Source organism: Helianthus annuus, chromosome 13 (assembly GCF_002127325.2).
Source record: "Helianthus annuus cultivar XRQ/B chromosome 13, HanXRQr2.0-SUNRISE, whole genome shotgun sequence".
In the NCBI taxonomy this organism is placed as follows: domain Eukaryota; kingdom Viridiplantae; phylum Streptophyta; class Magnoliopsida; order Asterales; family Asteraceae; genus Helianthus; species Helianthus annuus.
Genome location: NC_035445.2, coordinates 127,697,331 through 127,769,419, shown reverse-complemented (window position 1 = coordinate 127,769,419; position 72,089 = coordinate 127,697,331). Strand labels below are relative to the sequence as shown.

General features: G+C 38.5%; 3 protein-coding genes and 1 long non-coding RNA gene across 9 annotated transcripts; 1 reads left to right on the top strand and 3 right to left on the bottom strand.

The window, feature by feature from the left end:
* Window positions 1–12,663: 12,663 nt before the first annotated feature.
* On the bottom strand, window positions 12,664–49,607 carry LOC110899273 (TMV resistance protein N). Of its 6 annotated transcripts, none has more exons than XM_022146154.2 (8): window positions 49,330–49,607; window positions 42,848–43,019; window positions 42,106–42,759; window positions 40,546–41,650; window positions 40,211–40,441; window positions 38,839–39,708; window positions 38,237–38,748; window positions 12,664–12,782 (listed from the first exon to the last, which is right to left on the bottom strand). In XM_022146154.2, the coding sequence occupies exons 3-7, from the start codon at window positions 42,609–42,611 to the stop codon at window positions 38,245–38,247; spliced, it is 3,216 nt and encodes a 1,071-aa protein (XP_022001846.1). In that variant the 5' UTR covers window positions 42,612–42,759; window positions 42,848–43,019; window positions 49,330–49,607; the 3' UTR covers window positions 12,664–12,782; window positions 38,237–38,244. The 6 variants fall into 6 exon arrangements, with proteins under 6 accessions (XP_022001846.1, XP_022001845.1, XP_022001847.1 ...); XM_022146158.2 differs by lacking the exon at window positions 12,664–12,782 and having other exon boundaries at window positions 38,345–38,565; window positions 38,648–38,748; window positions 49,330–49,605; XM_022146153.2 differs by lacking the exon at window positions 12,664–12,782 and having other exon boundaries at window positions 38,038–38,748.
* Window positions 43,599–49,383, top strand: LOC118485945. Its single transcript, XR_004877621.1, has 3 exons — window positions 43,599–44,034; window positions 48,964–49,045; window positions 49,247–49,383. It is a non-coding gene; the product is annotated as an uncharacterized LOC118485945 (long non-coding RNA).
* A 1,888-nt stretch (window positions 49,608–51,495) lies between the features above and the next one.
* Window positions 51,496–62,365, bottom strand: LOC110899272 (uncharacterized WD repeat-containing protein C17D11.16). The gene is made up of 17 exons (XM_022146152.2): window positions 62,232–62,365; window positions 62,003–62,140; window positions 61,706–61,917; window positions 60,793–60,872; window positions 60,606–60,701; window positions 60,397–60,517; window positions 59,731–59,789; window positions 59,565–59,642; window positions 59,021–59,091; window positions 58,845–58,941; window positions 57,818–57,892; window positions 57,625–57,723; window positions 56,880–57,020; window positions 56,761–56,790; window positions 56,612–56,674; window positions 52,447–52,524; window positions 51,496–51,767 (listed from the first exon to the last, which is right to left on the bottom strand). The coding sequence occupies exons 2-17, from the start codon at window positions 62,119–62,121 to the stop codon at window positions 51,684–51,686; spliced, it is 1,503 nt and encodes a 500-aa protein (XP_022001844.1). The 5' UTR covers window positions 62,122–62,140; window positions 62,232–62,365; the 3' UTR covers window positions 51,496–51,683.
* A 2,164-nt stretch (window positions 62,366–64,529) lies between these two features.
* Window positions 64,530–66,132, bottom strand: LOC110899270 (xylulose 5-phosphate/phosphate translocator, chloroplastic). Its single transcript, XM_022146150.2, has one exon. The coding sequence runs from the start codon at window positions 65,939–65,941 to the stop codon at window positions 64,691–64,693; it is 1,251 nt and encodes a 416-aa protein (XP_022001842.1). The 5' UTR covers window positions 65,942–66,132; the 3' UTR covers window positions 64,530–64,690.
* Between the last annotated feature and the right edge of the window lie 5,957 nt (window positions 66,133–72,089).

Genomic DNA, 72,089 nt, shown 5'->3' with positions numbered 1-72,089 from the left:
TTTTGAACTTCATCTGCACTTTTCGCTCTTTTGTGGCAGCAGGTAGAGGACCCTCCTTCTTCAAGCACCATCTCCTTGTCCTGCACTTTCCCTTGAATAGTTTTGAACTTATAATAATATTCTAGGATGTCGAGATACATGGCATAAGTGACCCTCATGTAGTCTTCGTCTTCATAATCAAATCCTAGATCTTTTGTAATTGCAGGCCACAAGTTTTTTGTAGTGACTTCCCGGTAACCTCCGTCGATTGCCACCAGTATATATAAACTTAATAAGTTTATTCTTTTCTTGTTTGGAGCAAAGGGTGGGATTGGTCTTGTGGTTAATCCCATATAATCGTACAGGAACCATTTGACCATCTCCTCAAACTTTATCTCCAACATGTGTTTATATTTAAACACAAATTCTCGATCATCGATTAAATCCAGAAATGCCTTACAGTCAGCGAATTCATGGAATTCCATTTCCTTAACAATCATCAAACTCCAATCTGGTTCTTGTGAAGACAGATCCAGTTCTTGAAATAGGAGTTTAAGTATCTTTCTTTGAATTCATCGTCATATACGCTTTCATCAAGAATGCCCTGTTTTTCATTTAGCCCAATTTCTTCCTCCCTTGTCAACCCACTTGCTTCATTAACAGAGTTATTTACCGGAATAGAGAACATAGGAAAAATTTTGCAAGTATCACCGTTCTTGTTCACAGTGAATCCACCGCGTCCAATACGGTTCTTCTCATTGAAATTGTTGGTGGCTGATGTTATATCTTCCAGGTTGATTTTAAGATGTTGAAACTTCTGCAAGAATGTCTGTAATTTTGCATCCATATTTGTGGATCACACAATAATTATTAAATTCAAATAAAGGGTTCCAAGCAATTGCAAGTGCACAGCTTGACAGGATAAATCTAAAGAACCAAAACAAAAGGTGTTTGTAATTTCTATAAGAGAATTAAAAGATGGTTAAGAATGAGGAACACATAAGATTGATTTGCAGTGTTAGTTGAATGAAAAGCAATGACTATATTTAGGATATTAGAGAAGAGAAAAATTAGGATATACTACACCACTTCAATTATTGCATTTTATTAACTAAAACTGAAATATAATAAATGATTACCATAGTCAAACACCACCTCAAATGCATAGATGGTGTTGTACCTTTCAACATGTGGTTGGGACAAGCTGCTCAAAGTCAACCCTCCATGTGTTTTATTTTTGTGTCTGCTGATCACATGATTCATTAAAAAAAGTCAATTCCAGCCAGCTATTATGGACTAAACAATTTTGGCTTTGTGGGTTGTTATCAAGTCTCTTTAGTTGACCTAACCTTAGGCATTATAGTGCTGACACTTTAACCAAGCAATCTCATGTGCAGAATCTGAAAGAAAATGCTAACTTACCTGATGAAGGAAGGATGTGATGGAGAAAGTCAACCCTTTGTGTACCAGTCAAGATGCCCCGATTACATGATTGTATTTAAAAATATGAAGTTCTCTAAAAATATGAGCAAATCACTAAAACATGTTGGGGATCAGAAGACACATGTGCAGCGGAATTAAAGGTTGGGTTTATGTGATCACGTGTGAGTGATCCGAATTGAATAGGCATTGTGTAAAGTGATGAACGATATAGATGAAGAACAATGAATAATGGACAATTCTAACAGGAATGAGAATGTCTTGATAACCGGAATTGTTTGCCGGCAATACGATATATATACATGGTTTTGGCGGGTAACTGCCTCCGGCAGTTATTTGAATCCATTCACCCACTTATCACTAGCCAGTGTATACCCTTATCATCTAATAATCCGAGTACATATCATATATAACTAGCCTACTTATAAATTCGATTAAATACATATAAGACATAACAAAGTTTAATAATTCTAACATAACCCCCCTTAAACTTGGTTATGTTTCCGAGCTTGCTCCATCACACTCCGGTTTGCTTCTTCGACGGCCCATCTGGCATGATTAAAGTTAAACCGCTTTCTCTTTTTCACTTGGTTCCAATCATCATCATCGATTCCAGCGAAGAGTGCAACCTGTGCCGGTCCAGCAGATTTCTTTTGAACTTCATCTGCACTTTTCGCTCTTTTGTGGCAGCAGGTAGAGGACCCTCCTTCTTCAAGCACCATCTCCTTGTCCTGCACTTTCCCTTGAATAGTTTTGAACTTATAATAATATTCTAGGATGTCGAGATACATGGCATAAGTGACCCTCATGTAGTCTTCGTCTTCATAATCAAATCCTAGATCTTTTGTAATTGCAGGCCACAAGTTTTTTGTAGTGACTTCCCGGTAACCTCCGTCGATTGCCACCAGTATATATAAACTTAATAAGTTTATTCTTTTCTTGTTTGGAGCAAAGGGTGGGATTGGTCTTGTGGTTAATCCCATATAATCGTACAGGAACCATTTGACCATCTCCTCAAACTTTATCTCCAACATGTGTTTATATTTAAACACAAATTCTCGATCATCGATTAAATCCAGAAATGCCTTACAGTCAGCGAATTCATGGAATTCCATTTCCTTAACAATCATCAAACTCCAATCTGGTTCTTGTGAAGACAGATCCAGTTCTTGAAATAGGAGTTTAAGTATCTTTCTTTGAATTCATCGTCATATACGCTTTCATCAAGAATGCCCTGTTTTTCATTTAGCCCAATTTCTTCCTCCCTTGTCAACCCACTTGCTTCATTAACAGAGTTATTTACCGGAATAGAGAACATAGGAAAAATTTTGCAAGTATCACCGTTCTTGTTCACAGTGAATCCTTGCATGGTTAATTGATCTATGCTCAAGACGTTCCGGTCTAACTCCGGAGAGTCAAAAACGCTTTGAATTCTCATGGTTTCGTTGCAAGTTTCGATTTCAACCGATCCAACCCCACGCGTAAACAAAAAATTGTTTCCCCCAGATTGTGTATCAACCCCGATAATATGCTTAATACGTTTAAACACATTTAAATTTCTAGCCATGTGATGTTTAAATACAGAACTAACGTACCAAATATCGCTCCATAGCCCTCCTTCGGTACCCACGACAATCATCTCCTGATGATTACTAATTTCTCCTCCTTGTTTCTGTATTCCCATGTTCACCGCTTGCCGGATCAATTGGGTTGCCTCATCTATTTCTTTCTTGTTACACGAATAAATTTGATGCCCTGGTTGGTGACAGTAAAAACATGTTTTCTCTCGTTGAATTCGCTTGTTCTTGCTATTCATTTCATCCGTACAGTGTTGACAAGGCAACAAAGTGGATGAGGATCTAACTTCAGTCTTCTTCTTCCCTGTTGCCGCTCTGATACCACTATGTTGGGGATCAGAAGACACATGTGCAGCGGAATTAAAGGTTGGGTTTATGTGATCACGTGTGAGTGATCCGAATTGAATAGGCATTGTGTAAAGTGATGAACGATATAGATGAAGAACAATGAATAATGGACAATTCTAACAAGAATGAGAATGTCTTTATAACCGGAATTGTTTGCCGGCAATACGATATATATACATGGTTTTGGCGGTTGTTTTGGCGGGTAACTGCCTCCGGCAGTTATTTGAATCCATTCACCCGCTTATCACTAGCCAATGTATACCCTTATCATCTAATAATCCGAGTACATATCATATATAACTAGCCTACTTATAAATTCGATTAAATACATATAAGACATAACAAAGTTTAATAATTCTAAAAAAACAATCATTTGACTTTCTAAGGTTGTAAAAAATAGCCATTTGACAATTTACTATCTTTTAGTCCATCTTTTTTCTTTTTCTTTTTTTTTTTTTTTGAACGGCTCATTTCTTTAATCCCCCGTCGTCTGTGGAACTTGAACCCAAGACCTTCCCTTTCACAACCTAGGTGTTTTAAAGGCTTTGCCTTTACCAATGGACCATCTTTTAGTCCAGCTAAGCAATGATCAATTGATAGGTGGTAGAGATGGGCATAATCGGTTCCTACCCGTACCCGGTTCCCCTCAAAGCTGACAGTACCCGGTTCCTCTTATAACCGGTTCCGGGTCATACCCGGGTATTTGCCAAAAAACCAGAACCTGTTATACCCGGTTCCGGGTAGTGTGGAACCGGTTATCAACAGAACCGGGTTCGGGTCGGAACCGGTTCTGTCGTATATGCGAAGGAATAAGCCTGCAGCTACTGTAAGATTTTTATTAATTGTTGAACATGACCGTTAGAATCGATTCCAACGGTCAGAAATCGATTCCAAGTAACAGTCTGTGGGCTTTTGTTTGATGGGCCATGTTTTGAGATTAGAGAAGCCCAGCTATAAAACTTTAATAACTAAAGTGTCACTGGGTACACATGGAAACCGGGTACGGGTAGGAACCGGGTACACATGGAAACCGGGTACGGGTAGGAACCGGGTACGCATGGAAACCGAGTACGGGTAGGAACCGGGTACAAGTTGGAACCGGGTATGGAACTTATTTTTTTTTTTAATATGGAACCGGGTAGAAACCGGAGCCACTACTCCACCCTATTTATTCTTATTATTTAACTATTTTAGATTGAACAACGGACATCTTATGCTTCTAATAGATTCCTAGCTAGTTATGAAAGTACCTGACAAGTAAGTAGGGTGGTATTCTCAGGGCAAGTGTGAGCAACGACCCGGGAGCGGATTCCCCACCGTCGGGTTTTTTAAACCCGGAACCGGGTATGCTTTATACCGGGTTGGGACTGGAACCGGTTCCGGGTAGGTTCTAACGGGTCGGGTTTGGAACCGGTTATTATGCCCATCTCTAATAGGTGGCACAATATCTGTTGGGTGGCATGCGAAAGACGCATCATATGCGCCATGAGACCCAAACAAAACCAGCTGACAGGTGTAAATTTGTTCCAACTTTTTTTAAACTTCACTATCTATTTTTTTCAAATATACCATAAATCGAGCATTTCTTGAAACCGGTTAATCTCTTAACATCACATAGTTAGTTAGATAGGTATAATATATATGTTATGTAGCGGTTATAAAGTACGAGGACCAAAGTTGACAACATGAAAGATGGAAACTACCATCATAACCGAAAAGGTGTGTCTCTCCACACACACCATTTCGAATCGGTACAAGGCAACAAAGAAGAAAGACGCGACTGTTGGATTGAACGGACAAGGATCATCACACCTCTTCATGATTCAATCACAACCACTTATCCAAGAGACGTGTCCTTTCACGAAGAGACGCAACCATTCACTCGTACCCATAGAAAACTATAAATAGGGACATGTAGATTCATTTATAACTTACTACTCTCAATTCGATTTGTATACATTCATTCAAGTTATTGTTATTCAAAGTTATCACGCTCATTTAGAGATCAAGATCCAGTTCGGGCCAACAAATTGGTATCAGAGCGTCAGGCTCTAAGCGTGGGAATCGCAAGGCATCGCAGGGAATTCGCGATCAGGTTTCAATTTCGTTTTAATTCGCAAAAGTTTCATTTCAGAATTTTATTTACGGTTCTAGTGTAATCGGTTTGAACCGAAGGGTTAGGAATCTAAGGTTCGTTTTGATTCCGGGGTTTTAGTGCGAATTAGATTGTTTTGGTTGTTTGATTATAACACGATTCGGGTAATCGGGGTTATTAAGATCTATTGAAACCAAAAGAAAGTTATTAGAAGTGAAGATTATTCGGCAGGAAGATATGGCAGGATCACCCGGACAAAGTCCGATAATAATACAGAAAGATGGAAATTCTCTTTCCCAGTTTCAGTGTCCGATTCTGAAACCAACAAACTATACGGTTTGGGCTATTCGTATCAAGACGATTCTTGAAGCGAATGGTTTGTGGGAAACGATTGAACCGGCAGAGAATGCAACGGTAGACACTAAGAAAGATAAGTCTGCAATTGCATATCTGTTTCAAGCAATACCAGAAGACGTTGTATTGCAAGTTGCAAGTTGTAAAACTGCAAAAGAGATTTGGGATAATCTAAAGGTTAGACACGTTGGTGTTGATCGGGTACAAAAGGTGCGTATGCACACGCTACTGTCAGAATTTGAATTGTTGCAAATGAAGGATGACGACACTATTGATTCGTTTACCGCAAAGATTAATAGTATTCGTTACCCGAGCAACTGAAGTAGAAACGACATTGAGTCAACCGAGTCTAGTACGCAAACTCCTAAATGGCGTACCGGATAAGTTTACTCAAATCGTTGCCTCTATGGAACAATACTCCGATCTAGAAACCATGACACTAGAAGAAGCGGTCGGAAGACTAAAGACGTATGAAGAACGACTCAAGTTAAAGAAAGGAAATCAAGGAGAAAGCCAAGATAGGCTTATGTTCACACATCAGGATAACACCAGAGGAAGGCAATCTGGAAACCGCGGTCGTGGTAGATTTAACCAGACGCGTGGAAATTGGCGAAACAACGGAAACAGGCAAAGTCCCAGAAACGAAGGATCTACATCTAGACCTAGAAACGGAAATTCTAGAAACTGGAGGAAGTTTGCAAGAACCGACCTAAGCAAGATCCAATGTTTTAAGTGTCAGAAGTTTGGACACTTCAAGAAGGACTGTTCTGAGAAAGACGAAGTACAAGAACGTTCAAACCTCGTCGAGGAAGACGAAGCACCCGTATTACTAATGACAATACAAGAAGAAAATGTTCAAGAAAGGGCTCTGCTAAACGAAGAACGTATAAAACCAACCAGTTACGCCTCGAAAGATGAAAACCTATGGTACTTAGACAACGGGCCAGCAACCACATGACAGGAGTGCGAAGTCACTTCAAAGAATTAGATGAAACGGTGACAGGACAAGTACGGTTTGGTGATGGGTCACACGTAGAAATTAAAGGCAAAGGTTCAATACTACTGGAATGTCTGAACCAAGAACAAAAGATTGTTTCACAAGTATACTACATTCCAAGTCTGAAAAGCAACATATTGAGCCTCGGACAACTTACAGAAATCGGTTGCAAAGTGGTTATGGACGGAGACTTACTTACTATCCGAGATCGAAATAGAAAGCTACTAATGCGAGTCAAGAGATTGAAGAACAGGCTGTACAAAGTCAAGCTGAAGACTGGAAAACCAATCTGCTTACTATCAAAGACCGAAGACATAGCATGGTTATGGCACGCAAGGTTAGGCCATTTACACTTTGATGCTATTAAGGAAATGACTCGTAAGAACTTGGTACATGGAGTTCCACAAATAAGTCATGCTAGTCAAGTCTGTGACGCGTGCTTATTAGGAAAGCATAGTAGGGCACCATTTCCAAATCAGGCAAAGTTCAGATCTTTAAAACCTCTGGACTTAGTCTATGGAGATTTGCGTGGTCCTATATCCCCACCAACACATGCTGGGAAGAAGTATATATTCTTACTTGTAGACGATTGTACTCGCTACATGTGGGCATATTTACTAACTTCCAAGGATCAAGCATTCGAAACATTTAAAGAGTTCAAAGAAAAGGTGGAAAAGGAAACGCAGACCAAGTTAAAAATGCTAAGAACGGATAGAGGAGGTGAATTCACATCGGCTGAATTCAACAAGTATTGCAAATCCAACGGCATAGCAAGACAGCTTACAGCACCATATTCCCCACAGCAAAATGGAGTAGTAGAAAGGCGAAACAGGACGATGTTATCCACTACTCGCAGTATGCTGAAGGCAATGAACATGCCACAGAACTTTTGGGGTGAAGCAATACGACACACGATATATGTACTAAATAGGGTTCCGACAAAAGCCCTGGTGAACAAGACACCATACGAAGCACCAAAAGGAAGAAAGCCAAATCTGGAACACTTGAAGGTTTTTGGCTGCACGGCTTACGCTAAGGTACTACCACTGCAACAAAAGAAATTAGATGACAGAAGTGCACCTATGGTGTATCTTGGAATAGAAGAAGGATCAAAAGCGTACAGATTATATGATCCAGCAAAGAACAAGATATGTGTCGGTAGAGACGTAAAGTTCATGGAAGGTCAACCATGGAACTGGAATAGTTATATGGAAATGGTAGATTCAGGGAATCCCGAATGGACAAACTTTGTCATTCAAGAAGACGACATACCATCAGAATTAGAAGAAAATGAACCAAGTAGTCCAGGCAGTAGCGGGCTACAACATAATGATTCAGGAGGAGATCAGACAGAAGAACCAGACTCCTATGTAACCCCGCCAGCACACTCAAACAATCAGAACTCAGCAGGAAGCTCAAGCAGTTTATCAAGTGGAGGTCTATCTACCTCTGAAAGTACAACAGAGAGTACTAGCGACACTCCAGTAAGACTAAAAAGTCTCGAAGACCTGTATGAAGAAACAGAAGAAATTCAACTAGATCCACATGAATTATTACTCGCTGAAGAAGAACCAAGGAATTACAAGGAAGCATCGAATGACAGAAAGTGGATTGAAGCAATGAAGGCTGAGTTAGATTCAATAAACAAGAATAACACTTGGAATTTGACGGAATTACCAAGTGGCCACAAGGCAATAGGTTTAAAATGGGTATTCAAGACAAAGAAAGATGCAAACGGAAACATTGTCAGACACAAAGCAAGGCTAGTTGCAAAAGGATATGTTCAGCAACACGGAATAGACTTTGACGAAGTCTTTGCACCAGTAGCACGTATGGAAATAGTACGATTAATGTTGGCTTTAGCAGCATATCAAGGTTGGGAGGTACATCATCTAGATGTGAAATCTGCATTCTTGCACGGAGACCTCTAGGAGGAAGTGTATGTATCACAACCAGAAGGTTTTATAAAGCCAGGAAATGAAGGAAAGGTTTACAGACTATCAAAAGCACTGTATGGATTGAGACAAGCACCAAGAGCTTGGAATACGAAGTTAGATCAAACCCTAAAGTCACTTAACTTCAAGAAGTGTACTTTAGAGAACGCAATCTATACAAGAACAAGTGAAGCTTCTACGCTAATAGTTGGAGTCTATGTTGATGACTTGATAGTCACTGGAACATCAAAGAAGGAAATAGACATCTTCAAATCTCAAATGAAGAACAAATTTGATATGAGCGATCTAGGATTGCTAGCATACTATCTGGGAATAGAAGTAATTCAAGCAGGGGGTGAGATAGGCATCAAGCAGACAGGATATAGATACTCAAAGATGCTGATATGTTATCCTGCAATGACACGAAGACACCCATGACTTCAGGAACTCAATTAACAAAGACTGAAGAAGGAGATCTAGTAGATGCAACACATTACAGAAGCCTGATAGGTTCTCTCAGGTACTTATTGCATACAAGACCAGATCTATGTTACCCAGTCAGTCTACTTAGTAGATTCATGCAAGAACCAAAGGAGCAACACTTGAAAGCAGTAAAGCAAATACTACGTTACATCAAAGGAACTAAAGAGCATGGAATCATCTACAAGAAGCAAGGAGGATGTAAGATCACAGGTTATAGTGACAGTAGTTTTGGAGTTAATACAGACAAAGGAAAAGGAACAACTGGTCTGGTATTCTACTTTGGAGAATCACCTATAACCTGGTGTACACAAAAGCAACAAACAGTGGCACTTTCATCATGCGAATCAGAATTCATGGCAGCCACTGCAGCAGCATGTCAAGCACTATGGCTTAAAAGATTGTTAAGTGAAATCACAGGCTGGAAGGAAGAAAAGATAACACTCAGAGTAGATAATGTTTCAGCAATAGCACTTATGAGAGTCTTTCATGGAAGAAGCAAGCACATTGACACTCGCTATCATTTCATAAGAGAATGTGTGGAAAACGAAGATATCACTGTGGAACATATAAGTGGAGAACTACAACGGGCAGATATACTAACAAAAGCACTAGCAAGGATCAAATTTGCTACAATGAGGGAACTGCTCGGAATTCAAGATTTGAAGCAACTCATGGATGTTCGAGATTAAGGGGGTGAATGAAACCGGTTAATCTCTTAACATCACATAGTTAGTTAGATAGGTATAATATATATGTTATGTAGCGGTTATAAAGTACGAGGACCAAAGTTGACAACATGAAAGATGGAAACTACCATCATAACCGAAAAGGTGTGTCTCTCCACACACAGAATTTCGAATCGGTACAAGGCAACAAAGAAGAAAGACGCGACTGTTGGATTGAACGGACAAGGATCATCACACCTCTTCATGATTCAATCACAACCACTTATCCAAGAGACGTGTCCTTTCACGAAGAGACGCAACCATTCACTCGTACCCATAGAAAACTATAAATAGGGACATGTAGATTCATTTGTAACTTACTACTCTCAATTCGATTTGTATACATTCATTCAAGTTATTGTTATTCAAAGTTATCACGCTCATTTAGAGATCAAGATCCAGTTCGGGCCAACATTTCTATCTCTGGTTCGAATATATTACTGTTGCATTAGAAAAATCTTTTCTTCCCTCCGGCTCGATTCAAAATTTAACACATCTATCTCAGTTAGTTCAGGAGCGATTAGTTCAGCACTTTGAAAAAAGATGTTTTTATAATGTATCAATATACTCTAATTAAAGATAAATGTTTAATTTGTGGTAAATTAACTGTGTTATTGCAAACATGATAGATGGAATTAAACCAGGTGATTATGTTAATCAAAAGCATATTTAATTTGTTCTGGAACTTGTGTTACGGATCTCGAAAGTTAAAATGTGTGCATGCATGCATGATCCATACAGATGACCAATTCCTCACTTGATCCACGCCCATGTTGGCCGGTGACCTGTTTATATTCAACCCAGTTCAGATCCGACCCACTTAACCGTGAACAAATTTGATAACCGAACAGTATCTACAATCCTCGCGATTGCTTCATTAATACAATTGCAATTTTTTATATTTGTGCTATCATAACTTTTCTAAAAATTTTGTTTTTGTTAGGCGTAGCTTCACAAATAATAGTAACTACATCACCATGTAAACTAAATGCGTAAAAAACTTGTTCCAAGGAAATACAATACAGGATGTACTTCCCTTCCCCCCCCCCCCCCCCCCCCCCCCTAGAAAAAATGGAAATAAATTTTGTATTTACTATTAGTTCTTATAGGATAACAAAAAAGGGAATCTATTTGGGTCTAAACTCAACACCTTGAATAATAAGCCCGTTCAACTTCTGTTCATGTTTGATTATGTTTCTAAAGCACTCGGATTCAGAGGTTGAAGAGTCGTATCTTTAAAGATAACATCATTTACTTTCTTCTCTTTATAATTTTCAATCCAAGTAGGCACAAACTTCTGCTGAACAAAGCCATTGTTATCATATGTACAGCAAAATGTCCCACGTAGAACTTAGAATAAGGCCACACCAAAAGAGTATACGTCTGACTCTTCGAATAAGACCACGTGTAGTTGGGACAACATGCTAAAAGTCAAGCCTCCAGCTGTTATGGCCAAAGTCAACGCTCTGTATGTACCAGCCCAGATGCCTTGTGCACATGATTGTATATATAAATATTAAGTTCCAGCTGTTACCATGCCTCTTTAAATGATGTTAGACATTAAACAATTGCAGACAACACTATTGCTTATATTTGAGCATTATGAAAACTAGCTTCCATGATTAGTTATATTTTTATTTTCAAGTAATGGCTGTGAGTTTGAGACTTGTCTATGTTGCTTTATTATATTATCCATGCTAGATTTAACTTTAATATTTTGTTTTAAATCAGTGGGATGTAGTCAACTACTAGTTGTTGCGTACGCAAATGGTTTACAAGAGGCATTTGAGCATATTTGACTTCACCGGTTACTCAGGTCTCAGGATGACCTTGGCTTGGCTGCTTGAATCGATGAACTTTACTTGAACTATGCCAGATTCTAAATAAAATTAATTAAGATCAAATTTGTGAGAAATGATTAAACAGGGGCAGAAAGAGTCACTTTTCGAAGTATAATAAAAAATATATAGAGCATAGAGCTATTTATGGTCTGTTTTTGCCTAATCTGAAAATCTATAGCTTCTGTTGATCCGAAACTTATGATAAAAAATTTATGATTAAAACAGGGGTACAAAGAGTCACATTTAGATAAAACAATATAGTTTCTGTTGATCCGAAACTTTCATACAAGACGAGTCGAAAATTGTTTACAAGAAAAACCCAAGTTTTAGTTTCGCAAATATTGGTTAATCATCCAAGAATCACCGAATTTTCTCTCGACTTGATGGTCGGTCAAAAGTCCAATTTAGTGACAGATTTTCGTTGTTGGCCGTCACAGTAAGTGTTATTTTAGTAGCGGCATTGCTTCGTTGATCATCATGTTCTCTGGCTTCATGCTTTCAGCAGCGGTAACAGTCACTTCTGAGTCATTAGATACAAATATCTCAGGTATCCCATATATATTTCGTGGAGGTGTAATTTATGATCACGACATCCAAGAGCTCAAAATAGGCGGCTCTGTAAGAATATGGCCCGGACGAGAATGCTGTAACAAGACAATCGAGTGACGGGTTGTTTTTTTAGCTCTATACCCAGGTGAGAACAGTGAGTTATGTCAACCAGATTATAATAGCCATGATGAGCACCAGTAGAACTTACAGAACTAAAAAAACTAAATTTGTATTGAACAAACACTAGAAATTACAATGCACCCCCAAAACAAGCCTTTTATCCAGATATATTAGATTGAAGTTGAAAAAAAGAAATCAAACAAGCCATAGCCGTTGAAATGATGCAAAGTAAAACATAAGTGCAAAAAACCGTAATTTATGTTGAGGAGGGTGCCTTGTTCTGTCTTGCGTATTTCCCGTATCGTTTGGACACTCCAGCATCCGATAACGTGTCCCATAACTGCAAGTAGACGAGTAAAGGATGAGATGATTAATACCCACGTTATACGAAAAAACATATACCCAAAAAACTGTTATTGAGTATACACATTCAGACTTCAATCGTACAAAAGTAAATAAAGACAAGCACTACACTTTTATCTTATAGTTGTCCAAAATTAAGTTCATCTCGACAATTTTGAAAATGTGAGCACATTTTATTATAATGCATTTAACAAATTTATTAAACTAAACCAATACAAAAACCGATTCTCTTCTAATTATACTTGAAGTTTGTCGGTTCGTTTTTTGGTTTCAGTTTCTGTCAACACCCCCATACAACTTGTATAAAAATTTAGGAACATAAAGCATGTCCCGAAAAGAAGCCAGTCATTCTTGGTAAATTTGACTGGATAAACAGACGGGCTGGGTCGTGTCGGTAACGGGTCAAACATGCAATCATTTTAGTAAAAATAGTTTTATTTCCTGCCATTTTAGTCATTGACTTTTGTCATTTTTTGCCATTTTCATCCAATTCACTAACTTCATTTAAAAAATTTAGTTAAGTTAGGTGAATTTTGGTCAAACTACTTTTTTCTTTCTTTTTTTTTTTTTGCAGGTGCGATGGCATGGGGATGGCATCAACCCACCTCGACTGTCCCTCCTCAGTCTCCACCCCCTACCCGCACCATGCGCACACGCGCAATGGATGGCATTTCTAAGCAAATTAAACCAAACCTTAACCTTCACGCTTCCACTATTGCTCCTATTCCCAAAAACCCGCATGTTGCTCTGTCCTCACCAGAATGGTACAATGCTATGAACGATGAATTTAGTGCTGTCATTAAAAATGAGACCTGGGAACTAGTTCCTAGAACACCAGATATGAATATTATTCACAGCATGTGGCTTTTCAAACATAAGTTTAAATCGGATGGAAGTCTTGAACGTTATAAGGCACGGTTGGTGTGTGATGGTAGAAAACAGCAGGTTGGTATTGGTTGTGGAGAAACATTTAGTCCGGTGGTTAAACTGACAACTATACGGTTAGTGTTATCCTTAGCTCTTTCTCAATCATGGAAAATTCACCAACTCGATGTCACCAACGCCTTTTTGCACGGAAATTTGGCTGAAACAGTCTACATGTATCAGCCATGGGGGTTCGACATTGGAATTATCCGGATCATGTGTCACCTCAAGAAGTCATTGTACGGTCTGAAGCAGGTTCCTCGATCGTGGTATCAACGCTTCACGGACTTTGTCCTAACGCTAGGTTTCGTGCAGAGCAAAAGTCTGACAACTCTCTTTTCATATACCACCAGGGATCACACACAGCATATTTATTGATCTATGTGGATGACATTATCCTACCACCCTATCTGATGATTGTAGGTCCTGAAATCGGAGGATCGATTTACACAACCAAACCCTTATTTATAACAAACAAAGTTAAGTGTGCGGAATCCACTTAACTAAGCCAAATCAATCATAGAACAAAGTAATAACAGTGGTTTAACCAAAGAAACACAATCGTTTGATTAAACTGGATGAGAAAGCAACTGATACAAACACAGTCTAGACAAAGTGACCTTCAGGGTATACTCTCATCTCTAAGTTGTAACTGAGACTATCTGTGCCTTTATATATCAGCTGGGCCAGAGAACTCGACGAAACCAAAACAGGCTCGACGAAACGGAACTGGGCCCAACACAAAGCCCATCAGACGACGAAACACATCTGTTTCGTCGCTGATCTTAACGAAACAGAAACAACTATCAAATTCTGTATCGTCGACATGTGTTCGACGAAACAAACCTGTTTCGTCGAAGGCTGCAATATTTAATCTGTTTGCTGCAAACAGACAGCAAACAGGAGGCATTATACACACAGACAAAAGACAGAAATACCCTTAATCATGCAACATGCATTGTTTAACGACCATTACATAACAGACGAGACAAATAAGTCGGACACAAGCGGATAGGAGGATATCCGACTTGGTCGACTGCGAATACAGACTCGATAAACTATAAAAGACCGTTCAAAATACATCGCAAAGTACAAGACTAGTGACAGACACAAAAATGCATTCCCCTGTAGTTACTGGTCTTCGGTCTTTATATCTTCCTTCTTCAGTGACGTTCGGACCATGAACTGCCCGAATGTATTCCCCTGTAGTAACAGAAGCAAGCGACGCGCTGAAACTTTAACGCCTGATGTGCGTCCTTGTCTTCATAGAATATGTCATGCCGGTACAACTTGTTAATGTCGGATGCGGACATATTAACTATCCACATTGGATCCAACATCCTGAAATTCTCTTGATCGCCATTGAAAACGATCACCGCCTCATGTGTGTCGGAATCATAACACCATAAACGCATTTCACCCAGAAAGTCTTGCCTCATTGGCATCAAAGGAATCTTGTCTACCACTTTCGCCGGCTCGTAAATAAGTTTGTATCTGCCAGTGTTGGTTGCCGGATCAAGCGTAAACTTGATTTGCTGGTAGATGGGAAACTGAGGTTTGTAAGACTTGTCCTTCCACCCAGACTTCTTGTTCATTCTAATCAATCGCTCGAATAACGTTGCACCATCATATTTTGAGCGATTTATGAGATCTATCTTTGTCAAAGCGGCCACATCATAAAATGGCAAAGACAGAATGCTCAGTAAAGATCGAAAGTACTGGATCCCAAACTCCCGCTTAATTGCAACACAATGTATCTCCTTCACAAACATCCAACACAGGATTCTCCCGCTAGGCTTCACTTTCTCAAACCGTAAGTAGTCAACTTGAGCAGCCTCAGGCACGGGTTTGGAAGCCTTTGACAAGAACCGTTGACGCCATGCGGAGAATGCATCGGTGGCATTGTCTGATGAATCGCGGTTCTTCAGATGCTCGTCAATGTCTTCTACATTGTCTTTTAACCAGTCTTCATCAAACGGGGCAAACTCAGTTCCATCTTGTCTAACATACGAAGACTTCTTCACATTTCCCTTGAAGACAATTTCCTCGATGTTATTAGCATTTGAAGATTCCGGCTCACTAGGCATCTTTTCAATCTCATCATCATCTACATCTCTCATTGCATTTAGGGTAATTAGTTGCTGCTGTGAGAGATCTTCAACAATTTCTCCTTCCTCAAGCAATTCACCGGTGAACGGATGAATAACCTGCAATGCGAGATCAGCACTGCTAGGAATATAAGAAGTATCTTCAATTTGCTGTACTTTTTCAGCTGCTCCAGAAGAAGTTCCTTGTGTAGATTCAACTGTTTGTGGCTGAGCAACAACAATTGCTGAAGATGTAGCTGTTGTCGGTTGCTGTGATGTAACAGAGGGATCAGGATTACCTTGATCCTCGGGATCATCATCCCTTTTCTTCAGTATTTCTTGTTGCTTACATCTATCCTCCCATAATGTAGCAACCCGAGATCGTAGAAAGTCATAGCCAGCGTTTAACTTTTTAGCCCCTTCAAGAATTGTGGTATTTCGCGAGTCGTACCACTCTTTCATGACATCGCATCTACTTTTCAAATCTTCCACCAGCTTTTGAAGTACAGAGCTACTTCTTTGTCTTTCTTCGTCTGCAACTCTTAAACGGACGTTTTCAGCCTTAAGTTGATCGATCTCAGCTTGTTGGCGTTGTATTACAGCTTGTTGTTCGCCAACAGTGGACTTCAACCTATCAATGTCCACCTGATGAGTAATCTGATCGTTTTTCGTGATCCTGATGAAGTCCGTCTGCCTTTGAATACGATCCGCTGCTACTTCAAGCTGAGAGAATAGAAAGTTATTCTTCTCCTCTTGAGTCATTTCCAAGAAGATCCTCTGACGCTCACCACTCGGCTGAGAAGTTGTTGCTCTAATTGTTTCAGCCATGGATCTTTGAGGAATAGCCTGAGGAGATACAGTTTGAGTTTCAGGAGCTGAGGAGACTACCGGTGGTTCTTGAATTGGTGCTTGTGGAACAGATTCCCGGGTAGAGGTACTCAAATATCTTCGAGATTTCTTCTTTTTCTGATGTTCTGCAGATTTTTCTGGTTTTCTTTTCCTTAGACGTTCCGCTTCAGAATCAGAAGGAACGTATTCCGGATCATCTTCTTGTCGAATCCTCCTGAATCTCTTTACACCGCGTTCGTCGAGATACATCTCGTATCCAGGTTCAATCAGATGATCATCATCAGAATCAGATTCAGCCTCGTCATCACCACCGGCTGACGTATCACCAGCTGACACTCCCCCTGCTGATGTACCACCCGCTGATGTACCACCAGCTGATGTACCACCAGTAGTTCCAACACTAGATGCACCAACGGCACCTATATCGCCACCATCACCACCTTCATTATCACTATCACTCCCCGAACTATCCGAATCAATCGGATCTGGACCAAACTTTTCACTCATTCTCCTTTTCAACTCTGGCTCTTCATCATCTGATTCACTATCATTGTGACGCCATTTGTTTTCTTCAGGAGCAACGTAGGCAGTGTTTCCTAGCGCACCGAACAACTTTCTTGGAGGATCACTTTCTTTGTATCTTTTGTGCGCAAGATTCTTGATAATCCTTAAGGAGTTGAAGTTCATCGCCTCGATCTTCAGAACATCGTTGTCGGCTTTAGGAAGACCCGGATGTTGAACATTCATAACCATTTGAAGAAACCGTGGATACATCCAGAACTTGTTCCCGGTTATCCTACTCCCTGTTCTCGTCATGTTTTCTTTCATGTTGCCGAAAATGTACCTTGAAATGCTAAACGGTTTGTTCAGCACCAAAGCCACCATAAAACCAACTAGATCGTTTCCAGCCATGTCATAACCGGCACGTCTATTGCTTAGGCACTGAATGAGAACGTGTAGCAAGAACTTGTAACGTAACGGCAGATCACCCTTGTTGATTTGAGTGCTGAAGATGTCTCCGGTGCACTTCATCCGTAATAAACAGCCTCGCGTACACATAATTGGAATAGAGTCTGGAGCGTCTGGATGGTCTTGTAATTGTAGTACTTCGTTCAGAATATCCGGAGATACGATCACATCCAAGTTGTTCACACGTCCTCTGATAACGTCCTTTCCATCCACTTGCACAACGCTTGCGGAATCCCAGAACGCCTTGATAAGTGACTTGTAAACCGGCGTCGAGAAAGTAACAGCATAGTTTATCCGCGACTCCCTGATCCACTTTGTGATATCTTTCAATTCAGCAAGTTTTTCTTCAGGATCCAAGTAGGCGATTTGATTATGGCGTTTCTCGGACATTATCTCCTCTTCCGTCTTGTTTTCCTTCTTTGTTGCGGGCTTCCTTTTCCCTTCTTTCGGTGCCATCTGAAATTTGAAATGTCCACAATAAGCAACAATCACATTACATATGCATTTAGACATGTATGGATACAAGTTCGTGTATCCACATGACAGATAACCTATCAAACCATGTCTACTATGAACAATTTACAGACTGTGAAATTTCGTAAGGCATGGACGACGAAACAGAAGGTATTCGACGAAACAGAAGTTGGTTCGACGAAACAGAATTTTACAGTTGACCAGTTCTGATTCGTTGACCACTGCGTTTCGTCGATCAAGTCTTCGACGAAACAGAATCATGTTCGACCAAACAGAATTTGATAGTTGACCATTTCTGTTTCGTTGACCATTCTGTTTCGCCGACATTCTGATTCGCCGACTGTCTGATTCGTCGTGGTTAGGGTTTTGGAATTTGGGCGTTTCGCCGTATGACGTTTAAACAAATTGCAGATCATCATAAGTTATAAACGGTTACTTGTTTAACCCAACCCAAGTAGAAATCATACCCAAGGACGGAAGAAGATATTGTTTTCGGTTAAAACCCTTTTAAAAACTCAAAACCCACAACAATCCACAATCCCCTGTTTTAAGTTACTTAATCCAAACCCAAATCAAGGCAAAACAAACATACATAACCCTAGATATAACAGATATAGGTAGAAACTATGACAAGTTCAAAATCAAAATACAAAGTGTCAAGAAGAATGAGATCTGTGAGGGACTCCGAGGGTTTCTTGACAAAACCGACGGTCCAAAAGGTAATAAACATAATCATCAACACATTTGTACCTTTGATTTCAGTGAGTTTTGCAAGAAAAATGGATGATATGAGTGATTTTGGGGGTGACCGTAAGTATGGGGGGAATGGGGTGTTTGGAGAAAATTGGAGAAGATGAACAGCCAAGTACTCAAGTGATTTGAAAAATGAACACAAAACTGACAACTAGGACCCTTATACACCGACTCACCTTCGGCGAAACAGCCATCTTGACGAAACGGATGGTGGACTTCGACGAAACAGAATGTTCGGCCAGAACTTGGGCCAGAAAGTTTAGCCCACGACGAAACAGACATGGGCTGTTCCGTTTCGTCATAATCTCGACGAAACAGCCTGTTTCGTCATAATCTCGACAAAACAGCCTGTTTCGTCGAACACCAAACAGGTTTGACCAAGGTTGACCAAAATGAAACCTTGACTTTGACCAGACTTTGTTTCGTCAAAATGAATTTTGTTTCGTCGACCATGTTCGGATTCGTCGACACACTTTCCAGAAAATACCAAGGCATGACAATTTTGTACACTGAACAGGTTTTGAACAATTTACCATTTTGCCATTTTGTTTGAGTTTTCAAATGCAAGAACGTTTTATGAAGTAGGTTTCAGGCTTCCGGCATAAACACCAAGCAACAACTTTGGCTTAATCAAAAACAAACTTACACACTACACTAAAAACAATTTTAAAGTGCGGAAAACTAAACGAAATGCTGTTGGGATCTAAGGCTGTCTGTGATTGTGTTTGTTTGCATAAAACGAATAAGTGCAGCGGAAATGAGTAGCAAACTTTGTAAACACAAACAAGGGAAAGTGTAGATTGATAAACAATTGCTTTTCATTGAGTCAAAAGATTTACATAAAAGCAAAAGATTACAGTGCAGGCTTACAATCTAAACTCCCCCTCAGCCTGATAGAGTTGGTTGCACAAGATGAAAGGATGAATTGAGGAGAAAAACTCACTCAAAACGATCAAGTGTAACAGTACAGAGTACTATCATACTTATAGGCAAACCAAACTACTGATATGCTTCAGCTGACGTCACCATGATAGTGACATCTAACGACCTAACAAACTATAAATACTGTTCTATACAAACTACTGTTATGTAACATCTGATAATCACTAAAGTACAAAACATAAGGAAACTATTGCTTCACGTTCCACTGTTGTAGCCTTAGCACAGATGTTGAGTCTTCAGTGCTTTCTTCAAAGGTGATCAGTCTTTGAGAGGGCAGTGCTTGAGTCTTCAGCAGTACTTAGGATACAGCAGTAGATAGAGCAACAGAGTTTGTCTTCAGCAGTTGTTAGATAATCATCAGAGTTTGGTTTATCAGTTGTTGTAGTTGAGCAGCACTTAAGATCCATCGGCTGTTAGATAACCACTATCAAGGGGAGAGATTAGAGTAAACTGCTGCTTATTAAGTGTCCACTGATGGGATCCGGTTTTGGCTTTACATTATCTGTTCCTCTGTTAGGGTTCAATCCCAACAATCTCCCCCTGGAACAGATAATGCCAAAACCATTCCTTATTCAGGACCTTTATTACTCATCAAGAGTGCCCTAGCTTGTTCCTTAAATTCAGCTTCAAATTCTTTGGCACTCTGGTCATCTACATCCCTGCACAGTGAAAGCTCAAGGAGATCCTGCAAATCTTAAACACTAAGTCCTAGTGCTTCTTTCCTTGATATATGCTTCACCTCACCATTGGATCTGAGCAAAGTCAATACATGGGTCTTTTGATCAGACTTCCACTTTAGTATTTTTGAATCCAATGGGTTTCTTGGGAGAGATTTATTATCAGATGAGTTGAGGGATGATGGCCTTGAAAACATCTGCAGACTTTTAGACATTCTATTGAAAGCTTCTTCAATGACTCTGTCTGCTGCAGCTATATCATCTGCAGTTTCTTGTTCACTAAGCTCTTGTCTTTCAACTTCTGTCTTTCTTTTGCAGTGTTTGGAGATGCAGGTTTGTTGAGTACCTTCTTAAAAAGGTTTTGAAGCTTTGATGAGCTGTCTTCATTTAGACCCATTTTTGAGATGGTTTCCTTGAGATACTCAGCTTCCTTTTCTAAGACCTCTTCTTCAGTCAGCTGTTTGCCTTCATCTTATTTTGACCCAAGTGTAGGACTGTCTGCTGATTTTAGCATTGTCTTGAGGTTTTCAATTTTCTGTTCAAGCTTCGTCATCTGCTCTCTTTTCTTTGAGGCATTTGAAGCAGTTTTCTTCTTTTTCTTTAGCCTCTCATAGGCTTCATCAGTTTGCTGCCTAGACCATTTTGATATGGCTTCAGCAGTATCCATCTTAGCATTCACTAGCTCCTTTTTCTTTCCTTTATATTCAGCAGTGAGGTCAGCAATGAGCCTTTTGTATTTACTCCAGTTTGGAGCATTCTTTTTCTTTGAAGAATCATTCTTGATTCTTTGGATCCTTTCAGCCTCATGCTTTAAAGCTACTAATGGCCATTCTTTAAACTGGGATTCTTCAGCAGAATAGAACTTTTCTTTCATGATGAAGGCTAGAAGTTGTTCTCTCAATCTCTTCTTTTGATCAGCCTTTTCTTTGTCTAGCTCTTGTGCATATTCTTCCATCTGCTTAACCTTTGCAAGGTAGAACTCCAGTCTATTAGCAATGCCTTCTTCGCTTAGCCTTTCTTTCTCACTGTCAACCTTGGCTTTAACTTTAGCTTGCCTTGCCTTTAACTTGAGATAATCATTTATATCTTCTGGAGCTATATAGCCTATGAGTGAGGAGAATTTTCTTTTTGAGGGATTTGTTTCTGTATAAAACTGCCTCATATCATTTTTGACGGCTTCAAGCTCCAGTGGATACTTTTCAGCATTTGGATCATGTATCCCTTCATTGGCAGTAATAGGCTTTCTTTTTCTGCTAAAGAACCTTGGTTAAGATATAGGAAAGGATAGAGCAGTGGTGGATGGTTGACAAACAACTGATGAAACAACTGGTGTCTCAACTACTACTGTCATTCCAACTACTGAGAGCAGATGTCTTCTGCTTTTGAGCAGGGGTTATTGTGGCAGTTGTTTGGGAGGTGATCAGTGGTTGACTAGCAGTAGTTGAAACAACTTGTGTTTCAACCACTGTTGCCATTACAACAGAGGTTGTAACATCTGTTGTCTTCTGCCTTTTAGCAGGGGGTGATGATGGTTTGGCTGTTTGTGATGGTAGGGGTGGTTTTTGTGTTGTAGACACAGGTGGTGGTGGTGGAACAGTAGTTGTGGTGGTGTGTGATGAAGTGGTGTGTGTTGGAGGTGTGTGTGTTGATGAGATAGCAGCTGTTTGGCTACTGACAGCCGTTTTTGTAACTACTGTTGTATCAGTTGTTGAAGTTTTTGTGGTTTTGGGTTTTTCTGGTTCAAAGTATATCCCATCTTCTATACCTTTCTTTTTCAGCTTGGTTTTCTCCCCCTTTTTGGCATTATCTGCCAGGGGTGTATCCATGAAGAAAATGGTAGATGGACATTTCTCACTTTGAGCATTCTGTTGTATGCTGGCCTTTATAGCCTTGATGTCTGCTTGAGTGTCTTTGAACCGAGATTCCACCATGTTGGTCAGCATTTGTACTTGATTTGCGTGCTGTTTAGCAGCCATTTGTTGCTGGTGTTCAAGCAAAGGTTGGAGGATATTCCAAAGCTCATTTTCAGCAAATGCTTGTGGAGCAGGTGCTTGAGCAGGAGGAGCAAAAGATTGGGCTTTTTGAGCTTCTAACAGCTGCTGCACCATATCTTTTATTTCGGCAACAGAAGATTCTAGGTTTTCAACCCTGGCCGTCAATTCGTTGTATCTTGAATCATCACCTGATTTAACAGGATCATCTGAATCCCCACCAGTGGTGGTTGTATCAATGTGTGACTTAGGAGCTGTAGCCCAAAAGTCATCCATTGATGCCCCTTTTTCTTGGTACCGGGGACTTCTTTCTTCAGCAACCGATAAACCTTTGATGTTACCAGCAGCTAAAGATAACTTACTGGTGGTTACCGATGTTGCCATGGAAGCAATTGCCTTCAAGGGAGTCTTAGTTATGTAACAACTGTCCAACTGAAGATCTGTTGATCCATCAGTTGTAGTTGCTGCTCCACTTGAACTACCACTGAGAGTTACTTGTAACTCAGGGGGTGTAACCTCCTCAGCTGTTGCTGGGATAGCAGAGGTAAGTGCATCAGACCCAGTCACTTGTGGAGGTATACTCTCAGTAATGGGTGATAGAGAGGAACTGGTTTTTGTCTGTGCCATATCAACTGCATGCAACAGGGGTATTATTGATTGTGGCAATATTATTGGTGAGGGTATGGGTGTTGAAAGAGACATGTCCTTGGGATCAGGACTGTGGAAGATGGATCCGAGTGGATACAGAGCTTCATAATGTGGTGTCCCTGTGCTTACAACTTGATCCTTTTGTGAGGATGCAAGAGGAGTTTGAGGCTGGGGTTGAGATCTTTCTACCAACTGCTGTGAGGAAGTAGCAGCAGTGGTTTCTGGTGACTTTTGTGTTGTCACTGGCAGTTGCTCTGGGATCTCATCTTCCAGAGTTGCCTTTATTTTGGGTTTGGTGGGTTTTCTGGATGATTTTCTTTTGGTCTTTTTGGTAGTGGCAGGTGTGGGTTTCAGAGCAGTGGGTGTGCTACTCTGATCACCTGGAGCAGTGGGCTCAGCAGTGGTTTCTTGAGGGTCAGTGGCAGTTTCTAAAATCTGCTCTGCCTCTTTTGTTTTTAATTTTATTGGTGCCATCATTCTTGAAAAAGTTTCTATTGTTAAACAGTTTATTTTGAATGAGACACCTTGTTTGGGCACTTCTGCCTCTTTCTCAACAAACTTTTGTTCAAAATAGTAGCTTAGAAATCTTGGAAAGAGCAGAAATGCTTTATTATCAACGTTCTTTACCAAATCATCAAATATTTCCTGGGAGTAGTTGTAGTTTTTGTCATTTAAAATTGCATACCCCAGGCATTGGATTTTCGTTGGTATCTAATTAAAAGATGTTGTTTTATTAGAAACACACATGAGCAGTGTGTGGAATAAAAATCTGGGTGCAGAAGGGAAGTAACCCTTTTGTAGGGTATCCCTATTTGGTTGTTCTGCATAGCCCCTGTTCATGAAATCCTTTACCAACTCGTCTTTTGTAAATGAAGTTTTTCCATTTAAATCATCGAGTTTAAAGGTTTCAGAGATGGATTTTGGTGAGATGTTTACCTTCTTACCCTGTATCGAGGAGTTGATGGCGGCGATAATATCTCCTTTTTTTTCAAGGGTGGCATTTTTCCAGAACTCTCTCTGGGTGTCAAGGTAAATAGGAGCGTCTGCTGTTATCAAAGTTTTGTACTTTGATGCAGAAAGGATGTCAAGGATGGAGTCGAAGGTGTGGTTATAGGTAGGTTTTGTGAGTATACCTACATAGTTGTGAGGAGCTTTGTAGCGGATCTCCGGTGTTTCAGCGGCCATTTGAGTGGCTTCTGCTGTTTTGGAGGAAGATGATGGTTTTGATTTAGATTTCGATTTTGGTTTCGTCATTTTTGATGAAGAAGATCGAAAAAGATTTTTGGAGTTATGAGAGGGAAACTGTTATGAGAAAAGAACTTTTGGAATTCAATTCGACCGTAAAACCCTGTTTTGGTGTTAGGGCAGAGTTTTATTTAGGAAAAAGGTGAATGCTGGTGTGTGTGAGCGGTTATAATGATCTGACGGCTAAAAACTGACCACGTGCCAAACATCTGATGAAATGGTAAATGATGGAAGACAGTTGTTTTAACAACTACTGATGGATCAAGTATCAGTAGTTACAACGGTAATAAAATGAAACAGTGGATGTATCAGTGGATGAAACAATGATTTTAAACATCAGTGTTTTTGAAGAGCAGAGGTTGACACTTTAGCAGTGGACAGACTTTAGAGAGCAGATGTTAAAGCACAACAGCATTTTAGATACAACAGTGGTAGAATAATGAAGATTTTTGTCTCAACAACTGATAGTGCAGCAGTGTTTCAACTCTTGACAAATATGTTAGCATCTGCTTGTTCAGATGTAGAACTTGATTTTGCTTTGTGAAAGCACAGTATCTTATCTAACATCTGTTTGAGCATTTGAAATGCTATTCTTAACAAAATACATTTTAGATGTAAATTATCAAGATTAAATTGCCAGCAGTTGTTTACAGGAATTTTTGTTCTAGGTTTTGCCAAGTGTCTATTATTTAGACAATGGTTTAGCATCCTAGATGATGAAGACATTTCTACATGAGCTGCTCATTTTGTGTCTAATTACCTGAACTAGAGCATGAGTATCTCAGTAGTCTAAGTCAATTTACAATCAATTTATGATCAGTGAAAACCTAACTTGAGCTCAACCTGACCTTGGTATGTATGTCATTTCCTTTTGACCAGATTTAAGGATAGTAATTTCACACAAAAATAAGGAAATTACATCCTGACCATAGATGAGCTTTTACTATTAAAAAAAATGAGTAAAAGAACAAATATATTTCATAAAGGAATGAAATATATCTGGTTTTTATTTTAGAGGAAAACACCTTAACAAAAATCAAAGGAAGTTTTGAAAATAATCAAAAGAATCCGACAATTTTCCAGTAAATTCATGATCATATCATTTTCAAGTTATTTTGACCATTGTTTGGGTCAATTTCTTGTCAATTGATTGTAAATTCCTTTTAAGCACCATCACTGAAGATGCTATTGTTACCAGAACAATTCCTGTATTGATGAATGCACACAGTTGCACAATGACCACTGATGATCTAATTTGAACCTCAAGAGTGTTTTATGCTTATACTCTTTTGCTTTTGATTTCAAAAGTTTGAGATAGCCACACTTTAAGATTTGTTCATTTTCCTTTTCCCTTTATACCTTGTTTATTCATATGTTCAGAAATACTCACTAGGAGATTATATTTTGAACATACTTTGTCCATAATCATTTTGAAGCAATGTTTTGAGAGATCTGACCAGGTATGAGCATTTTTTTTTTTACAGATCTCACATTGCTTATGATTAGGACTGTCTTGACATCTTATTTTCTCAATGTGTTTTTGACAAAGTTGATTTGGTCCTTTTGAAGGTACTCAACCTGCCTTTGAGCACTTGAGAGATTTTGACTAAAGTTTTATTCCCTCTTTTCTTTGTCAGCAGTATTCTAGTGTTTTAGATGAACACAAGTTTTGCTGAACTGAGGTACATACTTTAGTTGTTTACTTAAAACATCACAAATATCAAAAAAACAATTGAAATCAATTTTGAAAACATCGAACGATCCCATAATTTATCAGATATTTTACAGATCTGAAAACTATGAGTGACATATGCATGAAAACACTTGTTGTGTGAGATTTGTGTGTCATATGACATCTTGGTTGATTTTCAGAGTATTTGAATATTCATTTAACCATGATTCACTCGTTACTCTGTTTTTCAACTGAATACAACCAACCTTGGTATCAATGAATTTTGAGCTGAACTGTTATGTCAAATTGATTGTAAGATCGAATTTGACTGTCCAGGCTCTGATACCAATTGTTGGGATCTAAGGTTGTCTGTGATTGTGTTTGTTTGCATAAAACGAATAAGTGCAGCGGAAATGAGTAGAAAACTTTATAAATACAAACAAGGGAAAGTGTAGATTGATAAACAATTGCTTTTCATTGAGTCAAAAGATTTACATAAAAGCAAAAGATTACAGTGCAGGCTTACAATCTAAACTCCCCCTCAGCCTGATACACCAGAGTTGGTTGCACAAGATGAAAGGATGAATTGAGGAGAAAAACTCACTCAAAACGATCAAGTGTAACAGTACAGAGTACTGTCATACTTATAGGCAAACCAAACTACTGATATGCTTCAGCTGACGTCACCATGATAGTGACATCTAACGACCTAACAAACTATAAATACTGTTCTATACAAACTACTGTTATGTAACATCTGATAATCACTAAAGTACAAAACATAAGGAAACTACTGCTTCACGTTCCACTGTTGTAGCCTTAGCACAGATGTTGAGTCTTCAGTGCTTTCTTCAAAGGTGATCAGTCTTTGAGAGGGCAGTGCTTGAGTCTTCAGCAGTACTTAGGATACAGCAGTAGATAGAGCAACAGAGTTTGTCTTCAGCAGTTGTTAGATAATCATCAGAGTTTAGTTTATCAGTTGTTGTAGTTAAGCAGCACTTAAGATCCATCAGCTGTTAGATAACCACTGTCAAGGGGAGAGATTAGAGTAAACTGCTGCTTATTAAGTGTCCACTGATGGGATCCGGTTTTGGCTTTACATTATCTGTTCCTCTGTTAGGGTTCAATCCCAACAAATGCAATTGAAAGAGATAAACAACTGTACAAGTGCAACTTTTTGCGAGTTTCAAGGATAAGGAATCATACCAGCTTACGGTCTTAGTCAACATGATTTTGATTTCTGTTCAAAGTTCTTGATAAGTATACTACCTCGATTATTGGTATTGTTGTCCACATAAACTCAAGCTTATCAAACGTAATCACAATTAGGAGATACGATTTACGGTAAGGATTATACTTACAAGTCGATCTGAATCCACTTCACGACACATTCCCGTATCAAGGTATGCACGAGGATTCATCTTACCGGTGAGTATACCGATTATCATTTGTTTAACCGTATAAGGATGTGAGATACTCACTTATTTGTTTTGAAAAACAAGCCCTATGTGATAGAATCACTTATTGATGAGGAACTTGATTTTCGATGCATGAGGGCACAGGCGCAAGTCCGTGAACAGGTCAGTACTTTCGTACAGCAGAGAGACGAACTTGACTCCCGGATAAATGTGATATTTTATCACTTATTTTGAGGGACATGTGATTGTTGATCACTTATTGAGGTCGGATGCAATATGTACACGTATGTATAGTATCATGGAAGATCTAGACTTGCGTCCCCGTTATATTTCGGTAAAAGATACAACCATGATACCCAGATGATAAGCAGCATAAAGACCGAATATCTCAGAACCTCGGCAATCTATCAAACGAAATTTGGGTACCAAGACCATATGCCAATGAATGGTACCAAGACCATATGCCAATGAATGGTTCCCACCTGACTTGAAGTCTGTTAGGTTTGTATCATCCTGCATATTTTAGTTTGATTGTGAGCCTACCGATACATCGTTAGTAGAGATACTTATCATTTGTTTAACATTTTTGACCATGTTGACCGACCACACCAGTGAATATCATCATCTTCCTTTTTCCAAGAAACTCATTTTTGGGTTTTCTAATTTTTTTTTTGAATTTTTGAATTTTTCAAATGTTTTTGTATTTTCTTGAAATTTTCTCCCCCTAAAATGCTAAAAGGTTACGAAAATGAAAATCTTTTTGTATTTTTTTGAGTTTTGAAAGAAAATATTTACAAAAACGATTAGCCAAAGAAGTTTACTCGGGTATCACCTTAATGCCATTGACCAAAAGTAGATAATCAAACCGTGATTTATCAAAAGCTTTTGTAAACAGGTCGGCACGTTGGTGATCGGTGGGGATATGGACGACATCGATTAATCTTTTGTCAAAACAATCACGTATGAAGTGATATTTAATTTCGATGTGTTTGGTCTTGGAATGCTGCACAGGATTTCTAGTGATCTGTAAGGCAGCATTGTTATCAACAAAAATAGGAGTAGATAGGAATTCAAAACCGTAGTCGCGCATTTCTTGTTGTATCCACAAGACTTGGGAGCAACAACTGGAGGCAGCAATGTATTCTGCTTCACAAGTTGATGTAGCAACACACGTTTGCTTTTTGCACTGCCACGTAACTAGGCGATTTCCTAAGAATTAACATCCTGCAGTTGTTGATTTGCCATCAATTTTGCAACCACCGAAATCAGAATCACTGTATGCAGTCAAGTCAAAGCTATCATCCCTAGGGTACCAAAGACCAGTGTCTGGGCATCCCTTCAAATAGCGAAAAATCCTTTTAACAGCTGACAGATGAGAGGCCTTCGCGTTTGCTTGATATCTTGCAAGCAGGCACGTTGGATACATGATGTCAGGCCTCGAAGCAGTGAGATACATAAGAGATCCGATCATGGCGCGATAGTATGAAGAGTTGATGCTTTCACCCTTCAAATCCGGAGTAATCCCGTGATTCTGCGGAAGTGGGGTGCCAATGGGCGTTGCTTCTGACATCTGGAACCGGCTCAAGATGTCACCAACATATTTAGTCTGATGGATGAATATCCCAGACTCGGTTTGTTGAACTTGTAGGCCCAAAAAGAAAGTCATCTCCCCCATAGCGCTCATCTCGAACTTTTCCTGCATAATATGTTCGAATTGCCTGCACAAAGAATCATTAGTAGAACCAAATATGATATCATCAACGTATACCTGTACCAACAGAAGATCTCCATCTTGTTCCTTGATAAAGAGAGTGCAATCGGTAAGACCTCGTCGAAATCCATTCTCCAGAAGATAGTTGGATAAGGTTGCGTACCAAGCTCTAGGTGCTTGATGTAAACTATAAAGAGCTTTGTTGAGCAACCAGACCCGATCGGGGTGAATTGGATCTTCAAAACCTGGAGGTTGTTCGACGTACACCTCTTCTTGAACTATCCCATGAAGAAAAGCACTTTTGACATCCATCTGGTAGACTTTGAATCCATTAAAAGAAGCATAAGCAAGAAAGATCCGAATAGCTTCCAGACGTGCAACTGGTGCATAAACTTCATTGTAGTCAATCCCCTCAATCTGGAGAAAACCTTGAACAACCAGTCTCGCCTTGTTACGAATAACTACTCCACGATCGTCCTTCTTGCATTTAAAAACCCAGCGAGTGCCAATTTTCTTGTAATTTTCCGGCCTTTCAACAAGCTTCCAAACACCAAGCTTTTGAAATTGCTGCAGTTCGTCCTGCATGGCTTCAACCCAAGCATTATCTTTTAAGGCTTCTTTCCAAGATTTTGGTTCTTCTTGTAAAACGTAACACGCGAAGGACCAATCATTTTGAAGACCAGATTCTCTGATGGCTGAATATAAACCAGCATTTTGGTTGTTTCTCAGCTGATTACGTGTCTGCACACCGCGATGGACATCTCCTATAATATTCTGCTGAGGATGGGTATCATGAATCCTCATTTCAGGATTTTCAGGAACACGAGCATTGATACCAAGATTGTTAAGATTAAGATCAACAACCAATTCCACACCTGGAATGTGTGTAGAAGTGGATGCATTTCCTTCAGCAGTATCCACATTCTGCACAAGAGGAGTTTCCAAAGAAGCACCCTGAACAGGAGCAACTGGAGCTGAAGATCCTTCTGCCGCATCATGATATTCATCATCTTCCGATGACTCATTGTAATCAGTAGCATCTTCAAATACCTCATTTTGTACCGTATTGTTAACCGAAGAAGAGCCTTGAGGGTTAACGATAACAGGTCTAACCAATGGTGAGTCAGCAGCGTTGTCACTGTCAAATAACATTCTAGCAGCTGCTGATTCTTCGTCAAAGGTTGGCAGATTAAAGGAGTCAAACAGTCCATCGTAATCGAACATCCAAGGATCACCCAGAGCCCTAACAGGACTTGTGTTCCTTTGAACCCTTACTTCACTCCATAGTTCAATCTTTTTGGTTGCCAGATTCCATACACGAAAATTTGGAGTTGCATATCCAAGGAAGAAACCATCGATAGCTTTCGTGCCAAACTTTCCATCCGGCTCAATCATAGTACATGGAGCGCCAAACAGTTCTAAGTAAGAAAGATCCGGTTTCCTTTTCTGTAGAAGTTCGAAACAAGTTTTGCCATGTCTCTTAACTGTAAGAACTCGGTTTAATGTGTAGCACGCAGTCGACACAGCCTCCCCCCAGAATTGAACAGGGAGTTCCGACTCTACCAGCATTGTTCTTGCAGTTTCAATAATCGTCCGATTCTTCCTCTCAGCGACGCCGTTTTGTTGTGGAGTGTAACGAGAACTGTATTCATGCAGAATGCCCTTTGAAGTACAGAACTCATCCATCACATGATTCTTGAACTCTGTTCCATTGTCGCTTCTGATCCTCTTAACTTTCAACGTGTAGAGATTCTCCAACATTGTAAGAAGATCTTTGAGGATGCCAGGAGTATCACTCTTGTGTGCCATAAACGATACCCAAGAAAATCTAGAATAATCGTCAGTAACCACCAGACAGTAAGCATCCCCGAAAGTTGTCTTGTGTTTCATCGGTCCAAAGAGGTCCATATGAAGACGTTCGAGAGGCATGCTAGCAGTATTGATTTTCTTCAATGGGTGAGACTTCTTTGTTTGCTTCCCTTTCTGGCACGAAACACAGATATCTTGTAAATGAAAACTTCTCACAGGCACACCATTCACAAGATTGTTTTTCACCAAATGGTTCATTTTCCTCAAGTGAATGTGCCGCATTCTTCTGTGCCAAGATATAGACTCCTTTTTTGTGGCTTTAGAGACAAAGCAAGTCACTTGTGCAGATGTTGTAATCGCTTGGCTCATATCAAGAATATAGAGATCATTAACTCTTGGAGCCGATAAGAGAATCCATTCTTTAGAAATCTTGAAACCAGGTTTAAGCACATAACAACCGGCATCATCAAAAAGCACGGTGAACTTTTTATCGCAGATTTGCGACACATTGAAAAGATTATGATCAATTTGACGAACATAATTGATCTTATCGAAACACACAATACCATTGGAGATACTTCCCTCTCCAGTGATGTATCCGCCTTTGTCTCCTGCAAATGCGACATAGCCTCCTCTAATATTTCTCACATCATATAGAAGCCGTAAGTCACCTGTCATGTGCCTGGATGCTCCACTATCAACAATCCAATGACTATTAATAGTTCCTCCTGGAACATCCTGCACATATCATTGAAAGATCAGTTGAGGATGGGGACCCAAGCCTTAGTGGTCTTGGGTCGTCCCTGAGCATCACGAAACGTGATCTCAATTTCTTGATGATTCTCAAATACAGCAGCTCCCCCTGAACTATCACCCGTCTTAGGTTTCCAAGTTTGTTTTTGTTTACCAGATTGAGTGTTGTAAACAGATTTCGAAGCTTCTGGTTTTAAAGGTTGTGAAACACTTGGTTCCTTTTTTACTGTTTTGACTTCAGATTTTAAAGCCTTTTCAACAGCTTTGATGTTCTTACGTCGTTGTTTCGTTTCTTGTTCTTTAACAGTTCGTTTATCATGTTTTGGTGAAACTGGACGACGTTGAGGGTGAACATTTTCAGGTGGTGCTTTCTCAACAAATTTATCCTTTGGAGTGTTTGTGCAATTCTTAATGATATGCCCAAACTCCCCACATTTAAAACATGTTCTCCTTTCCACAAACTTAGGAGAGTTTGATTGACCAACAGATGTCGAACCCGTAGAGCCTGAGGTACTTGCCTTTTCATCACACCCGTTTGTATGTTGAGTGTAATTGTTTTCACTGTTACGTTTTAAAATCGTGACTTGTTGTACAAAATCGGTGTTTGATTTGTTTTCAAAAGTCTCAATTTTATCCGTACCCTTTGATGCTACGAATTTGACATCTTTTGCTTTCTTTTGATAACGAGCCCCTTTTGTTTCAGATTTTGATTGAGAAACATTAGGCTTTTGAGCTCGCCTTTCTGGTTGTTTACCCTTACAAGCAATAGGTTGTTGTTTTGTTGGTGGTTTTTTATTTCCAAATTGTTTTCTAATCTCAGCCTTAGGAACTGGATCACATTGAGTTACAACAACTCCTGGAAGTGTTTTTCCCAAAAACTTGTTTGTGTTATCTTCAAAAACTTTATCAATCGAAGATGGATTGACATTTTTAATTGGAAAATCATGATCTGAATAGATTCTGGAATCACTAACCAAAGTGTACAACACATTACTGCTCTTAATGGTAGACACAGATGTCTTGTCATTCTTGAAAGGATCTATCACTTGTTTGACCACAGGAGTATCAGGATTACAAAGAATATGATTTTCAAGTGGAATTTCTACTCCTTTCATCTTGTTGAGTGATTTATCCTGATCACTAATATCTGATTCTGATTCATCATTTGACGACTCATAGTCCTCAATGATTGGAGGACTTTGTTTCGTACATGTCGAGGTTTCTGGTTGCTCAGATGATGTGTTTGAAGAACTGTCCGGTTTGAACCCTAGGCCAGTAGAAAATTCCTCATAATCAAGAGGCACACTGGGTTCATACCGTGGCATATCCTCTTCATCAGGCATTTTGGTATAGTTATGTCTCAAAGGGGGCGGACATTTCTCATACCCTACGCCTTTCTTGTTTCCCTTCAGTTGTTGAACATCAATGATGTGATCAAGCACAAATCGGGAGTTAGAATAACTTTCCAACTTTTGCTTGATAGCATCATGCTCGCATTTGGCTATGGCTAGTTCCTTTTTGGTTTCCTCAACAATGTTTATGTAATCGTTTATGCTAACTTGTTTATGATAAACCACTTTGTTAACTTCGGAAACGCTTTTCTTTAGGGTTTCAATTACAGATTTAAATTCTTTTTCGTTTCGAACTAAAGACATATTAGCCTCTTTGCACTTAGATAGTTCAATAACCAAACTTTGATTATGACTATGAAGCTTTTCTGATTCAAGCTTCATATCTGCACAAGATTTACAAACACTAGGAGCAGGAGTTTCAGAATTTACCTGACTCGTAGAGGCTGAGACATTTGCCATGAAGGTAGTATGAAAAGAAAAAGATCCGTCTTCAGAGAAGAACTTCTCCATTTCCTTAGATGCAACAGCAACCTTCTTGATCAGAACTGATTTCTGACATTTTAACTCCTCAGCTTCATTTAACAAGTCTTCAACATCAGAACTTGCTTCTTCCTTCACATCAGAATCAGAATGATCATCTCCCGAAATAGAACTTTCTTCATCAGAACTCCCGGTATAACCCGAACTGTCGTCACTTTCGGAAAATTCCTCCTTATGAATGTGCTTGATGTGATTGATGATCTTTGCATAACAAGTTGTTCCTCCTCCTTGATCACCTTCCCCAAACTGTACAGACCAGTCACACCCTTCGTCAGCTTGAACTGTCAATGCTCGATTAGGGTTTGATGGTCCAGACTGGTTCTGATTGTTATTCACTGCTACAATCCTCCTTTCACGATTCTCTTGCTGGGCATTGACATTTGAAGTACTCGTCTGGTTTCTGAATGGGTTATGATTGCCTTGTTTGGTTGGTCGGGTGCACTCACGTTTGAAATGCCCCTTCTCGCCACAATTGAAACATGTGACAGCATTTATATCAAACTCGTACTTTGTATCCTTTTTGCCTTCCAACGAAGTTCTTCCAGTTCGAGCCATAAAGTCTTTTGCCCTTCTAACTGCACTAGCAAAAGCCCATTTGATGTCCATTAACTCCATTTCATCCTTGTCGATCTGTTGATAATCTTCATTGGTCATATTGATGTTTCCAATATGACCTGCGACCAAACCGCAGTAAGCACTGACCATCGTATTGATGAGTTCCATATGCTCCTTTGCTACTTCAATGCTGACTTGTGAAAGGTTTGAAGTGTCGACTGACCGTGTTAGGGTTTTGAGGTGGAGGATTGTTGGTATAATGAGCTTGTTGTTGTGGTTGGACTTGTGGTTGTGATGGAATAGGAATGTAAGCCCTCGGATCGAACTGAGGTTGAGCAGGATTAACTTGAGGTGGAGGTTGAGGTGTAGGAATATAAGCCCTTGGATCGAAAGCCGGAGTAGGAGCTGACTGAGGAAACAGAAAGGAACTTGTATTGGACACAAATGCCGTTTGCAATTTTGGTTGCTGAGCTGCACTGGATCTGGCCAAAGAGTCATAACCTGGAAGGTACATTTCTGTATTTTGAGGAGCAGGAACTCGTTTAGCTTTCCGGATTTCTTCATCATTCTTGTGTTCCAGCTTCTGAATGAATTCATAGATGTTGACTGTATCTAGAGTACCCGTATGCTTCAACAGCTCAATAAACGAACTCCACTTTGGAGGTAAAGCATCAGCAAACCTAGCCACCATTTCCTGTTGAGTTGCCAAAACCCCATAAGCAAACATTTCACTAATCAAGTGATAAAAACGTGTAGTCATATCATTTAGGGTTTCATTTTCCAAAAACTGAAATGATTCAAACTCTTTCTTTAACAGATCATGGCGAGACTTTCGAGTAGCTGCATTGCCTTCTCCTCTCGCTACCAAGGCATCCCATAATGTTTTCGTGTCTTTGCAGTAAGAGAACTGATGATAGATTTCTTTGTTGAGCACTTGTGTAAGAATAGAAAACGTCTTTTTCTCTAAGTCATAGGCTTTTTTGTCATCTTTAAGCATATTAGCATAACCTGCTGAAGTGGATGCTGCTACTTCGAGATTAGGGTTGAATGCATTAATGAAACATGTCCAAAGTTCGGTGCTTTGCCCTTGAACATATGTGTGAAAGCGGCCTTTCCATGATGGAAAATCGTTCATGTGTTCCAACTTTGGTGGGCGATTGTTGCTGCCCGTTTCACTTTCACTAAGCAGAAGATTTTGAATACTTTGATTCTGATTGGATACCAACGCCCATTGACTTGCACTGATCGCTGGTTGAGGAAACATACTTCTTGCCCATGCGGCTGCGGAAGTTTGATCTTGACCGGGTTGTGGGTCCGTACTCCAGTCCCACGGACTCATGCAACTCATCTTTGATGTATACAAGTAGAATACCTGATCAAACACTTGAAAACACAATGTTATGATAGATTTGCAAACCTTCTGTTGAAAAATGACACCACACACGACGAAACGCTTTCCACGAAACAGATTCTGTTGCGTCGAAAAGACTTGTGACGAAACAGATTGTGTTTTGTCGAAGTATTATGGCGAAACACTATTTGATTCGTCGAAGGGACCTTTGGCGAAACACTTTTTGATTCGTCGAAGGGACCTTTGGCGAAACACTTTTTGATTCGTCGTAATTGTGTTTCGTCGATAGTTTGTTTCTTCGAGGTCTGTTTCGTTGAAAAAGGTGATCAGAGGGTTGGTAAAGTAGGTCAAGTCTTATACCCAAGCTGTCAACTCACACGACTTTCTCACTTTAACCCATGCTAAATCCACCAACCAAGGTATGGTAACCAATTTTTTAATATATCTTTTTACTTCTTTTCAGTTTAAAACTTATATCAAAAACCAATGGATAATCAAGAACACTTGAATATCACTTGAATATGTGAAGAACAAAACCAGAATATTTAAACTTTCTGGTCACTGGCAAATTATCCGAAACACGAAAATGCACAAGATTTTCAAGAAAAACTCGGTGTAACACACAAACAAACAATCTAACGGGGTTTTTGATAAAACTCTTTAGCAAACAACCATGTTTTGAACAGATTTTTCCAGAAAACTTGAAGGTTTGAAGATGACAATTTTCAGAAAAACACTTGTGGTAAAATCCGAACTATGTTTGATTTTAAACAAGGATAAGAGCCTTTCGCTCTGATACCACTTGTAGGTCCCGAAATCGGAGGATCGATTTACACAACCAAACCCTTGTTTATAACAAACAAAGTTAAGTGTGCGGAATCCACTTAACTAAGCCAAATCAATCATAGAACAAAGTAATAACAGTGGTTTAACCAAAGAAACACAATCGTTTGATTAAACTGGATGAGAAAGCAACTGATACAAACACAGTCTAGACAAAGTGACCTTCAGGGTATACTCTCATCTCTAAGTTGTAACTGAGACTATCTGTGCCTTTATATAGCAGTTGGGCCAGAGAACTCGACGAAACCAAAACAGGCTCGACGAAACAGAACTGGGCCCAACACAAAGCCCATCAGACGACGAAACACATCTGTTTCGTCGCTGATCTTGACGAAACAGAAACAACTATCAAATTCTGTATCGTCGACATGTGTTCGACGAAACAAACCTGTTTCATCGAAGGCTGCATTATTTAATCTGTTTGCTGCAAACAGACGGCAAACAGGAGGCATTATACACACAGACAAAAGACAAAAATACCCTTAATCATGCAACATGCATTGTTTAACAACCATTACATAACAGACGAGACAAATAAGTCGGACACAAGCGGATAGGAGGATATCCGACTTGGTCGACTGCGAATACAGACTCGATAAACTATAAAAGACCGTTCAAAATACATCGCAAAGTACAAGACTAGTGACAGACACAAAAATGCATCAACAATGATCTTCGTAAACGCCTGATGTCTTCACTTGCTAGTGAATTTGCAATGAAAGATTTAGGTCCCTTGACTTACTTTCTCGGTATTTCTGTCACTCGCACAGGTGATCAGATGTTCTTATCTCAACATGCTTATGCTAAAGATATTATGCATCGTGCCGCCATGGATTATTGCAAGCTTTTTCCCACTCCCGTTGACACCCAATCTAAGCTGAGCGACTCCTCAGGTCCTATGTTCGACGACCCGACTTCCTACAGGAGTCTTGCGGGTGCGCTACATTATCTTACTTTCACGCGTCCCAACATTACATACGTAGTTCAGCATATTTGTATGCACATGCACTCCCCTCGGGTTGATCATTGGAACGCCCTAAACGGATTTTACGGTACATTCAGGGCGCCTCTGATCTTGGTTTACTTTTAGGACCAACGCCACAGTTATCATTGCTTGCCTACACCGATGCTGATTGGGCTGGTTGTCTCGACACTCGCCGTTCAACTTCCGGCTACTGTGTTTATCTCGGGGACAATCTTATTTCTTGGTCTTCCAAACGTCAGTCTACCGTCTCCCGCTCCAGTGTAGAAGCTGAATACCGAGGGGTCGCTAGTGGCGTAGCTGAAATTTGTTGTCTTCGAAAACTGCTCCTTGAGTTGCACCGTCAGCTCTCACGTGCAACCTTAATCTATTGCGACAACGTCAGTGCAATTTACTTATCTGGCAATTCGGTTCATCATCAGCGTACAAAACATATTGAACTGGATATTCACTTTGTTCGGGAACATGTACAACGCGATAATGTTCGTATCCTTCATGTGCCATCTCGTTACTAGATGGCTGATATCTTCACCAAAAGGCTCCCGCGGGTCTTATTTGACTGCGGGGGTGTATTAGCTAGCATATATATAGTAATGATTTGTTTCGTTTGATAGGAGATTGATATTATATTGAGAGGAGATCTCGGTGTAAGGTGTATATATTCATATTATAGTAAATCAATAGGAATTACGTGGAATACAAATCTTATAGAAGTCTTAAGAGATAACAAAGAAAATTTTATTACAATTTTTTTTTTGTAGACTGCAATAATGTTGGAGAAGCAAGAGTAAACTAGAAAGGGTAACAAAATGTGGACCTAATAATGTTGAAACTGAGACCGAGTAATGGTTTTTGACGATGCTATAAACAAAATCTTGGAATTTACCTGCAACATTAATGACGCCATGAAATCTGAATTTTAGAGGACTTTGAATCATATATTATCTCAAATGTCTTTGTATGTTTATGATATTCTTCATCCCAACATTCTGAGTAATCGATTGGGCGTTCGTTTAAATCACCTATTTTACTTTTACTATGAACAAGTTCCACATTAAGACCACCGTCATGAGTCTGAAATGAAATATTTTGAGTGTATGGAGGATTGAACCATGGGATGTGCCTCAATGAACTAAAGGGTACATAACCCACCCTTTCATACAATGGTTCCCTACAATCTTTATCAAACTTCTCAGAGTGATCCATGGACGTCTCCTGCTTAATAATTGTGATAAACATATCCGAATTGCAACCACGACTACGTAATGATAATAAAAATCCACTAAATTCACTGTACCAATTGTGTGGAAGTTGCAATGTGATAGATTTCGTAAAAATGCCTGATGGTTCAACATAGGAATGTTCGACACTCATAAAACGATCTTCAGCTGCATTTCTCTGCCACGTTTTCATTCCAATTATGATGAATGCTATTATTATATTGTAAGTTAAAAAAATTGAAATTTAAAAACAAGTTAAGAGTTGTACCTCAAGCATAGAAAGTAGTACCCTCTTGTTCACTTTCCTCCAAAGTGAGACTTTCCACAACCATTTATAATCTGATAAATCTCTTACAATTTCAAGTGAGCCACAATCAACTGCTTTGAGAATAGCTATGTTTGATGGGAGGTCTGACAATTCTACAAGGCTTTTGCAGCATGTCAGATCGAGATACTTGAGACACGGGAGTCGTGAGATGCCGGAAGGTAATCTTGAAAAGTTGTTATGACTTAGGTCTAGTAGTTGTAGGTTTAATAACTCACAAATATCAGATGGGATGTCTCCATCTCCCAAATTGCAATTGCTAAGATCCAGCTTCCTTAAAAAACGTGGAAACTGAGGGAGCTTCAGGCTCCCCGACCCGTCTTGATGAAAAGATTGTAACCCAACACGACAACCACTGAGATTCAGGTCTTTCAAACTTTTTAAGAGATGAAAGTTCCCTTCTATCCTTTTTAGTTTGTGACAATCACTTAAATCTAAGGAAACAAGGTTGGTACAAAATCGTCCAACTGATGGTGGGATTATTCCTATACCAGTATCACTCAAATCAAGGGTTACCAAGCTATCCATGTTTGACTGGATATCTGGAAACCGTTGAAGTTGTTTGCAATAAAAGAGATTAAGAGTCTCCAATTTTTTCATGTGTATGATAGGTGGAAACCTTTTAAGTATTGAACAAAGTGTCATGTCCACGAAAACAAGCCTTTTGTGATATCCAATTGATGGATGAATCTCTTCTAAACTCTCACAACCCAATAAAATCAATCTTTCAAGACATGGAAGGCCGTCAAAATCTGGTGTCCTGATTATGTTCCTTGAATAATTAAGATCAAGAATTTTCAAATTTGGTAGATGCTGTTTCAAGACAAGTAGCAAAAGTCAAATAAATCGGCAAGTATACAACAATTTCTTTCATATTGGCATACTTCTTGCCCATTGATCATTGGGGCAGGAGCTCTCGATGTATACCCAAATTTTACCATCTTAATATCTTATAATAACAGCCTCTTTAACATGCATAGTAAATTCCAATTGCTTAAAACATCATATCATTTTTACATCATATTGTTGATAATTTTCATCAATCTTTGCCCAAAATTCTACCTTCAGAATACTACATTTCAGACACTTTGTTAGTTAATTTATTTCTGGCAATATCATCAAAAGTTTCTTTAAAGCATTCAATCTAAATTAAGCTAATCGACCTCTAATTTATAGAGTAAGTATGATATGTATTTTTCTTAATGAATTATTTAATTACACCTATACTTATAAAAGTGTCAAATACCTACGTTCATTTCATAATTCATTTCACAGTTTTATTGCAATGATTTGTGAAACAACATCATTTACCTACCTTATACCCATGCCAGAGTTCTTTTTGTTCGCTCTCGATCAACTCTAGACAACCAAGCTCTCTTGGCTGAAAATTCGATGGGAATGAAGATGCCGGATAATTAATAAAATGAATCCACCTAAGTTTCTTCATGTTTGCAACAACATCAGATAGACCCACAGCATCAAATAGACCCACGGCATCAGATCTTGAACCAAATAAAAATCCACGGAAAACTAATGCTTCTGTTTCCTGTGTTAATTAAACAGGGGAACCAAATTGTGTCAGTAACGTTATACACAAGTGTCATTTGATGAAGATTTATATGAAATATTCTATTGCAAAGTTAATTTAACCATTGGCACTGCATCTGCCCCCATATCACAGAGGTATGCAATATCTTTCTTCTTCCAAATCCTGCTATGCTTTTCAGGATAATTAGGGTGTGCCCCTCTAACAATGTAGTGAGCCATTTCTTCTACCAAGTCATGCATATCAAATCTTCCATATGAATCAACTTTTATGAGAGACTTTTGAACCAACACCTTCACCCCTATACGAGGGTGTAAATTACAAGCATCAAGCACCATCATTGCCTCATCCATCTTTAGTCTCCTCCAAAAATAAGCAATATCTAAGAATAATTTTTGATGGTCGGGTTCAAGTCCATCATAACTTATTTTGAGTCTTTCGGTGACTTTAACATTTGGGATGCATTTTAACTTGGCCAGTGCACTCTTCCACTCATCCTTGTTTTTGTCATATAGAAAAGAACCTAGAATTTTAAGTGCTAATGGGAGCCCACTAGCATAAGAAACTACATCTTTTGAAAGCATCTCGTAATCTTCTATAGGTTTATCTTTCCGATATGCATGTTTGTTGAAGAGCTCGACAGCCTCGTCTTGTGATAACAAACTCACTTCATATATCGTGTCTGCATGGCGGGTTAGCAAATGCTCATCCCTCGTTGTAATTATTATCCTGCTCCCCTTACCAAACCAAGCATGTGATCCGGCTAGAGCCTCTAGTTGCTCAAGGTCATCAACATCGTCAAGAACAACTAATACGTTTTTATTACGTAACCTTCTTTCTATAATGCTTCTTCCTTCTATCCCACTCCCTACCTTCACATCTGCTTTCAAAATAAGTGAGAGAAATTTTTCTTGTAGCTTTTCCAAACCATGCTTGTTTGACTCCTCGCGGATATTTTGAAGAAGGCAGTGAGCTTCAAATCGGTGAGAGATTTCCGCATAAGCAGCAGATGCGAGAGTAGTCTTACCACCACCCCCAACTCCCCATATTCCAATAATGTGTACACTACCTGACTCCATTTTCAACTTTGACTTCAGATCTTGTAAGCGTGTCTCTATTCCAATGAGGTCTTTATTGACGTTTGTAATCAGTGAAGACAACCTACTCGAAATTGTACCAACAATTTCTTTGATGCATTTTGCTTCGTGACTGCACAATGGATAAATACAAACAAATAGAATTTAGAACAGGCTCCCACTCCCTTAATGAGGTGAGGGTCTTGTTAATTCAGAAAGTACCAGTAACCACTACCAGTTGCAGTCTTTCAACATTTATAGTTATAAAACAGCTCCCAATCAAATGCAAGTTTTTATATTTTTATAAACTTAGCTGCGTAAATTAAACACTTTTTAACACTTCCTTTTGAGTCTTATAAACTATTAACGCGTTAAATCTACTTACAAATGTTAAAAACTAACTTATTACGATAGTAACTATTTTTTGGTAAATCTGGCTACTCCCGACTTATTTGACCCGTTTTATTGTTATTCATTAAATTTTGCCCATTTGACTTATCAACGGTGAAAACAATATTTTTAATCCACTCATTGTAGAATGCAAATATCTTAAGCATAAAAATGTTTAAAAAGAGGGGAGAACATTACCTGTTTTGAAAGTCATTGATGACCCATCCAGAAAGTTTGCCTGCCTTTTCCAGAGCTTGTCTCCATGATTCAACTTTGAGCTTATTATCCCCCGCATGTTTGTCAAATGCTTCTCCATATTTCCTCTTAAGTTTTCTCAAATCAGAGGGATCTACATGATAAAATATGGGCATCACTATTTGCCCTCTTGTGTCCATGCACTCCATAATTTGTACAAGCTCATCCAAGCACCAAGATGAATCCGCATAGTTTTGAGAAAATACAATAACCGCAACCCGTGATTCTTGGATAGCCTTCAAGAGGGCTGGACCGATTGACTCACCCCGAGCAAGTGTTTCGTCATCCTTGTATGTGTGTACTCCTTGTTGTTCAAGAGCCATGTAGAGATGATCCACAAAGGTCTTGCGGGTGTCTTCGCCTCTAAAACTCAAAAATACGTCATAATTCAATGATTGAGAAACAGAGGCAGAAATGTTGTGAAAAGATGATGATGATGAAGATGCCATTGATCTGTTAATCAAATTTGTTTGGAATGAATACAAGAGCAAGCAATGTAAATCAGATCCAAAAAGAGAGATGTGGTTTTGAGTAGCTGAGATATATTATATATTTGAGAAATCCACCCATCAAGGAAAAGCATATGCAGGAAACTTCCTAATACAATAAATAATGTACATATTATTAGTAAAAATAAAAGGATCGAGACAATATGAAGATTAAAATATTATTAGGTCTTATTTACCTATTATTGTTGATCTCTCAGAACCTCAGGCATAGTTGGTCGATCTTCACGAGATTCATTTAAACATCGATACGCAATGTCTGATAATGTTTGTAAGGCATAGTTGTTGATCTCTCACAACCTCCAGCTGTTATGGCCAAAGTCAACGCTCTGTGTGTACCAGCCCAGATGCCTTGCGCACATGATTGTATATAAAACTATTAAGTTGCAGCTGTTACCATGCCTCTTTAAATGATGTTAGACATTAAACTATTTGAGCATTATCAAAACTAGCTTCCATGATTAGTTATATTTTTATTTTCAAGTAATGGCTGTGAGTTTGAGACTTGTCTATGTTGCTTTATATTATCCATGCTAGATTTAACTTTAATATTTTGTTGGGTAAATTACTTTTTGAGTCCCTGTGTTTTATGTGTTTTAACTGAGTCCAAAAGCAAAAAATTTAATGACCTGAGTCCGAGTCCCTATAAGCATTTTCTTTAACCATTTGAGTCCAAATTTCTAACAATGTTAAAATTATTCTGTTAACTTTGGTTAAATGACCAAATTACCCTTTTAATTAAAAAAACATTTTATTATTAAATATATATATTCAGATCATAATTTATTACCAAATTTCTCCACAACTTTCTCTCTCTACCACCAACACCTCCTGACCTCCACCATCAACACCACCTCGCCAGCGCACCTCCACCGTCACCACTACACCGTCACCACCACAACACCCACAACTGCTGCACCTCCCCAACACCCAACACCCAACACCCACCACCGCCGTGCATACACACCATCATCCTCTAGTTTTCGAAAACCCAAGACTCCTACGGCGACATCGCGACCAACCCCTCCATCCGTGTAGTCGCCAGAATCGGTCCAAACGTCTGCTACTACGGCGGCGTTTATTGCGCCCCATTCCCAACCAACCCTTCCATCCGCATAGTCACCGGAATCGACCTCAACCACGGTGACATCGCCGGTTACCTCCCGTCAGAGCTCGGCCTGTTAACCGATCTAGCCCTGTTGCACTCTCTCCCTCTCAACTCTCTCTCATCCCTCTTTCTCTCTCTCAAACACCCAACTCTAGTACCACCACTACCACCAAATCATCCTAAAATCAACCCCCTTAACAACAAATATCCCACACCAAACAATCATTATGTGTTAACCTTCAGTTACTTCTTCTTAAAGTGATGGTTCAGGCACAAATCATCTCAATCTCATTAACTGTGAAGTCAATATACAGTCCTCTATATATAGAGGAGATACAACTGTCTAACCACCTCAACTAACTAACCTAACCAACTCTATACATATAGTATATATACAATGACAGAAACCAACCATATACACTAATATGCCCCCTCAAGCTGAACGGTGCGCAGCCACGTGAAGCTTGGACCGCAGGGTGTCAAATCGAACTGAAGACAATCCCTTGGTCAATAAATCTGCAAGCTGAAGTGTAGTAGGCACATAACGAACACGTAAAGTCTGAGCTAACACCATGTCACGAATAAAATGCAAGTCAATCTCAAGATGTTTCGTACGCTGATGAAACACCGGGTTGACTGCAAGATAAGTAGCACCAATGTTGTCACACCAAAGAGTTGGTGGACCCGATAAAGAAACATGTAGCTCCTGTAAAACAGAAATAATCCAACGAATCTCTGCAGCAGTATGAGCTAGGGCCCGATACTCAGCCTCAGTACTTGACCGAGCAACAGTATGTTGTTTCTTGGAACTCCAACTGATGAGGTTAGGTCCAAGAAAAATACAATAACCAGTGGTCGAGCGTCGATCATCAGGGCAACCCGCCCAGTCAGCATCAGAATAAGCATGCAAATCAAATACATCAGACCGACGAATACACAAACCATGAGATATAGTGCCTCTGAGATACCGCAAAATACGCTTGACCGCCACCCAATGTCGATCAGTAGGTGTCTGAAGAAACTGAGACACCTTACTGACAGCATAAGCAATCTCGGGACGGGTCAAGACAAGATACTGTAAAGCACCAACAGTACTCCGATATAAAGTAGGATCAGACAGTGGATCTCCAGAATGTCGAGAAAGCTGACGACCCGAAGACACAGGAGTAGATAAAGGTCGGCACTCAGCCAAACCAGTGCGCTGTAACAAATCACATAAGTAGCGCTGCTGTGACAAATGTAAAGTATCCTCATGGAAAGTAGCCTGAACACCCAAGAAATATGATAAAGCACCCAAATCCTTGAGTGCAAACTGAGAGTGTAAACGCTCAATCAATCCTGTAACATAGGCTGAAGAACTCCCGGTGATGATAATATCATCAACATATACCAAAACATAACAAATAACAGAATCTCTGCTATAGACAAACAAGGATGTATCAGAAAGACACTGTATAAAACCATCAGTAATAAGAGCGGAAGATAGCTTGGAAAACCAAGCGCGAGGAGCCTGCTTCAGGCCATAAAGAGCCTTCTGCAGCAGACAAACGTGGTGTGGATGAGAGGAGTCAACAAAGCCAGGAGGCTGTGACATGTACACAGTCTCAGATAAATCTCCATGAAGAAAGGCATTGTTGACATCAACCTGACGAATAGTCCAACCACGTGTAAATGCAACAGATAAAACGAGTCGAATAGTGGTAGGTTTGACCACAGGACTAAAAGTCTCAGTGTAGTCAATACCCTCTGTCTGATGAAAGCCCTTGGCAACAAGCCGGGCTTTGTATCGGCTAACAGAACCATCAGGATTATGCTTAATCCTATAAACCCACTTGCAGCCAACAATGTTAGCATCAGTGGGTGCAGGAACAAGAACCCAGGTCTTGTTTGAGTGTAATGCGGACATCTCAGATCGCATCGCATCCCACCAAACAGACCACTGCTGTGCCTGCCGAAAGGTAGAAGGCTCAGTAGTAGGAGCAGTAGAAGCCTGATATAGAACATGATCAGGAAACTGTCGAGGCTGAATAGTGTGGTCACGTGATCGGGTGACCATCGGATGAGTAGGAACAAGGGGAGGGGGAGGAGGGGGAGGAGGAGAAGAAGGAGAAGAGGGAGGAGACGAAGGAGAAGAAGAATGAGTATGAGAAATAGGAGAAACTGAAGAAATGGGAGTAAAAGAAGTAGGAACGGAGGAAGGAGGAGGAATACAAAAAGGAGGATCAAGAGAAGAAGAGGAAGAAGAAACGGAAGAGGAAGAGCTCCCTGGAATATCAAACACAGTCTCATAGAACCGAACATGTCGAGATGTGTAAGTACGAGACGAGTGAGGATCATAACAAAGATAGCCAAGATGAGAAGGAGCATAACCAACAAAGATGCAAGGAATGGACTTGGGTGAAAGTTTATCCTCACGGGTATCCCCAAGAAATGGATAACACAAACACCCAAAAGTACGAAGGATCGAATAATCTGGTCGAGAACCAAATATAACCTCATAAGGAGAAGAATGATGAAGAATTTGTGAAGGTAACCGGTTGATGAGAAAAGCTGCAGTAGCGTACGCATCATACCAAAATCTCTTTGGTAGATGAGCATGGAATAATAAAGCACGGGCAACTTCCGAAAGATGCCGATTTTTCCGTTCGGCAACCCCATTCTGTTGGGGTGTATAAGGACATGAAATACGATAACCAACACCAGAATCAGAAAGAAACTTGGCCATAGGCCCATGAATAAGCTCAGGAGCACCATCACACTGAAGGTATTTGATAGTGCAAGAAAAGAGGTTTTCAACTAGAGGCTTGAAATGACGAAAAGAATCAATAGCCTGAGAGCGATGGGTCAGCGGGTAAATCCACGTAAATCGACTAAAGTCATCAATGAATGTGATGAAATATCTATATCCTGTACGAGATACAACCGGGGAAGGTCCCCAAATATCACAGTGTATAACATGTAGAGGTACCGTAGAGTGAGATATAATAGCATGAAAAGGCAAACGTGTTGATTTAGAAACATTACAAGCAGTACAATGTTTATCAACATTTTTATTTGCCAGATGTAAAAACGAAAGTCTAGACATCACAACATCACAAGGATGACCTAAACGAGAATGCCATGTATCACGTGACACTATAGGAGCAGCAAAGAGAGAGAACAACTGGTGTGGACTAGCACGCGTGTGGTGGAGCAGCTGTCCGGCTAGAGTCTGAATAGACAAGCCAAAATGTGAGAATGTGACAGCAATAGGGTGCTCAATGACAAGCTGTGTAATAGATAGTAAGTTCTTGGCAATGCCAGGAACTACTAGAACATGTCTAAGTACAATGGTACGGCTAGATAAACGAAGATAAGCAAAACCAATATGAGAAATAAGTAACGACGTACCATTTCCAACAACAACACGTTCGGACCCGGTATAGGGAACAGACCCGAAAACAAGAGAGTGGTCAGCTGTCATAAGAGCAGTAGCCCCCGAATCAGGAACCCACGAGTCAACACGCTCACAAATGCTAGAAAGATCGGCCGTTAAGCCAAAATGAGGCGACCCGGTATGAGAAGCCCATTGGGCAAAATGATCAGGCCCAAAGTGAGGCCCAAAAGTTTGCTGATCAGGCGGCGCAGACTGTTGACCAAGGCTAGGCCCAAAATTTGAAGTAAACTGATTCTGATTGCCTTGTGTAACATTTGGATTTGGGCCCAATATGCCTGCTTGAGTTGAGAGCCCAGTAACACCTGTTGGCAGATTAAACGCACGTGGACCAGATCCACTAAACTCTTGTCCAAATATTCTAGAATCAAAATTGCCTGAGTGAGTCAAACTACCATTCCCATTCATCGGAACCCTTGACCAGTCAAAATTAGCCATATGAGCAGAAAACTGACGTTGCGTATCACCATTCGACCACCGTCCAGATCTGCCACCGCCGCCATGACGACCGCCGTAACGTCCTCTGTTACCTCTCCAACGACCACCATTGTTACCGTATCGACCACCAGAATTGGAATTCTGAGAATTTTGTGTCACCGGAGTAAATCGATAATAACAATTTGATGCACGATGCCCTACTTTATCACAAATTTGACAAATTGTCACTGATTGAGAGTTCGAATGTGGTGGATTTGATGAATTTAGATTCATCGCAGTCATGGCAGCTATCGGAGCAATAGGTGAGATCTGAGCTTGTTGTTGTTTCAAACGTGCTTCGTGAGTCAAAAGTTTGGCTCGCAGTTGTGAATAATTCGGTTTATAATCAGAATTCTCAATATTTGTAATGAACATCTGGTAATCAGTATGCAAACCGTTAAGAATTTGAAGCACCAGTGAATGTTCAGAAATCGAATCTCCGATTGCAACAAGTGAATCATATATAGTACGAGCAGAGTCACAGTAATCAGAAATAGACTTATCTTCTTGTTTCAGTAGATGAAATTGAGTGCGAAGAAGATTCTGTTTTGCAAACACTTGTTGAGTGAATGATTCTTCAAGTTTGTGCCATAAATCTGACGCAGAAGTGGTTCCTCTTGCAAGATGAAGAAGATTTGGTGACAAACTAGCTGTTAGAAACGCAGAAACATATCCATCAGATCTGTTCCAGATTTCTCTTGCCTCAGTTTCATCAGGAGGAGCAATCTCTTTGTTTAGAAAGTGAAGAAGCCCTAGAGTTCTCAAGATATTAAGAGCCTGATGTTGCCAGTTCAGGAAATTATCATTGTCAAGTTTTACAGGCATGAAACTTGTGATATTTGGTAAAGTCTGTGTGGAATTTGAAGTGAAATCAGTCATGTTTGAAGAAGAATTAGAATTCGAAGAAGTAGCCATTGATGAAATCAGCAAGAAGATCAAGAAAACAGAAGAAATAGAGATGAAAGAAGATCAAAAAATTGATCAGAAAAGTGAGGAAGATGATCGGAGTGGATGAGTTTTGGCCGGAAATTGTAGCCGGAAAAATAACAGAACGGTGGTGTTGTAACAGAATTGAGGATGTGAGGCTCTGATACCATAAAGTGATGGTTCAGGCACAAATCATCTCAATCTCATTAACTGTGAAGTCAATATACAGTCCTCTATATATAGAGGAGATACAACTGTCTAACCACCTCAACTAACTAACCTAACCAACTCTATACATATAGTATATATACAATGACAGAAACCAACCATATACACTAATACTTCTTAAGGTTTCTTTTTCGACTTACACATGAACCAAACCATTTCTTTAGAAAAAACGAGGAAAAAGACTCATAAACATCCAATACACAGGTGACCAATTACCTCTGTTCTCTTTTTTCTGTGTAAAATTTTAATGTGTGTTTTACTTTTTACACTTTTATTACTACCGTTTGGATGTTAACCATGTTTGCAACAGTGGGTTTAACTCAATTTTTGAAACGGATGTTAACTATGTTTGCAACAGTGGGTTTAACTCGATTTTTGAAACCCTAATTTGATTGTTTTGAACAGATTATTATGTCAGATAAGCAGCCACAGAAGTCTTCAGGGTTAGTGACATCGTATTTATAAGAAAAGTGCACACGGTGCCTCACCTTCTTGGCGATAGACAGCTCCGATTCCAACTGTTTGATGTAATTCAAAGCTTCAGGAGCCAAATCACCAAAACAACTTTGAAGATTTAGTCTTTCGGATTCTTCTGTACAACAATCTGTAACAACATTTAGTCTCTCGGATTCTTCTGTTGATGGTGTGGCGACGGTGGTGTTGATGGTGGAGGTGTGGTGGTGGGATGGAGGTGTTTTATGTTTAGAGAGAGAATGAAATATGAGAGAGAAAGATCTGGTTGGTTGAGAAAGATAAATGAGAGAGAGAAAGAGAAAACTAAAATAAATTAGTTTTTTTTAATTTTCTAATTATAGGAGTAATTTAGTCATTTAACCAAATTTAATAAAAAATTCTTACTGAGTTAGAAATTTGGATTCAAAAAGTAATTTACCCTATTTTGTTTTAAATCATAAGAGGCTTTTGAGCATATTTGACTTCACCGGTTACTCAGGTCTATGAATCGATGAACTTTACTTGGACTATGCCAGATTCTAAATAAAATTAATTAAGATCAAATTTTGTGAGAAATGATTAAAACAGGGGTAGAAAGAGTCACTTTTCAAAGGATAATAAAAAAAATATAGAGCATAGAGCTATTTATGAAGGGTCTGTTTTTGCCATATCTGGAATGAGTCACTGATATATGTAGAATAAAAAACTATACACATCAGGATTTTATGAAATACTTTGTATACATACTGCATCTCATTAAACAAATCAAAAGCACATACCAATTTCAGATAGTAAGAGTTCTTGAGCAAGAAAGTTAGGTTCTAAATATCATCTTCATACGTGCAAACTTCTGGAAAAATACTCAACTAATCTCCGAGTTAAATTCACGATTAGTTCTTGTGTCATAGTTCAGTGGATTGAAGTGTAGAATAGCATTTTAATGTTCAATCACGTATTGTTTTTATAAAAACCAAAAATCTGCAATAAATACATTAAGATAAAACAATATAGCTTCAGTTAATCTGAAATTTTCGTACAAGACGAGTCGAAAATTGTTTACAAGAAAATCCAAATTTAGTTTCGCAAGTAATGCTCAATCAACCAAGAATCACCGAATTTTCTCTCGACTTGATGGTCGTTCAAAAATCCGATTTAGTGACAGATTTTCGTTGTTGGCCGTCACAGTAAGTGTTATTTTAGTAGCGGCGTTGCTTCGTTCAGTGGCGGAGCTTGACCAAAAGTTTCGAAGGGCGGAAAGTCATGGGACCGAATTTATATATTGTATAAATATTTAGGCAAAATAATTGGGGGACAATCCTATATAATTTTAAAATTTTTGGACAAAAAATAGGAAATTTACACTTTTAATTGAAACATTCGGGGGTGGGTGCACCCCCACTATACACAAAGCTCCGCCGGGGGCTTCGTTGATCATGTTCTCTGGCTTCATGCTTTCAGCAGCTGTAGGGGTGTAAACAACCCTAGAGGCTCGAGAGCTACTCGTGATCGGCTCGGTTAAAAGCGCGAACAAGCCAAGCCTTATCGAGCTCGAGCTCGAGCCTGAAATAGAGTTCGTTTTGTTATCGAGCTCGAGCCTCAAATACAAAGCTCTTTCAGGCTCGCGAGCCTAAACGAGCCCATGCAAAATTTTAGTTTTTTATATATATATATATAATATATTAATAATGATGATAACATTGATGAACCGAGCTTGAGCCGAGCTTTGGCTCGTTTAAGCGAGGTTGAAGTGAACTCGAGCCGAGATTTTAGCTCATTTAAGATTGTTCTCAAAATAGTTCGAGCCGAGCTCGAGCTTTAGGTTTTACTCGCGAACCGAACTCAAGCTCAAAGAACTAGGCTCGAACCGAGCCGAGCTCGAGCTCGAGCCTGGTCGAGCTCGGGCTCGGCCCGGCTCGTTTACAGCCCTAAGCAGCGGTAAGAGTCACTTATGAGTCATTAGATTCAAATATCTCAGGTATCCCATATATATTTCGTGGAGGTGTAAATTATAATCACGACATCCTAGAGCTCAAAATAGGCGGCGCTGTAAGAATATGGCCTGTACGAGAATGCTGTAACAAGACATATGGCCTGTACGAGAATGCTGTAACAAGACAATCGAGCGACGGGTTGTGTTTTTTTAGCTACATACCCAGGTGAGAACAGTAAATTATGTCAACCAGATTATAATAGCCATGATGAGCACCGGTAGAAATTACATAACTAAAAAAACAAAATTTGTATTGAACAAACACTAGAAATTACAATGCACCCCCAAAACAAGCCTTTTATCCAGATATATTAGATTGAAGTTGAAAAAAAGAAAATCAAACAAGCCCGTAGCCGTTGAAATGATGCAAAGTAAAACATAAGTGCAAAAAACCGTAATTTATGTTGAGGAGGGTGCCTTGTTCTGTCTTGCGTATTTCCCGTATCGTTTTGAAACTGCAGCATCCGATAAAGTGTCCCATAACTGCAAGTAAACAAGTAAGGAACGAGATGATTAATACCCGCATTATACGAAAAAACATATACCCGAAAAACTGTTAGTATACACATTTCAACTTCAATCGTACAAAGTAAATAAAGACAAGCACGTACACTTTTATCTTATAGGTGTCAAAAATTAAGTTCATCTCCACAATTTTGAAAATGTGAGCACATTTTATTATAGTGCATTTAACAAATTTATTAAACTAAACCAATACAAAAACCGATTCTCTTCTGATTATACTTGAAGTTCACCGGTTCGTTTTTCGGTTTCAGTTTCAGTCAACACCCCCATACAACATGTATAAAAATTTAGGAACATAAAGCATGTCCCGAAAAGAAAGAAACCAGTCATTCTTGGTAAATTTGACTGGATAAACAGAGGGCTGGGTCGTGTCGGGTAACGGGTCAAACATGCAACCATTAACTAAAAAAATCAGTCCATTTCTTGACGGATGGGTCTTGATTGCCAGAGGCATACTTTAACTACTAGTCAGATATGATACATCATAATAACAAGATACGAGAGAACACTATAGGCTAAAATCAATGGCATTAGTTATTAATTATTAGTGTGGGCAAACATGTAATTTTAACTAAAAAATTTGTCAAACGAAAAAAGTCAACAAGTGTGTATCAAAACAAAATTGTAGCAAACTTACCTCCAGATTTCCTTTAGATCCCGCAAGTGCCAGCAAAAACGGAGAATCTTCTGAGAACGATACAGTAAATACAGATCCCTACAAAGTCGAAACAAGAAAACATCATGCTTCCGTACTAGGTTATTCCTAAGCTATGCAGTCAATATCGGCGATATCTCGGTGATATCTCGGTGAGATATCGGTTATCGGTCATGGAGGAATATATCGGTTTGAAATATCGGTTGTAATATCGTTTCCGAGAATATCGGCGATAAGTTCCGAGATATCGCCGATATTATGTATATTTCATCTCGGCCATATCACCGAAAATATCGGTTGGCCCAAAATTGTTCTTTTCTATTTATAATTTGTCAAATCCTCAATTGTGAGCCCAAAGCCCATTCCATTCTCTTGACTTTGGCCCATTTATAACCTTAAAGAATTAAAGAAAAGGACCAGTACGTAAGAATCATCTGTCGGCATTGCACCAGACAACAAACCCTAATTCCATGGCACTCGAACTCTCGAAGCTTCTTCTTTCCTCCCTGTAGCGTGTCTTCCTGCTCCCTCCCTGTAGCATCTCTTCCAGCCAACGAACAGGTGAGTTTTTTACTTCTATTTTATGCTTTTTTTGTTTCAACTTTATGGCAATTATGAACCCTAAATGTGTAATTGTAGCTTTTTTGTTTTATGCTTTTTTGTTACAAGTTTTTCTCTTCTAGTTTTCATTAAATCTTGCATTAATTGTTTATTTGTTACATTAATTGAAGCCTCTTCCAGACACATTAAATTTAACAGTAGACACATTAAATGTGTAATGTTTGACTAACTTATAAATTATAATTATATTAATGAAATGCTGATCTTGTAGAGTTGTAGTTGTTAATTGTTATTATCTTTTTTATCTCAAATACTCAAATGAATGGTCCAATTAATGATTTTTTTATCATGTTAACACTTCACAGATTTTATAATGGATGGTACAAATCCATCTTCACATGCATCAGCACCTACAAACGCAAATACAATGTCGTCTGATGCAAACACGGTCCCAAAAAATTCAAATAGAGATATGGCTTGGGAATGGGGAGAGTGTAGAGATCCCTCAAGAAAACAATGCGTATGGTGCAAACTTTGTGGTCATAAGATGAGCGGAGGAATTACACGACTAAAGCAACATCTTACTCATACCGGAGGACAAGTCAAAGGTTGTTCGAAAGTGAGTGTGGATATCCAGCATAGAGTGTCAGCTTCGATTAAAGAAAAGGAAAAGGTACAACTAGAAAAGAAAAGAAATATGGAGATTCTTAGAACATACTCGATTGACGTTGATGAAGACGAGGATGAGGACGATCAATATGATGTACAAGAAGTTGGTACAAAAAAAAACGTTTCAAAGAAAAAGAAATTTGTGGCTTCTAGCAATGTGCGAGGTTCCATTGATAGCATGTTTAAGACCGATCATGGAAAAACAAAGCAAACTACAATGGATAGAAATAATCCAATAAAAGAGAAGTTAAAGACGGAAGCTTGGGATAAATTTGCAACTTGGGCTTATTCGGTTGGTTTACCTTTCAATGCCGTACGTGATGAAAGTTTCCAAGATATGATCAATGCCATTGGAGAATATGGAAGAGGTATTTAAATGTGATAAAAATTTATTGATAGTTTATATTTATTATTTATTAATTTGTTTATTACTTAAAGTTTATATGTTATTACATTATTATAGGTATGCCGGCTCCATCTTATCATAATATTCGTGTGTCATTGATGAAACGAAAGTTGGAAGAAACGAAAGCATTTGTGGATTCGTTTCGGCCACATTGGGAAGAATATAAGTGTAGCATCATGTCCGATTTTTGGACAGACGGGAAAGGAAGGTGTTTGATAAACTTCCTAGTCAATTGTCCTTTTGGAACGGTATTTTTGAAATCAATTGATGCATCGGAGCATGTGAAGAGTGCTGATTTAATTGTGAAGATGATAAATGAGGTGATAATAGAAGTTGGAGAGGCGAACATTGTGCAGGTACTTTTACATATTTGTTAAAAATGCCATAAAATATTATTTGTTAAGTTTTGACTTATGTTTTTACTTTGTTTCTTGTAGTTCATTACAGATAACGGGTCAAACTTTAAATCTGCTGGAGGGATTTTACAAGAACAACATCCTAGGATGTTTTGGACTCCTTGTGCAGCACATTGTGTGAACCTCATGATTCAAGATATTGGTGAGAAAATACCAAAGATAAAGACTACCCTGGCTGATGCAAGAGCAATTGTGGTTTTCATTTATAACCACGGAAGGATTCTTAATCTAATGAGGAAGTTGACGAAAAACAAAGAGTTGCACAGGTCTTGTGTAACTAGGTTTGCAACTCAGTTTTATACCATTCAGAGTGTCCACGAGAATCGACATCATATTCAAGTATTGTTTGTCTCTGAAGAATGGAGGAAAAGTAGTTTTTCAAAGACAGTGGCTGGAAAGAGAGTCGAGCGAATAGCGGGAAAAACAGAATTTTGGGACAACATACAACTAGCTTGTCAAGTGCTAGCTCCTTTGGTTGATGTGATTAGATTGGTTGATACGGAAGAGAAGCCAAGTATGGGTTATATCTATGATGCAATGGTTAGAGCAAAGGAGCAAATCACGAAAAATGTAACTGATGTAAAACTTGTCCATAAAATTAAAAGTATGATTCAAGCAAGATGGACCGACCAACTTCATCACCCGTTACATGCAGGTATTAATTATGAAACTTAAAATTTATTTGTATAAAATTAAATTAATATAGATCGTTTACTTTTAATATTAACTCATTATTTAATGTGTTGAAGCTGGATATTACTTGAACCCCGCTATTTTACACGGGGAAAATTCGAAAGATAAAAAAAAAGAACGCGGAAGTTTTGACGGGACTTTACGAGGCTATTGACTGTCTAGTGCCCATTATAGAGGAGAATGATAAAGTGAGGCAGGACTTGAATCTATACATTGATTCAGTTGGGCAATTTGGATCCGCGGCTGCTATAAGGGGTAGAACGAAAGTTGCACCATGTAAGTATATATATATATATAGTTTATTTTATTTTATTAAATCACTCCAATTATTTATAACAAATATGTAAATGATTAAATGTAGATATATGGTGGCGTACATATGGGATCGACACACCTTTGCGCCAATCATTTGCTATTAGCGTCCTCAGTCAAACTTGTAGCGCTTCACCTTGTGAACGCAATTGGAGTACATTTGACAATGTAAGTTATTTCTATTAAATTACATTTAATTTAACTTATTTACTTCGTTAAGTAATTCTTTTATTCTTTATGTTCAGTTACACTCAAAGAAAAGAAATTGTCTTTTGCAACAAAAACTCAATGATCTTGTATTCATTCAATACAACACAAGGTTACAAAGGCGCTTCAAGTCATTAAAAGCCAACAGATCTTTGGATCCTATTTTGTTGAGGGATGTAGAGGAAAATGATGATTGGGTTACACCAACACAAGATGAGCTTCAAGACTTTGTTCAGGGTACAGATGGTCTTCGTTGGTCGGATGTACGAGAGGCAATGGGAGGAAACGAAGAAGTTGGGCCAAGTACTAGGACCAAAAGATCGCGCTATAGAGATGATGATGATGATGTTCCAATCAATGTGGAAGATGATCTTAATATACAATTGGATGAGATGGTTGATGTGGACTCGGAGGAAGATTTTATGTCTTATGATTAGGTTTTAGTGTCTTAGGTTATGAATTATGATGAACAAATGAACAATCGGATGCCTAGGTTGATCTTGATGAACACTTCCTTATTTTGCTATTAATATTAGATAAGTTCTAGACTTCTAGTATATAAATATATGCTCTAGATGTGAATATATATATATCATATAGGGTCTGGATATATATATTATATATATTTATGCATGATATTATAAATACCGATATCTCACCGATATCTCACCGAGATAAACGATATCTCAAATATCGGTACTTGACCGATAACCGATATTTTTCCGCATTAACTGCATAGTTCCTAAGTTGTAAACAGGAATACTTCAATTTGTAGAATCCAACGTAAAGATGCACAAGTTTCCGTATGTGTGCATATGAGATGGTCAGAAGATGGAACAATTTCAAAGTAAGTAATTTGGTAAATTTAAGTTAAGAAACATACAGCTTTGCGGTTTTGTGACGCAATACATGACGGTTGGTTATTTGACAGATCCCATAGTTTGACCTGTAATAGCATACAGTATAATTAGAGATACACTATGACATGAGATAAAAGTATTTAATGGTGCAAACTACTGAATATTATATTACCATTTTGTCTTCAGAGCCAGTTGCGAGAAGCTGGAAAGAGACGGTATCAAGTCAAACATGGTCCATAAATAATTAATTAATTAAATAATAAAAAAAGGTAGAGCTAACCGAAGGCTTACATTTGGCACCAAGGGGTTATAAGATATAGCACAAACAGCTTTATCGTGTGCATGGATGGTGAATGTTTTTGAATCTGAAGATGAATTAGACGTTGCTGTTCTGATATCGAAACCGACAACTGTACCGTTCTCGAGACTCGCCTGAAAACAGAATATGCAGTTAAGTAAATGTGGCAATTTCGGTCCATTTATTTAAGAATGGGTTGATTTCAATTACGTTTATCTCAATTCTCAAAAAGGTGAAATCAAAATAAAAAAAATAAAAAGCTAAAAACAGTTCAAATGGTGAAACTGGAACACAACCGATCGACGTTCTGTTTGAGATCAAGTTCGAAACTGTCAAATTTTTACGATTCCTGGTTCGTAAATGTCAAATTTTTGAAATTCAGGGTTTAAACGTTTAAATCATGAAAGTTTGTGGTAAAAATGATAATTTTTTTAATGTTGAGGGTTAAAATTGTGAAAATTTGAAAGTTTGGTGTCATACTTGTCAAGTCATGAAACTTTATGATAACAATGAAAAGTTTTTTAATATTGAGGGTTAAACATGTGAAAAATGAAAGTTTGGTGATAAAATTGTGAAATTTGAAAGTTTGATGTTATAATTGTCAAATTTGAAAAGCTTCATTTAACCACTTGAATGTAATTGTAACAAAAATGCTCTACCACTTAAGCTTATTGTAAAACAAATAAAACCGTAAATTTTAAATCTGTATAAATACAAATATAATAGTGTAACACTAACCACAAACAAATGTTGGTCATGTGGATTCCATGCCAAGCTCTCGACATCAGCGGCAACCGACCACTTGAAACCAGAATGTGACGGAACCCTTCCATCCCTCTGCAACGTAACAAAAAGATTATAAACGAAGAAATCATGAGATATATTTATACCAAAAACATTCGGTTTATGTAAGATTTGGCAAGACAGTTACCATGACAACTGTATGATCAAACGATCCACTAAGAAGAACTTCATGCTCATGATGGTTCCATGCAACTGCTTGAACCTGAAGAAGTTTTAAAGGCAGAAGAACACAGAGATAAGTAAGTCCCTTAAAGGTATGCAAACATACATGATACATATTTTATATATATGACAAACAGTATCAGTTAATTCCTAAATAATAAGAACTAGAAATGTGGGTACAATGCAAACACCGAATGGATTAGTCCAAGCGTTATATGATGCGTTAACTATATGAAATTTTCAAAGTTGAGGTGTAAAAATAAAGTAACAGTGCATGGAGTAAAAACACAAAGTTTAAAACTTGAGGGGATGGTGGCATTAAAAATGGAGTAATAGTACAAGGGGCAAAAATGCAATGTTTAAATCTTGAGGGGTGTGCAAAGGGTAAAACGCAATGTTTGAAACTTGAGGTGGCTGCGATTAAAATGGAGTCATGGTGCAAGGGGTAAAAACACAACGTTTAAAACTTAAAGAAGTGGTGGCGGTCTGGCGGAATTCAAACTTGGGGGGTTAAAAATGCAAAGTTTAAAAGTTGAGGGGTCGGTATAAAGCATATAGGCCAAAAATGTAACTTACCAAAGTATGGGCCAAAAGTATAAGTTACAAATATAGGGGGTAAAAAAGAAGAAGTCTATGAGCCAAAACTGTAAATTACTAAACTGTAGGCTAAAAATGAAAATTTTCAAAGTTGAGCGGCGGTGAGAAATCCACCGACACTTCCCTATAAGATATATATAATTTACAGAACACTCAGAAACATCTTATTATAAGATCGCTAAAACTTCAAACAGCAGAAGCACATCCAAACACTATTTTCTACAGCCCAAATTACTACTGATAATCGGATTCTTTATAATTCAATATCAGCTACACGACAAACGCCACCCAAACACCCCTAAATTGGTACTGAACTACTAATATGTTAGGTGAACACACGTCACCAACTTGATAATTGCGAAAAAATGAAAAAACAAAAGACAAAAAGAACGTGCCTTATCAGTATGATGATCCATGGTCAACTTGCATTTGCCTGTTGACACATCCCAAATCTTTACCGTTTTGTCAGCACTACCACTCGCAAGAATATTCCTGAGTACCCAAGTGGTATTGGCATCAGCATCACAAAACCACGTCTAAAAATATTTTATTTAAAAAAACACTAACGTACCTAAAGCCCTTGTTCCAAGCTAGAGCAAGCACGGCACCAGTGTGACTATCTTCTTTGTATGTAACGGACTTCTACAAAAAGTTCACATAGATAATGAAAAACCAACAAGAAAATAAAATGGTTTAAATGAAAAAGAAAAACTTAGTGAAGTAATCGAGGTTTAAAAAACGGAAACGAGTTTTGAGGCGGTTCCCCTTCACCTCACGAAGCGTAAGCCTCAAGGCAAACCGAGGTGGATTAAAAAAATAAATATAAAAGTTCTATATCTTATAAAAATAATAATACTAACTAAATTCGTCAAAATCATCAAAAACACACATAAAAGACATAAAATGCTTGAAATTGACACAAAAAGTCAAAAAGTCAAAAATATCAAAACCCCTGAGGCGCAGCCTTTTTAGTGCCTCAGCCCTTCTGAGGCGCCCGTACAATAGAAACCCCCCTGAGGCACGCCTCAGGATCGTCTTTTAGCCAATTCACCTCTAGGTGCGCCTCGGGCCGCACGCCTCAACCGTTTTTTAAAACCATAGAAGTAATCAAATACCTTGACTTTCTTTCCTTTCTTCTTTTTCTTCGTCTCGGCAATACCACCTAATGTGAGAGATGGCTGGACTTCATCTATCTGTAGACAATGGGGAGCATGTGTATAAATAAGATTTTAATGCATTTTAAAAGATACAAATTTGATTATGAAATCAAAATCTCCATACGATATCAAGGTCCCATATTTCAATTTCCGGTTCCATCGAGCCGACTGCTATGAAATTCCCTGCACCCATAAAATATCAATGAGTTATAGGACCATATGCCAGCTATCCAAAGTAGAACTATTAAAAAAAATTACATTCTCAGTTGTTTTAAAAAATAAAAATTTTAAATTTTAAATTTTAAAAAAGAATACAAAAAGTAAATTGTCATTATTGTCCGAGGTGGCCACTTTTGCGACTTTCATCCAAAGGTTTGTTTTTTCGCATCTAGGTCCTCGTGGTTTCAAAATCATGCCATTTTCGTCCCTAAGGTTTGGCAATTTATTGCGACTTTCGTCCCTCAAGGTTTGACCCTCGGGGACAAAAATGACAAGATTTTGAAACCATGAGGACCAGATGCGGAAAAACAAACCTTTGGATGAAAGTGGGAAAAGTGGCCAAACCTCAGGGACGAAAATGACAATTTACTCTAAAAAAATCTTAATTCATTACTTGACAACTTTGATTTTAGTCCATTAGTTTCCTTAACTCGGTTCTTTATTAAAAACAATCGAGGAACAGTAAAAAAATGTTAAACTATGTCATAAGTAAATCAGTGCAATATTTATCCAAACATGTTTACCAAGATCATTAAAAAATTATATATATAAAAAAGTACATCCGCATTACCTTTTTCTCCACCTTTAATTGGGCAATCGAGCCATGCGGTGCACAGAGGAAACGCGGGGATGAGAATTTCATGGTGAACATACATGTTCGAATCACCATCGGGATCCTCTACTATACAAACCTGTTCAAACACTCAAATTAGCACATCAAAACATAAAGGTTGACTTAAGTGTTGACTAAAGTGTACATATGGTATCAAAATAACGTGCCAGTAAATGATTAACGTCATCCTCATTATGCGCACAGACTACAACAGCGTCGTCAGCTTTGATCATGATGTCTTCGATCTCTTCAGAGTCCTCGTCCTAAAAAACGAGAATTGTAGAAATTAAAGATGTGATTTAATCTTGAAAAAAAAAAGCAAACGGAAGTCGGATTAGGAAGTATGTCACTTACGTTTTTATCTTTAAGATAGGGGTCTAGTTCATTGCTTGGATAGTAAGTGTCCCCGATCCCCGAACCAAATAGTTCAATGGCTGATACCGACACATTAAAAAACGTGTAACGGGTTAGAATTAGAACCTTCCTAAACCGACAAAACATGTTGCGGATAGGCATGTAAAAACGAATATGAACAGGGTGCGTTCATGTTTGTTCGTTTAACTTTAACATAAACAAACAATTGAAAATGAACGTTGTTTTCGTGTTCTTGTCTGTGTTTGTGTTCATTTATGTTTGATTGTTAATAGTATAAACAAACGGTTCACAAACGTAAAAGAACACAAACTAAAGAAGATAACTGAATGGGCATAAACGAATAAAACTGAGCAAACATCAATATATAGTAAACATGAATATCAATTTGTTTGGCCTAAAAAACTAATAAAACTAGACTAAACTATAATGGGTGATATTTTAATTTCAAAAAACCAAAGTAAATTGTAATGGATCTACAAAATATAAATGAATATATATATGAACGAACTTGAACGCACGAACATAAACTAATTTAAATGAAGTTAAACAATAGTTTACAAACATAAATGAAAGAACCAGACATATGTTAATGTTCGTCCGTTTGTTAAATAAACAAACATAAACGAACTTCCAGCCGAACAATTCATTAAACGCATTCGGTTTGTTTACAGGCCCGGTTACAGAAAATAAGGATGTTAAGTTATATTAAACATAACTAAAAGAGAAGGGGTGTTTTAAATTGTTGGCCCAAAAGTGAATATGTTTTAAATTTTTCACTTACTTGGCATCAAATAAAATCGTTAAAATCCCCGATTACCAATTATCCTCGAAGTCACATCCGAATTAACTTAAAACATAAAGAAAAAAAACAAGCATTAGACCAACAAAATACCATCATCCTCTTCATCATACTCATCCATGTTAAGTTCATCCAACCCATCTGCGATATCATGAACACTCGATCCACCTTTACCGAGCGCACTAGCCGCACCCAACGCTCGCTCAACTTCCTCACCCTGTCCAGTTACATCATCATCATCACTCATATCCTCATTACCCTCCTCACTAATATCCTCATTACCCTCCTCAACTTCAACATCTGAACTGCAAACACAAGCAAACACACACATATATCAAACACACCCATCTTAAACCAACAATTATGATAAATCTTTTATCTATTAAATACCTTTTTTCCAACAAAGCTAGTTTTTTTATCTCCTCAATTTCCTCTTTTGAAGGTGGGTCAGCTACTGAAGGTACAGACTTTGATGCCCCTTTTGGAACCCATGATATTGATGAAATCATTTTTCTTTAAAAGGGTGTTCTGCAAACGTAGGATGAACGTTTATTTATGTGTTTAAGTTGAAGATTATATGAGACCGGATTGAAGAGTGAAAAGGGTATGTAAGCGTTACCTAGTTGGTGGCCGGAGATTGGTGGCGGTTGATGGTCGGAGAGTGTTTGGAGACTGAGGCGAGGGTTTTGTTTTGTGATAGTTTTGGGAATCAGGGAAAGTAGGGTTTTGAAAATGTAAGCATTATGTTTTTCTTTTTTTTTTTATATTGTCGATTATGTTTTCCTTTTTTATGGTTCAGACTAGACGATTAAAAACCTGCTTTTTTTCAAACCGAACTCCTTTTTTTTTTTTTTTTTTTAACGGCCAACAAACTCAATCCCGAGCATTCTCGGAGCATCCACTGGACAAACAGAGTACTCCAAGAGTAACCCGAGTTCACCACCAATTCTGGAGAAAACCCGGTAACCCACCCGCCCGTAGGCACGACAGTGAAATTACAAGTAAAACCCGTTTGGCTCAAGGATGCAACCCAGGTTTCCCTATGTCTCCTATCATTGTCCACCAATGTCTCACTCTGCCCCAAGTGGGAGTCGAACCTACATCACACAAGAGAAATGCAAATCCTCCACCACTTGATCTAGAGATCATTGGCTAACAGAACTCCTGTTATTTTTTTTTTTTTTTTTTTAATAGCTAAACTTAGGGGGTGTTTGGCCTAGCTTTTATTTTTTTGGCTTATGCTTATATTTTAAAGTAGCTTATGCTTATTTTCTTTCATTTGATAAGTTATTTTTAAGTGTTTGGATTAGCTTATATTCTACAAGTTGAGTTAATCCATTGTTTATTATGGGAAGAGATATAATACCATTGTGTGTATCATATTCAAATGAGTTAATCCACCATTTGAGGGCAAATGAGTAAAAAACCATCTTTTTCAAATAAGCTTATTCAAATAAGCTAAAAAACCATCAACCCATAAGCTTCTTGAAATTAGCTTATATAAACTAATAAGCATAAGCTTAAAAAGCTAAACCAAACACCCACTAATGCTTATTTTGTAAAAATAAGCTAAAAAAGCTATAAGCTTAGATAAAAAAGCTAGGCCAAAGACCTCCTTACATAGGGCATGTTTGGCTAAGCTTATTAGAGTTAAAAAGTACTTTTAGGAAAATAACTTTTGGGAAAAGGACTTTTTGAAAAGGAGTTTTTAAAAAAAAAAGTGTTTGGATTAGCTTATGGGGTGGGAAAAGCCAATAAGTCAATAAGTTGTTTTTTAAAAAGTGTTTGGATTAGCTTATTGATGTAAAATGACTAAAATGGATATAAGGACACAATTATAAGAGATGTTATAAGGGGTAATTTAGTAATTTGATTATTGAAAAGTCATAAGTTGATCAAGAAGTCACAATTTCTGATGGGTTGGGTCGGGTTGAAGCCAATCTGTATAAACTGTTTTTTTTTTTTTTACAAATAACCAAACCGGGTTTTTTTCCAAACAGGTCATTTGCCCACCTCGTAGGTTCAATCATTCATGTCATAACCTCTTAGGTTTTTTTTACCGGAAAATAATCTACACCTAAAACTGTTATGCTTGCACCTGGTAAAATTTAAACAATCCACCTTTACGTTGTGTTCTTATACTTTCAGAATGGACGGATTCGAAGAGAAAGTAAGACTCCCTCCTAACTTTATCCTAGAATGTTTATTTCGTTCGAACTTTAGAACACGAAATTACAATTATCTTTCCTTTCCCTTTGTTTTCTCTGATTGTTTCCCATTGTCTTCTTTTCTTTCGGAACTCTTTCTTTTCTCTTCCATTTTCTTTTTATTTTTTAGTTTATTGGACTCGGCAACACAATGTTAGGATAGAGGGGAGGCACCATATCAGTAAAAGGTTCAAGGTACAAGACACACACCGTAAACGCCAACTATTAAAAAAGGGTGTGAATATCTAACACGACATAAACCTAATATGAAATTCACGGGTTTAGGTTTAGTAAAAACAGGTTTGGGTCAGTACCGCATCAAATTTAAACCCAATATTGTATGTCGGTTCATGTCAAAATGTAGGGATCGCGACAAATTTTGGACAACATGAGAATTTGATTTCTTGAAATTCCAAAGTTCACGTTTGTTCTTTACACCAAGAACACTTGAAACCCAAGGACGTCTAACATAGATTATTTGAACTCGGGGTCGAGCTAGGTTATTATATATTTAGTTTCGAGCGCGTTTAAAGATTTTAACAAACCAATATCGAGTCGCCCAAGTGGCTAGACTCATCGTTACCTCTATATACAAGGACGCCTACAATAGCCACAATGAGCCCAAAATGATGTCACATCTCAACAACGTATAAGCACAAAGCCTGTACAATCTTAGTGTTATAAACAACTGTAAAAAAGAATAACTGAAATAACCATTAGCAACTAACCATATAAAAAAATATTGTTGAATTCAGTATTCTCATTGAAATATAACACCAAAGTCCCAGAACCACAAGTCATACACATCAACTAAAGTCACAGAACTAAATTCAACAACCAAAACTTGTATAACTGCCTATAAAAAGCTTCATCAATCCTTCTTTTCAACTGCAGCCTTCTTCTTCGACGATGCCTGCGAATACAAGAACGTACCCAAAATAGCAATGGCTGATCCAAGCGCATTCAAAGGCCTAACGGGATTCCTAAACACAATGACACTAGACACGATCACAACAACCCGTTTCATCGTATTCCCAACCGAAAAAGTCAACGGGCTAATATCGTCAAGAGCCTGATACGACGACTGATTATAAAGATGATAAAACACACCAGATATCATCACCCACAGGTAAAAAGTAGACGGCTTCCCAACGGTCGCGATCGCTTTATGATATCCCGCAACCCATTGAGACCCTTCGACGAAAACCGCAACAGGAAACAGGTAAACGAACGAGAGGATTGTAATCCACCCGTACAAATTCAACCCGTTAACTTGCTTAAAGTTTTGCAAACTTTTTTTCGAGTAAATGTTTCGCAACACGAACCCGACGTTACTGATCATAGCCCCCCATAACCCACCAAGATTAAAGGAAACTTCAGTCACAGCAGCTAAAGAACACCCCATAACGATTGGCAAAATCGACAACCAAACAGACAAAGGATAACTATCACCCAAAGCAGATGAAAACACAACAGAGAACACAGGCTCAGCTGACTTTATAACATGAGTAAATGACACAGCAACCTTGGAGAATGACACACAAGCAGATATATGACCAATTGTGTGAAAAAGGGCAGGACCTAAAAGTGCAACTATAAAAGATTTATCAATTTTGGGGCAAGGTTGAAGCTTTGTACTCCAAAGAACCAACATCCAAACAGACCCAACAAGAAGCTGAAAAGAAGCAAGAAGCCATGGATATGGGAACACATTCAAAGCCTTTTTATTATAAATATTAAACACAATGTTCTGAAAGTACCAAAATCCAAACACAATAGCAAGCTGCAGAGTCTTGTTACTCTTGTTCGAATCCTTTTCAATTTCACCATCTGGGGTTGAATCTTGATTGCTTTCTGACACTGATTTGACTGTATATGAAGTGGGTTTTTCATGATTTGGGTCAAAGTTGGAAAACCCATGTGGGATTTTGAAAAAGCTTGAAACTTTATGAGTTGGGTGAGTGTGAATATTGTTAAAGGTTGAAACTTTAGGGTTTTGGTGGTGAGAAATGGTGGGTCTTGAACCAAGATGGGTGAAATTAGGGTTTTTTATGGGGTATTTTTTGTGGGTTTTTGAGAAAGATAAAGATGATGATGATGGGAGAATATTCAGCAGCATCATTTTGTGAGTGAAGGTTTGAAGATGAAGAGGGGTTTGTGAAGAAAGAGTGTTAAGAAGGGGTGTGTTGATTGAAGAGTGTTTGAAGGTGGCGGTATGAAGGTAGAATATTAATTTGATTAATGGAAGTTGGGTATTTGTTTATCGCTATTCGGAAAAAATGGTGATTGTTTGATTGTGAATTGTGATGCTGATGGTGAGAGGCTCGAGGTGAGATTTGCAGGAATATGGTTGTTTGGGCCTTTTGGGCTTGAGTTGTGGGGCTTTTCGTTTGGGTCTCCCAAAATATCTTAGTTGCAACTACAGCCTAGAGAGAGGTGCAAAATATCGGGTATTTTTAATAAGCGGTTCTAGTTTTGATTTTCTGTATTGAAGTTTAGAGAAAATTCGTGTATTGTTATTTAGGGATGAACATTTGGTACCAAGTATCAGTACTGAATTTCATGTACCGGTATCTATATTTGGGGATTTTCAATACTGGTATTTTTGGTACCAGTACTTTCAGTACGGGTACCAGTACCAAGCTCATCCCAATTTTTATTCTTGGTTTTGGTTCCATTTCCAGTTAGATTTCAAAAAATCCATACTTAGTGTACCCGATAACAGTTCAGGTATGGAATTGGACTCAAAAACCGGGTATTAAAAAAACCGGTGTTTGGGCATAAAAAAAACCTGAATCCAAGCTTATATTTTTTTCCTAAAAACCAAGAAAATAAATATGTAACATATAAACAAATAACATAAAAGTGCATGTATGTATATTAGAAACTTATACAAAGATATAAAATTTAAAAGGAATATTGGATTTTAATAATCCAAACTATTGGCCGTTGGCCACCAACAGTCCCAACTTTAAAAATAACTATTGGTAGTCCCAACTATTGACATATTGGCCACCAATGAACCCTGTCTAACAGAACTCTAACACCGTTAGTCTCCAGTCGCCGGAAAATTGTTTTTGTCCAGAAAAAGGTTTCTAAAGGTTCGATCTAATGTTACAACGAGATTTGAGATGAAAATGTTGAGTTTTTCAACCAAAAAGTTGAGTTTTCCGGCGACTTTAATAATTGGGGCTTTTACTAGAAAATTGTTCCCAAAGGTCCATAATAAGGTTACAGAGAGGTTCGGGACGAAAATGTTGAGTTTTCCAGCAAAAATAGAGTTTTCCGGCCAAAAAACGTTTTTCCTGCGACCTGAGACTAACGGCGTTAGGGTTCTGTTAGTCAGGGTCCATTGGAGGCCAATATATTAAAAGTTAGGATTGCCAGTGGTTATTTTTAATGTTGGGACTGTTGGCGGCCAACGACGAATAGTTGTGATCATTAAAATCCAATATTACAATTTAAAAACATAAAAACATGGGAAAAAACCGGGTATGGTTCCGGTAACGGTTTTGTCACTAAAATGCAAAATCTATGTGTACCCGGTGGGTAGTGTCGGGTACGGTTCCAGTTCTTAGGTGTTGTTTGTTTTTGCAGACATAAAATGTCTGCAAACTGATTTCATCTGTTCTCATGTCTGTAACTGAAGATGTGGTCTGAAGCTCTGCTGCTGAAAATATAATATTGTTTGTTTTGATAAATTGATAGTGTCTGCACATAATCACAATACTATCAAATAACATAACATGTTCAGCTGTTCACCGAATCACAATACTAAGCTCTTGTTATTTTACATTCTAAACACACTTTGAACAAAACATTTAACAACTTTATACTCAAAACCTCAGTACCACAAATTTACATACCTGCTGCTCGGACTTCTCTTGTCGTCACGACTCTCGTCGCCGGCGCCGGTTTATGGTCATGCCGTCAAATACCACCAACATTATCAGCATCTCGTCTCCGACCAGAACCATTGCTGCCACCTCCCCGCCAAAAGCCACAACTCGTGGTGCCGCCCTGACAAGTGGTCGGCCGGTCACCACGACTCCGCCACTCCTAAACCCCCATCATTATCAGCTCTCCGACGGTCGGAGCTCACCTCCGTCGTCCTTATCCACCACAATCTTCAGAAAAGAAACGGCTCTAGCCGTCGTTTCCTTGTCGTCGAGCCACTGCCACAGTGCCGCCACCACCAAGAGTGGTGCCGACCGTCCGTTTAACCAGAGAAAGATGAGATTGAGGGTGCTTGCGGGTGTGCAGAGAGTTTAACAAGGATGGGGGTTGGGTGTATGTAATGGAGGGGACTTAGGGGTGTGCGGTAGCCGGAGATCCAACCTGAAACCGGCCGGACTTTTACTCCGGTCATCGGAGTTTAAAGAGAGGAAACAGAGAAGTTTTTGTGGTGTGCAGTTGGATTAGGGTTTTATGTATTTTTGAATAGAAAAGAGAGGAAGAAAGGGTTTGTGAAGATGTTAGAAGCAAAGGTTCATAGCTTTTTTTTTTTTTAAGATGAAAAAAGCAATTTTTAGATCTGATTAAAAAAAAATAAAATAAACAGTCTTCGAGGTCTTATGTCTGCCCGCCTGCAGACATAGGCTCTTTGCAGACGTTTTAAGCAAAAACAAACAGCACCTTAGAGTAACCAGTTTCGGGTTTTTTTCCAGGTTTGGTTCCGGTTTTTTGTGCGCCTCTAGTTGCAACTAGAGTTTAGAGGCTCCCAAATCGGGCTTTTTTTGTTTTTTTCTAAATCGCTTTCAGTAACAAACCGATTTGTTTTCGGATAATAGAAGTCAAAACTGGTTCGAGTTCCAAACCAATTTCAATATCATATAGGTTTTTTACAAGGTGGATCAATCATTTCCAAACCGGTTTGATTATGGTTTAGTCAGTTCCAAACCGGTTTCTGTTTTTTTTTTTTTTTCCTCCAGTTTTGATATCGTTTTTTTTAATCCCTAATTGCAATATTAAAGTTGAGAAAATATCTAAATTTGCTTTTCGTAGTTCAAAACCACACGACATTTCTCCTTTTAGCCAGACTTGTCATTTATTAATTGGTTAAACAGCACTATCAATTTCGATTTTTGAGGCTAAGACCAAACCAGTGGTAATTTTTAAGCCCGAAATTGGTGATATCAATGTCCACATGACGTCTTTTTGACTATGTTGTTGTCATGGTGTGATAGTTTACAATGGTTAAATGATTAATAAAAGGGTTAATGGATTTAAACACCCTCAATTATTGCCATTTGGCCGATAGCACTCTCAATTTTGATTTTGGCTCACACCACTCCTAACTTAACACATGGGTTGCTGTGTCACCCCGTCGTTAAATAAACACTAACTGGGTTAGTTATTTTTGCTGACGTGGCCATTTTGTCCAGCGTGACATGCTGACATGGCCTGTTTTTATAAGATAACATGCTGATGTGTATTATTATTTTTTTTTAATCTGATCAAAAAATTGAACCCCAAATCAGGCTCCACCTTCAAATCTGATCCAAAAATTGAACACCAACCACCACCTCCCTTTCTCCCTTTCTCAAGTTGCAACCCACCGTCACCACCACAGCTCCACCTTCACAACCATACCGCCCACCACCGCTGCACCTCTACATCACCACCACACTCACCCACCTATAAAACCTAAATCAATCCCCAAATCATTAAATTGAACCCCAAATCAGGCAAAACACTCAAAACAAGCACCCCTCTCTCGTGTCTGGTAGTCGGCGACCGGAGCCGATTATCGGCCGGCTTCCATCCTCCGATGTAACCCCCACACAACACCCCTCGTTCTCCCTCTCTACTCCGACTAACCAGCCGGCCATACCCCCCTTCCGACACCCTCCTGTTGCAGTAGCGGCAGCGACGTATGGCGGTGGTGGAGGTGGAGCCTTGTTCGATTCTGTTTTGCTTTGGGTCCGGGTCAACGCTAGCCAGAGACAGATTCATATAGTGTGGCTGTTTTGAGCTTACATGGAGCTTATATACTTGCTGATGGGGCGGTTGTAGTGTGGCTGTTTCAGATCTTGGGTGGATGTTAGCAGGTGAGGAAGTGGTGGCGATGATAGTTGATGGTGGCAGTTGTTGGTGGAGAGAGGAAGAGGGAGATGGAGATGTACAGAAGGGGAGAACTAGAGATACACATATTATTTAAATATATATATATATATATATATATATCTATTATTAAATATAATAATTATTATATAGATTTCTTTAAAAAATAGTTGGCCATATCAGATTTAAATGACACATCATACATGCCACATCAGATAAAATTGCCACATAGGCTAAATTTACTAACATGGTTAGTGAATATTTAACGAGGGGGTGCCATGACAATCAATGTGTTAAGTTGAGAGTGGTGTAAGGTAAAATCAAAGTTGAGAGTACCATCGGCCATTGGCCAAATGGCTATTTAGATAACTGTCTAAATTTTCAAAAACTTTTTTGACAAACTAAAATGTATTTAAGATGTACTCAATAAACAAAAATCTTTAGAAATAGCATATACAAAAAAAATATTATTATTATAATTTCTTTTTAACAACATTTAACATATTAGCTTAATTGTTTAAAGGTTTTTTTTACGTATTTTCTCTTCCTAAGCTGGATTTTCATTAAAAACATTCTTACTGAATGAGTATTTTCCCCTTAATGAACTAATTAAATGAATATATACCTAGTGGAGGGGTAAAATGAGAAGAAATTCTTTGTAAGAAGAAAAAAAAAGAAACTTCAACCAATAGAAATGCTTCATTAGAGTTCATTAAATATTTTTACTTGATGTAACTATAAGGGTATATTAGTAAACTTTCATACATCATTAATTGGTAGTTTCATCTTTAATATTAAATTTATAACTTATTTTTAAGATATATATTTTTCAAAAAAAATAAAAATAAAAATTCATTTATAGTGTAGGATAAATACGAGGCGTGTAGGATATTACGAGTTGTGTAGGATAAATTTCAATATGTATAGGATAAATTTCAAAATGTGTAGGATAACTTTTGATGTGTGTAGGCAAAAATATTTAGTGTGGAGGATTACAGTTTTAATGACTAATTAATTAGTCAAACATAATAATAAATGAGATCAGAAAAAAACTATTTAATGTTTTACAATTGTACCCTTTTATTTCTTTTTCTTCTCAATAAAATTTTCTTCTCAAATGAACCTTCCCCTATATACATATTACCCCTTTAATTTATTCAATTTATACATAAATAGTTTACTTTTTTTCTCTGCATACGTGGCTTATGCGAATCAACTTGAATTCGATTTCCAATTCAATTTTGATTCTAGTTCAGTTTCGCTTTAAAAATCTAAATAACCCAATTTAAATAATCCGAGACGCTGATGCATAACCCATATGTTTAAATCCAATGCAGTTTAATTATAATTTAAAATATAAAATTCCTCACCTCCAAAAGCACTCAAATAATACAGAACTGACTTGGTGGTATTTTGAGGGTGAGATAAGACTTTGGACCAATAGGTCCTGTGTTCGATTCTCACAAGGGGGTTTTCCCATATTTATTGGGTTTCCTCCTGAATTGGTGTATAGACATTATGCCTAGTGGAGATGGATATGATCGGGTGGTTCCGCTGGTGGCACGATGATACTCCAGTGGTCCGTCAGTGATCCAAATTTGCCGTTCAAAAAAAAAAAAAAAATACAGAACTGACAATCATTTGATCTGTTTCATTCTTTGACTGCTCTGCTCCCCCAAAAAATGGAGAGACTGACAATATTTTTAGTTTTCCTATCCTGGTGCATCACTATCATCCACATCCACATAAATTTTTATCTTATTGGCTAAGTTTATATTTGGACTAAATTGACAAAATGATCCAAAGCACAGGAACTAAAATGACATTTAACTCCTCATAAAGTCAAGGTGCTAAACTATAACAGAAACCACTGTAACCAACTCTTCGCAGCATCACCTCAGCAATTTCACATAACTAATGACTGAACTTGTGCCTTCTCTCCTTTGTTGTGCTCTTTGAAAAGCAGGCATGTGCTTTCACCAATTCATGTAGTATTTACATATTAAATTCGAAAAAACAAACCTGAAACTCGAATGAACTGTACATGTAAGGGGCAACAAAAAGTCGAAACTCGAAAAAATATATGGACTGTGTGAAACTTGAATGAACTGTGCTCGAATAACCTTACAAACTCGAAAAAACAGCCCTGAAACTCGAATGAAGTGTGTGAAAAACAAATGAACAAGTCGAAACTCGAAAAAAAAAGT

Coding starts and splice junctions, on each gene's coding strand:
- LOC110899273 (XM_022146154.2), bottom strand. CDS start 42,611: ATGGCATCTTCATCATCATCATCTTTTCACAACATTTCTGCCTCTGTT. Junction 41,651..42,105: donor ATCAATGACTTTCAAAACAG/GTAATGTTCTCC, acceptor TCCATTGTGCAG/TCACGAAGCAAAATGCATCA. Junction 39,709..40,210: donor AACTCTGGCATGGGTATAAG/GTAGGTAAATGA, acceptor GTCTTGAAACAG/CATCTACCAAATTTGAAAAT.
- LOC110899272 (XM_022146152.2), bottom strand. CDS start 62,121: ATGATTTCATCAATATCATGGGTTCCAAAAGGGGCATCAAAGTCTGTA. Junction 57,893..58,844: donor TGGATCATCATACTGATAAG/GCACGTTCTTTT, acceptor AAACTTCTTCAG/GTTCAAGCAGTTGCATGGAA. Junction 51,768..52,446: donor GATCTAAAGGAAATCTGGAG/GTAAGTTTGCTA, acceptor GTTTACTTGCAG/TTATGGGACACTTTATCGGA.
- LOC110899270 (XM_022146150.2), bottom strand. CDS start 65,941: ATGATGCTGCTGAATATTCTCCCATCATCATCATCTTTATCTTTCTCA.